The following is a 66,813-nucleotide window of genomic DNA, read 5'->3' as shown; positions in this document are numbered from 1 at the left end:
CTTCAGTATGGGAGTCAAAATAATGTTAGAAATTCAACTATTCCACATATAGAGGCAGTCTCCTCCTACTTCAAATATCTCATACCATCCAAATTAAGTGAGATCAGAAATAATATATGCTCAATTGACGTAAATTTATACCACACTCTTAGTGTATAGAGGAAAGGCCTCAAGAAACCCCCGGCTTTATATTTTTATAGCTCACGGGGGCTGGGCTGCTTCATCATCGGCCACAACCTCTGACAATATTAATTCCAAATTTTCTTTTTTATATATGTGTATTTTCAAACAACATATCAAACTGTGCCAAAAAATTCTTGTGCACCCTAAAATTACTTAGCCTTTAAGATCAGGTCCTTTCAACAACGAGATCTTCAACACTGTTCAAGACCACGGCCAACGGTGGCCAACGCCTCGCCACCTGCCTCAGGGTCTCATGGTCTGCGTTGATCTGTTAAAAATGTTTCAACTCAAGGCGGACCGATCTCCTCAATTAATTTGGAGTCAAAATAATGTTGCCACTTTGAGGGGGGAATAGGCCCTGAGATAGCATTAAAGTTATGTTTGAGTACAAATAGCTTATGAGTAAATTAGAGGCTGATTTGAGAAGGTAACTAGGGCAGTTATCAAGTAGGCATTGTGATTTAGCGTATTTGATCAGTTGTAAGTAGGTGAAAGACCAACCAGATTCTGTCTGCTTGGGAGCACAGTAGTGAAAGATCATATAGATTAAGAAAATGATCTATTGCTGTTAGGGAACTATTTAGTTCTTGTCTGATTTTAGTTACTTTCTGCTCAAAATATGACTCCAATTGATCAATTGTTGGAGTGGATCCGTTTGTAGTAGTTACAGGTTGAGTATTCAATAGCTTATTTAATAGTGTGTAAAGTTTTCATGGATTAACTGGGGGGTTTTTCGTCTATGTTTTGAATAGTAAGTGGTTTTTGCTTTGATAAGCATGCTTAAAAAGTCAACAAATCCAATCCAATCTAATCCATTCAGGAAACCATGCCTTTCTGGAATGCTTGGAGTGAAATGGTGTGGTATGCTCTTTTCAACTTATTTTAAATCAGCACTGCGACTTCTGGTTGAAACAAAGCACATCCCTCCCCACCTTTCATTTCTGCTCAGAATTGATAGTAAACCATTGCAAATTAATACATTTGAAGCAAGGGAAACTGTAATTTACTATAAAGTATGATTCAAGATGCAGTATAGCTAATTAAAGTTTGCCTTGCTTCAAACACCTTAATTTGCAAAGTCTTACTGTCTTAAGTGGTAGTGGAGAGTGGATAGTAATCTTATTCCATTACTCTGACTTAAATATTTTGCTTTTTATGTACACTTAAAATCTTTTTTTAAGCCAAAGCAATCAATTTTTTTTTTTACTGCAGTACTCACCAAGAATGTTCAAAATAAATACAGCTGCCTTCTTGAAGACATCCTGTCTTAATTCTCTACACACTTCTCCCTCCTACTCCAGGTGCTACCAACAAGATCTGGGTAAACTGGACAGGTAAAAGGAGATCACTTTTTTTTTTTTTTTGCAGAAATAGCTTGAAGATGCAGTTCCTCTCCTACTCCAAAACATGCTGCCAGAAAATGTGTTTCCCCTGGTAAAATGGTCGGAGGTTTGTTACACTGCCCAAGTTAAACGTTTTAGGATACCCAAGCGTTCCTTTGCTGATTCTTGGTTCCAAGCTGACTGGGTTGATGACCATCAAGTTCACTACTGAATGGATCCATAGAAGCTTAGCTGAAATTGGGTGGCGGGGGGAAGAGGGGTTGGTGGTTGAGAGGCTAGGATAGGGGAGGGCAGACTTATACGGGGTCTGTGCCAGAGCCGGCGATGGGAGGCGGGACTGGTGGTTGGGAGGCGGGAAATATTGCTGGACAGACTTATACGGTCTGTGCCCTGAAAAAGACAGGTACAAATCAAGGTAAGGTATACACATATGAGTTTATTGTGGGCAGACTAGATGGACCGTGCAGGTCTTTTTCTGCCGTCATCTACTATGTTACTACTGTTGGAACAGCAGCAGTGAAAATTGGTGCCAAAGTGCTGCTAAATGAAGATTAGTAGTTCTATGGTTGCCCTCCACATCCCGGCTCTCGCTTCTATCTTGGTGATCTTTCGAATGGGGACCGGGTCAACTTCCCCAAGAGGTGTAATGGTATAGCCATAGGGGCCATCCCCTGCATGCCCTCTTTGGGTCCTGCTCCACAATCTTTATCCTCTACAGTGTTCTCTCCCTTCCAATTTCCCTGCCCTGCCATCCATCGGCAAGGCTCCAATTCTGTGGGACTGGGTGGCGGTGGGCTTGAGCCCCTCTGCCTCGACCTCGAGGTCCTCTTGGTGCAGTCTAGAGAGCTGCACGGCTTCCGTCCCCGCGGGAATCCCGCGGAACCCGCGGGATTCCCGCGGGGACGGAGGCAGTTCCTGCGGGGTTCCCGCGGGGATGGAAGCAGTTCTGCGGGGTTCCCGCGGGGACGGAGGCAGTTCCTGCGGGGTTCCCGCGGGGATGGAACCAGTTCTGTGGGCTTCTCGTGGAAGTGTAAGCTGCACCTGCACCAGCCTCTCATCTACCGAATACCAATTTATTTGAGTGCTGTCTCTTCCTCCTCTTCTTCCTTGCTTTAACAGCATAAATGTGGAAAGTCTTCCATTAAGGAGGTGGTAGAGTCACAAATGATGACGGAATTCAAAAAGGCGTGGGATGAACACAGAGGATCTCTAATTAGAAAATGGAAGTTATATAAAAGCTAACCTTAAATGGCTGCATGTGTGTGGATATGTCAAGTGACAGTTAGATGGCGACTCTGGCTGTGATGAACTAGAGCTGATACCTGGCAGACTTGTATGGTCTGTGTCTCATACATGGCAATCTGGTGTAGGATGGGCTGGAAAGGGCTTAGACAGCAACTTCAGTGGCTGGAACATAAGGACAGTGCTGGACAGACTTTTACGGTCTGTGTCCCACAAATGAGAACATGAATAGGCTGGAGTGGGCTTCGATGGCAACTCCAGCAGTTGGAACATAAGGATGGAGCCAGTTAGACTCCTGTGGTCTTTGTTCCAGAAACACGAAAGAAAGACCATAATCAAGTATATAATATCACACTCGTTGATTTAATGATGAATTGATCATGAGTGTGACTATTGGGCAGAGTGGATGGACCGTTCAGGTCTATTTGCTGTCACTTACTATGTTACTGTTAATCCTCTTTGCTCCCAGGCTGGTGCACAGACCTCAGCTCTGACACAGGCATGAGAATCAGATGTCACCTGACCTACTGGCGCGTGCATGTGGCGTGAATGGACTCATCCTCAGCACACACTGCCAGTGAATCAGAGACAAATCTTACATGTGCGCACCAGAGTGTTCCAAGTTCCAACTTCTATTCCTTCCTTGCCTACAGTGCTGTGGCTCAAATCCAGAAAGGGAGCTGACTGGAACTTTCTTTTATGTACTATTAAATTCTTACGGGGATGGGTGGGGATGGGTTAAATTCTTGCGGGGACGGGTGGGGACGGGTTGGAATGGTTTTAATTTTTGCGGGGATGGGTGGGGACGGGTAAGATTCCAGCGGGGATGGGTGGGGACGGGTAAGATTCCAGCAGGGACGGGCGGGGATGGGTAGGATTTCTGTCCCCATGCAACTCTCTAGTGCAGTCTGCATTGCTATGGGCGGCCATTACAGGTTTTTCATTGCTCCTTGAGCTCCTGGACTTGGAGAGGGACCTTCCCAGGTTGTTCATCCCTTGAATCAACTCTCCTTCCATACTCAAGGGAGACGGCCCCAGTTAGCTTCCCATCCGGTCTCCAGCCCCAAGGTGTCCATCTCTCCCTGTTTCTCACCTAGCCCACCCCACCCTCTTCCTGTAAGACTGTCGTTAGAATGCTTTTGTGTTTCACCTATATATTCTGATATTTGTCAACATTTGCTTATTTCTGACCTGAAGAAGGGTTACCTTTGAAAGCATATCAAAAAATGTATTACATTAGGCCAATAAAAAAAGGTACCTTATTTTCTTGTCTATGTTTTGCTTTATTTCTATTTACCACCTCTACTTACAAAGAACAAAGTGAGAGATGCTCAAAGAAAACTGAGCTTGCAACATTTCATTTAGACCACTTTTACCTAGTCTTAATGAAACATTATTTTGCAACTAATGCAGAGAGGGGCCGATGATCAGAAGCAAACGCTGGTGCTAGAGGCTATTAGCGCCATACTATCGCCCACATTTGCTCCCACCCCACGGTCAGAGCCTCCTTCAGAGCTAGGTGATTATTTGTAATCTGTATCTGTGTGAGGGATTGATTATCCAAGTGAAGGCAGTTTGCAGGGTAGTGAGAAAGTTGCAGGGGGTATTTATTTATTTATTTTATTGCATTTGTACCCCACATTATCCCGCCTTTTTGCAGGCTCAATATGGCTTACAGGATGCTAATATGATATAGTCATTACATAAACTTAGATACAGTCGATAATAAGCTGAAGGTAGATGAGGGTTTAGATGGAAAGGTATTAGGTAAGGTCGTAGATTTTAGAAGTGTAGATTTTAGAAGTGGGAGAAGTTAGCATGGTTGCAATTTTCAGGTGTGGGGCCCTTAGGGTGGAGGGGCAGTTGTGTAGATTCCCATCTAGCCAAAAAAGGCTAGATGGGAATCTATTAGACTTTCAGCATTTTTCTATGTAGCTCCTTCTCTCTGGAATTGCCTTCCAAAAATTATCAGATTAGAAGAGTCGTATGTTAAATTTCGTAAACTTCTAAAAACATACCTATTCCAAAATACGTTTGAAAGTAATCTGGGATGAAAGAAAGGGAAACAGGGGCAGGATGTATATGCAGAAAAAAACCATATGTTTGTTCATATAAATTTGTTATGAATGGATTGTTTTATTGTTGTTTTTATTCTCAGAATGGATGCCTTTGGTTTGCCGTGCTTTCCTGTCAAAGAAATGGAGTTCCTGTAGGTTATTTTAAAATTACGTGTATTTTTAAAGAAATGTAAACCGTTCTGGTTTCTGTACGCAATTAAGAAACGGTATAGAAAATAAATAAACGAAACGATTTTGGGAGTGAGGCAATTACAGTGGGCTAGTTTGGGGGGGGGGCAGATTGCAGGGTGCTGGGGCAGTTTTTTGGTGGGTGAGGCAGTTTGTGGTGGGTAGTTATTTGAGGTGGAAGCGTTTGGGGGGGGGGGAGTTCGGACAGTAAAGAACAGGGAGAGGGAGTGTGAAAAGAGGGATTCCCTAACTGCTATGTAAGCTTCTAGTCTATGGATGTTGGAACTACTTCTCCCAGAGAAATGCATTGGATCTTTTTTTTTGCATTCTGCGGGAGCACTAGTGAAAGTGGGCACAGTGAGAGACTATTAACTTTAATATCGGAGGTCAGGTAAATGAAGCATAGGCTCAAGGAACTCAGGATCACATCTCGCAAAAGAGTAGAAAAATATCACCTTTCTCTCCCTGTAAAAGTGATTTAAGTCTATCCGAGAATAAAATCACAAACTTCCCCACCACCAATCGTCCCTCCCCCAGCCCTTTCCCCTTGTCATACCAAACCCCAGTCCTTCATCTCACGCATTACACCAGTGGTTTCTAATTGTTCTCATACCTCACACAAACATTAATGGCTTCTGTCTCAACTAGAATTTAAACCGCACCGAACCCCAGTGATTTGATTATACAATGGCATCTAAGTGCCCAGAATATGTTACAGAATACTATTATAACCTGGCATTAGTGTGCATACACGTACAGACCTGATGTAACTGCGGCAGGAGCATGCATAACTGACAGTATTATGCATGTAAGTGGCAGCCCTTCCCATAATGCACTGATGTGAATGCCCCCACTTGCATTTATGCGAGATGCCATTTATGCACTCCATTAAAGAATAGCACTTAGTTGCTCTGCTGCAAATTAACATGCTCAGTTTACATTTACAGTGGTTCCCAAACTGTGTGCCGTGGCACCCTGGTGAGCCGCAGCAAAATCTCAGGGGCGCCGCAGCGCAGCGCTCCCTACTTTCCCCTCCCACAGGTCTGGCATCTGCCGCTTCCTTCTCCTTCCCCCCACCGTCGCTGCAGTGCTTGCAGCTTAAATGTTCAGGCTGTCCACAATTCACACAGGCACTGTGGGGAATTCCCTCTGCCGTGTCCGGCCCTCGCAACAGGAAGTTGCATCAGAAAGGGCCAGATGCAGCAGACCGGGAAGGCCTCAGAACGCCTGTGTGAATCACAGATGGCCCAAAAAATGTAAGCTGCAAGCACTGCAGCAGCGGCAGGGGAAGAAGGAAGCGGCAGTGATCCTGGACCTGCAGGAAGGAAGGTAGCGCGCGATGCTGGATTTAGGGAAGGCGGAAGTGTGCTGGTGTGAGAGGAGGGGACTGCAGGGAAAGGGAGACCCATGTGGGGGGGGGGGGGGTGCAGAGGCTCATGTGGCTGGGGGGGGGGGGGGGGAGTGCCGCAGAGACCCATGTGGCCAGGAGGGGTGTGCTGCGAACCGAAAAAGTTTGGGAACCCCTGTGCTAGCATTAAATGGCATGTAAATAGAGACAGCCACTTGTAGAATCACCCTCCACTTTTTATTATTATTATTTCCTCACATACCAAGTTTCATCCCACTCTGTTAAACTTTTGTCCCTTAGACAGACACTTTTGACCCCTAAGAACATAATATAAGAACATAAGTGTTGCCATACTGGTACGGACCGAAGGTCCATCTAGCCCAGTATACTGTTTGCAACCATGGCCAATCCAGGTTACAAGTCCCTGGCAAGATCCCAAAACAGTATAATACATTTTATGCTGCTTATCCTAGAAATAAACAGTGGATTTTCCCCAAGTCCATCTTAATAGTGGCTTATGGATTTTTCTTTTAGAAAATTATCCAAACCTTCTTTAATCCCCACTAAGCTAACTTCTTTTACCACATTCTCTGGCAACGAATTCCAGAGTTTCATTACACGTTGACTGAACAAACATTTTCTCCAATTTGTTTTAAATGTACTACTTTGTAGCTTCATTGCGTTCACCCTTCTGCATAATTCGTTCCAACTTACACTAGGTTGGAAAGAAAAAGAAAAATCAAGGGGGGGCCCTTTTATAAAGTGGCAGTAAGGCTACAGTGCGGGTAGCATGCGCAGATTCAGCACTACTGTGGGGTATACCAAGGTATTTCTGAGATTAGCGCGTGCCATTTCCCGAATTAGAAAATAAAAATTATTTTCTAGTGTGGGGGGCAGGGAGTAGGCGTCCTCGGCGGTAATCGGGCAGTGTGGGCACATTGCCACACACTGTCCAATTACCGCGGGAGTAGCGTGTGAAACCTTAGCACCAGGGGCGTAGCCAGACATCAGATTTTGGCTGGGCCTAGGCAAGAAGTGGGTGGGCACCAAGTGTTCTCCCCTTCACCCACCTCCCCCCAAAAATCTGAGCTGGTGGGAAAATGCTTCTTTCCACCTTAGCAGTCTGCAGCAGGCACGCGCTGAAAACTGAGCATGCGTAGGTGCTGGTATCCTGGAAAATAGCATTTTCATTACCATCAGGGGGAAGTCTTCTGCTGGCGAAGCATGGGATTCCCCACCTGCTACCGCTAATACGTGTGCTGCTGTTGGGTGGGCCTGAGCCCTAATTGGGTGGGCCCCAGCCCACCCAGGCCCACCTGTGGTTACGCCACTGCTTAGCACCTACTAAACAGAAAGCAGTATGCGGCCATTTTAGAGCCGTGGTAAAAAGTGGCTGGCTACTTTTTAGCGCGGCTTAGTAAAAGGGCCCCCTGGAGTTCATAGACTTAAAAAGACGGGGGCAGCATGAAAGCCCTATATCAAAAAGTAAAGGCTGCCACAAAAGTAGTCTGAACTTCTTTTCCTGGGAAATTTTAGCACTGCAAGTTAAGTGCAAATGGTTAGAGCGAATTAACACATGCATATGACAGCTTATGAAATAATTACACATTGGAGTGGAGGAATATAAATTATGGAGAATACAAGAGATTTGAGTTTATTTGCACCATAAAATTACCATTGTCAGTAGCATCAAATACGTACAGTTGTCTCACTTTGGAATCATCAGCCCTGAAAATGCATAAAAAACTGAGGTGGGCTTTTTACTAAAGATTAGCTCATGTTATCTGCAGCAGGTCCCATAGGAATAAAATGGATCATGTAGCAGATAACTTGTGAAACCTTTAGTAAAAGACCCCCCCTGAGTGAAGGATATAAGATATAGCCGGGGGGGTCACAGAGTACTAAATGAAGCGATACTTTCCCCCCGTTTATCCAGTGAACACCTATTTTCACTTTTTCACGAGTGTTTATCAGTTAAACCTTAAAATCAGAAGCTTTATTAAATATAAATGAACTCTGACTTCAAGTGAAATTTTCACTAGGTTCAAAAAATATTGGCGAAACGTCTCAGGAGGAGGAATCATTTCTACAACATGAAAATGGATAATTTTCTATACCAAGATATGTTCTCCAAAATTTTAGATTTACTTCACAGACTGAAAGCATAGAGGCAGGTGTGACCAATAAATAAGTTAGTCCATAGGGTGCTACCCGCCTTTCTCATTTTTTTTTACACCACACAGCTACCCCCTTTAAAGTTCTCATCAGACTTTACTGCACCTCTGAAAGTTGGATATCTATTCTAGATCCACATGTAGCTTAACAGACATACTTTAACACGCATCACCATGTACTATAATTTTGCTTCCACATCCAATGCAAATCTACATGATTAAGAAATCAAGAAAGCCAGAACCCCCTCCATCCTGCCATCATATGACAGGAGTTCCTCCAGAAATCTCAAAGTTCCTATCAGTTGGGGCTTTTACTCCCTTCAGGACTCCCCTGCATGCAAGGAAGATATAAAGGCTGACAGTCCCAGTAACGTAAGACCCTCTTCCAGAGCAATACTGCATCAGTGGGTCTTCCTCTCTCTCAGCTTCTACAGGCTGACTTTTCAGGGGGGGGATGTTTTGGATACAACTCACACCTTTTCTAGTAGAAGCTCTAGGGAAGTCACATTCAGATATTATATTTACTTTCCTGTCCCTGGAGGACTTACAATCTACGTCTCCATCCACATCTGATACTTGTCCAGAAGCTTCCATGGCAGGCACAACAACACGTTGAATGAAGCTTTCCAAGAGGGGTGAGGGAAGTTCTCAGGGAGGTCTGCAAACACAGGAGGGGAACTTTGACTACAGATATACCAATGAATGAAGGAGCTGAAGAAGGACTCATAAAGACGTCACCAGAGCCTTGAACAAGTGTTGGAGGTTTAGAAGATTAAGTCTTCAACTTATTATTCCTTTAAGCGTTTTTAAAAAAGGAAATGGAAACAATGAAGGGGGGGGGGGGGGGGAAAGAGAGAAAAAGGGTCCATTTAAAACGCTGCTGCTGTTGACACAATCCTTCATTTTTCAGTCCTCGCAGCAGCTGGGTTTTTTTCTTTTAATCTGGCTGGAAGTGGCCAAGCCAATTTGGACTATTTCTATATATTTCTGCAACGTTGTTTGGATCCATAATTGCATCCCTCTCACCATTCTTGTGAGTCCTCTCATGTAGTTTCAATTTTGATACCCAAATAAAACTTTTATCACACTCAGTACATTTAAAAGGTTTATTTCCAGAGTGAACCATTCTGTGTCGTCTTATTTGTGACAGCGTGCAGAAACGTTTATCACACTCAGAACACTGATATGGTTTCTCACCCGTATGACTTCTTTCATGCGTTTTCAGAGTTGATTTCTGACTGAAGCATTTATCACACTCGCTACATTTAAATGGCTTTTTGCCTGTGTGGATCAGTTCATGAGTTTTCAGAGTGGATTTCTGACTAAAGCACTTTTCACACTGAGTGCATTTAAAAGGCTTTTCTCCTGTGTGAGTTCTTTCATGCAACCTCAGTATTGATGCCAAAGTAAAACTTTTATCACACTCAGTGCATTTAAAGGGCTTTTCACCTGTGTGAGTCATCTCGTGCCTCCTTAGGTGCGATATCCTTCTGAAACTACCCTCACACTCAGTACATTTAAACGGTTTTTCCCCTGTATGGATCATTTCATGCCTTCGTAGATGAGATATCATACTGAAGCTTCTACCACAATCAGTACATTTAAATGGTTTGTCACCTGTATGGTTCCTTTCATGCGTTTTCAATGTTGACTTCTGTCTGAAGCTTTTCTCACACTTAGTACATTTAAAAGGTTTTACCCCTGTGTGGATCCTTTCATGGAGCCTTAGACATGACTTTAGGCTGAATGGTTTGTCACATTCAGCACATTTATAGGGTCTCTCACCTGTATGTCTTCTTCTGTGTATTGTCAGATCTGAGTTCAACCTAAAACTTTTGTCGCACTCAGTACACTTAAATGGTCTCTCACCTGTGTGTATCTTTGTATGTAATCTCAAATATGAAATCATACTGAAGCTTTTATTACACTCACCACATGTAAATGGTTTTTCTCCTGTGTGAATCTTTGTATGCAATCTCAGGTATGATGGCAGGCTGAAGCTTTTCTCACACTCAGTGCATTTAAATGGTTTCTCGACTGCATGGATCCTCACATGAGTTGTCAAATGCGATTTCTGACTGAACATTTTATCACATGTAGCACACTTAAATGGTTTCTCTCCACTGTGGGTCCTTGCATGTGCTACCAAATTTGTTTTCTGACTGAATATTTTATTACATTTAGTACATGTGAATGCTTTTTCTCCATCACAGTTCTGATAACATGTGAAAACAGGGTCTTTACTGGCCTTCTTTTTCTCTAACTTTGTGTGCGTGTATAATTTTTGTTTTACAATGTTGTTTTGGTAGCCAGTTGTCTCTCTACAGTAACCATAAATGAAATCCTGGTTGCCTGGTGGGCTTTTTCTTTCTTTCTGTAGGGTAGGCTCACGCATGCACTCGCCTTTGTCTTGCAATTTATAAAAATCCTCTGGAAAGGTTTGTTTCTCTGTACCAGGAAGTATCTCGTTTGGTTCCACTTTTACAACACTTTCCTCGTACCATTTCATATCTTTGGGTCCTTTACCTGATGGATGAGAAAAAAAACAGTCCAGATATTACTACATTACAAGGAAAACATCCTTACAAGCTAGATGGGGAAAGAAACTTCGTGATGTGCAGTGCAATTCAGGACTAATTAATTGAATTGTTATATTTTATTTATTTATTTATAGTACATTTCTACCCCACATTTTCCCACTCATGCAGGCACAATGTGGCTTACATAGGATTAATAAAAACAACAATACAATACAGTAAAAGTTGTGGTAAGAGACAGTAAGCATGGAAAGGGCATATCATTCGGTAAGGCTATGGGGGGAGTAGGTTAATCCAAATAGGTGAGTTTTCAGCAGCTTCTTGGTGATCCATTTGCATTTTTAAGTATTTCGGCAAAGCATTCCAATTCTTAGCACTGGAGTAATGGAAAGACGAAGAGAAGATCGATTTGTATCTGACGCCTTTACAACTTGGGAAGTGCAGGCTGAGATGATAACGCGAGGTAGCTACTGCATTTCTGGGCAGGAGGTCGATAAGGCGAAGCCTATACTCCGGAGCTTGCCCGTAAATGATTTTATGAGTTAAGAAGCAGATTTTAAAAGAGATTCGTTCCTTCACAGGCAACCAGTGGAGAATGAAACGCAGCGGTTCAGCATGTTCAAAACGAGGTTTTCCCAGGATTAATCTTGCCGCTGTGCTTTGAGCGGTCTGGAACTTTTTCAAGAGATATTCGTGGCAACCTGCGTAGATCCCGCTGCAGTAGTCTAGGTGAGACAGCACTAACCAATGAACAAGGGTACGGAACAGTTCTCTGGTTAGGCAGTATCTTATCTGCCGAAGTCTCCACATTGCATGGAACATTCTTTTAGTGACGACTCGTACATGATAATCCAAATGCAAATGCAATGGCATACTGCATTTGATACAAAAAATAAATAAATAAAACAGTTGAGGATAAGTCTGTCAAAGTGTACGGGGAAAGACTTAAAGATCTCAATATATATATATATATATACTTTGGAAGAAAGGTGGGGAGGGAAGATATGATAGAGACATTACAAATCTCTGTGGCATAAATGCACAGTGAGGTAAGTTTCAATTCAAAGGAAGCTTGGGAAAGAGGGAGCATGGGGAGAAGGTAAAAGAGAATATACTCAGAAGTAATCGGAGGAAACACTTCTAAAAAAAAAAAAAAGGGTTGTGGGTACATGGAACAGCTTCCCAGTGGAAGTGGAGGAGACAAAGACTGCATCTGAATTCAATAAAGCATAGTATCTCTAGGAAAAGGAAGAGACAGTGGCGTACCAAGGGGGGGCGGTGGGGGCGGTCCACCCTGGGTGCACGCCGCTGGAGGGTGCCACAGCGCACGCCTGCTCCTCCGCGTTCGCTAAACTTTGTTCGTTCGCTGCAGCTCCCTCTGCCCCGGAACAGGTTACTTCCTTTTCCGGGGCAGAGGGAGCTGCAGCGGACACATTAAGTTTAGCGAACGCGGAGGAGCAGGCGCGCGCCGCGGCACCCCCCCCCCCAGCGGCGTGCACCCGGGGGGGTGTCATTTCGTCGGGGGGGGGGGGGGGGGAGTGTAATCTAGCGGGGGGGCGCACATCGGCGCTCCACCCCGGGTGCCATCCAGGCCAGGAACGCCACTGGGAAGAGATAGTGGGTGGTATGGATAGACAGACAAGATAGGCCATATGGCCTTTATCTGCTACCATTTTCTCTGTATCTATGTTCTATCTTAGTTCATAACTGCCCAAGCACAAGAAAACTTTGTTCACCTATGCAACCAGTAACAGAGAGAAGACTGGCAACAGCATTAGGAAGATGGCTGAAAACAGAGATATTAGAACCACAGTTCTGTTTAAGCCAGGGGCGTAGCCAGACACCCAATTTTGGGTGGGCCTGGGCCCAAGATGGATGGGCAGAAGAACTCTGCCCTATCCCACAAGCAGTGCCGTAGCGAGGGCTAATGGCACCTGGGGCGGTTCGCCGCTGCGCACCCCCCCCCCCCGGGTGCAGCACGGCGCGACCCCCCCCCCCTCTGCGGCGCACCGCCCCCGGACCGCATTCTTACCTGCGGGAGGGCCGATCCGCCCCGAGTGCACGTCACTCAGAGCTGCGTCAGCCCCGCTGGTTCCCTGCTCTCTCTGCCCCGGAACAGGCAGTAACCTGTTCCGGGGCAGAGGGAGCAGAGAACCAGGGGGGCCGGCACCCCCCGCGTGCGGACCGCCCCTCCCACCCCCCCCCCCTTCCACGCCACTGCCCACAAGTGCTTTAGTCTCTCCCTCTCTCGCCTTTATACCTCTCAGACATCCCCCTAACCTTTTAAATAGCAGACTTTCACCGGCAGCAACTAATACACACTACTCATGTTGGCCCCACAGCCTTCCCTCTGATGCAACTTCCTGTTTCCGCATAGGTGGGAATACATCAGAAGGAAGGCTGTGGGGCCCCGTGTCCGCAGTATGTATCAGTTGCTGCTCGTTCAGGCGAAGATCTGCTATTTACAAGGTATGCAGGAGGGACAGTTGAGAGTTTTCGGCTGGTGGGGCTCAGACTCACAGAAGCCTGCACGGCCACATTGCTGATCTGCAAGGGCAGGCTTCTACATGGAATGTTGCTAGTGGAATAGCAACATTCCATGTAGAATCTCAAATAGGGAAAAGGAAATGGGACTTGATATACCGCCTTTCTGTGGTTTTTGCAACTACATTCAAAGCGGTTTACATATAGTCAGGTACTTATTTTGTACCAGGGGCAATGGAGGGTTAAGTGACTTGCCCAGAGTCACAAGGAGCTGCAGTGGGAATCGAACTCAGTTCCCCAGGATCAAAGTCCACTGCACTAACCACTCGGCTACTCATACTCCACGAATAATACACTTTGGTGTCAAGCCCCAGAATCTGGATAGCAGACTGAATATCACCACTATCTGTGTAGCTCATGGGAGCACCCACGCTCCACCCCAGCACTATCCGAATAGTGTGGAGGCAGTCTGCCATGATTTTCGGCACTGTCTGGATGTAATGTAAGGCGGGCAACGAACATTTTAATCGCGATTAATCACACGATTTCGAGTCATGTGATTAATCATGATTAAAATGTTTAATCGTTGCCCGCCCCTTAATTACATTATTTATTTATTAGGATTTATATACCACCTTTTTGAAGGACTTCACTCAAGGCGGTGTACAGTAAGAATAGATCAAGCATGAGCAATAGACAATTACAGCAGTAAAAATATTCAAAAACAATACAAAAGTAAGGCATGGTATACTATTTACAATGTCAACACAATACGTAATAGAACATTATAATTGATAGCGAAGGATAAAGCAAAGATGTAACATACAGAAGGGTAAGAAAGTAGGAAGAGTTAGAAAGTAAGGTGATTGATTTAAAGAAAGTTGCATATGAGGTCAGAGAAATAGTTAAATATTATCTCAGCTAGGGTAGGAGTGGATAAACATGTCCTGCTGCAGTATGTGCAGCCCGAGTCAATCCTTGTGTGTGTGAGTGAGACTAACAAGTTAATTACTTCTTCCAGTAAAGGCCTGGTTGAAGAGCCAAGCTTTCACCTGCTTCCTGAAGTAGAGATAGATAGTCTTGTGTTAAGCGGAGCCTTTCAGGCAGTGCATTCCAGAGTGTGGGGGCTACTTTGGAGAAGGCTCGTATGCGGGTATCACATTGTGTAATGTCTTTTGGAGAGGGTGTAGTTAGTGAAAGTCCTTGGGAGGACCTTAGTGTCCTTGGCGGTGTGTGGAGGATCATCCTATTTTTCAGGTACTCAGGGCCATTACATCCAGATAGTGCCGAAAATCATGGCAGACTGCCTCCACACTATTCAGATAGCGCTGGGGTGGAGGGTGGGTGTTCCCATGAGCTACACAGTGATGATATTCAGTCTGCTATCCAGATTATGTGGCTTGACACCAAAGTGTATTATTCACGGTTGCTTTGTTTTCATTTTTCTTATTTCTGCATGTTGGAGGTTCTATTGTGTTTTCTTTATGATTCCTGTAGAATGTCAATTTCAAAATCCTAATTTAAAAGAAAATCTAAGGGATAGATTTATCCGAATACAGAACTTAATATAGCCCTTCACTATCTATATTTATCAGGCTGTTACTCTATACAGTGAGTCGTAAGGGGCCCTTTTACCAAAGGGCGGTAGGCCTACCATCAGCATGACGCATGGCAAATCGGCCCTACCGCCAGGCTCGCCCAGGACCCTGATAGCAGTTCTGGTTTCCTGTGCACTGCCCAACTGTTGCCAGGATACTGCTGGAGCCCTCACCGCCTCCTAAATAGTCATGCAGCAATTTTTTTAATTACCACACGAACAAAAAAAGCAACACTGGGCCTTCAAGACTGGGACAATTGAAATTCTTTATTGATGACCCGACACGGGCCGTGTTTCGGCGCAAGATAACGCCTGCTTCAGGGGTCAAGAAGAGAGACGGTTAGATGTACTCAAAGTCAATTCAATGCCAGCAGGCATTATTTTTTTATTTATTTATTGCATTTGTATCCCACATTTTCCCACCTTTTTGCGGGTTCAGTGTGGCTTACAATATGAGTTAAATATTGGAAATACAATTTGTTACAGATTGGTTATGGATTACATTTTGCATAATTATGCGAAACAATTGGAGTGTCCTTGGGAGTGTAACAATGGAGCACAAACATTGAAACATTGGGAGGAAACAATGGGAGCTTAGAGGGCGATAAGAAGGCATAAAGACATATGATATATATCTTTCTGTGATTGAAGTTATGAATGATGTGATATTATGGGAATGAGAGTTCCGAGGTGAATGTGTGATGCATTCGTGAATAGTAGGTGTGGACTTTATGTGTTTTGGTTCTTTCCGTAAATCTTTTCGAAAAGATGGGTCTTCAGTGATCTGCGGAAGGAAGCTTGCTCGTTGATTGTTCTTAAGTTGCGTGGCAGTGTATTCCAATACTGCGTGCTCATATGAGAAAAGGTTGATGCATGTAGCGTTTTGTATTTCACGCCTTTGCAATTGGGGAAGTGGAGGTTTAAGAAGGTTCGGGATGATCTTTTGTAATCGTTTATCGATTACAGCTTCCTGTGTTGTGTATGACAAAAAATGAAAACTAGCCTGCAATGGACAACAGCAATGTACACAACTGTCTCTCTTCTTGACCCCTGAAGCAGGCGTTATCTTGCGCCGAAACACGGCCCTTGTCGGGTCATCAATAAAGAATTTCAATTGTCCCAGTCTTGAAGGCCCAGTGTTGCTTTTTTTTGTTTGTATATTTTCTGTGTACGCTGTATTACCCTCTCTATTTGTGTTTAATTACCACACAGTCATTTACTGGCCATTAAAAAAAAAAAAAGGCCTTTTTACTGGCTGCGGTAAAAGGTTGCCTCGACACACAGCAATCCCACGCGCCAATGCAGGCTGTCTTTTACCGCCATTTGGCAAAAAGGCCTTTAAGTGTTTGGCACATACAACCTCAAGAGTCCTAGGTTGTAAAAAAAACAATTATGCATAGTCTTCATTTCACTAGTGCAAATACTTCCTTCTCACAACACTAGTGCAAATACTTCCTTCTCACAACACTACTCCTAGACACTACATTTTCTAAGAGGGTCAAGTTTCAGCCTCTCCGCTTTGGGGCAAAATCTGCAGGTACATTTTACATGAACTCTACGTCAAATTTCTAAAGGAAAGGGCACACTCCCTCTCCTTTTGAAACCTGCTGTGGATACAAAGTAGCCCCAATGAACCAGAGTAAATGTAATTCTGTCCAGCTGAAGAGGGGGTTTAAGGGTGCCAATACTTTGTATAAAATATTCAGGTAGGAATTCATCAAGGTGTGGTAAAGGTTCGCTCATTAATGAACCTTGATTCCCCCCATGGGATTCATCAAAAAAGCATACCCCACCGACCCAACATAAATACCTACACTCTGCAACACAGCAAAACCAAATCTCGTAATGGACACTATATAACCTTTCCTCTCCCTGATCCCCATTGTACCTGAAACACATGCATCTTTACCCGACCATAATATCACCTTGTATTTGTTTCTCTACCGGCCTTGGCGAATGCCTTTACGGTACTATGTAAGCCACATTGAGACTGCAAATAGGTGGGAAAATGTGGGATACAAATGTAATAAATAAATAAACCTGTGAGATCCCCATACTGCATGTTGCTGAATCCTGGGCTAGAGAATAACGCTGCCTGCGAGCCACCTTGCAAGCAGCATTATTCCAGTGTCCGGGAGCATTGGGCCACCAAGCTGCAGCTTGATGCTCCCAGGCTGCAGGTCTAAACCCCCCCCGGCCTACCCACCTCCATTTGTGCCTACCATAGCATCCAGGTCCGGGGATGTCCTGGTTGGATCCGGGTAGGTTTGAAGGGTCATTCCGATGGGGGGTGGGGGGGTCTTCAGCAGGGCCGCCGAAAGACTAGGCCGGGCCCAGGGCAAGGCTGCCCCGCCTCCACCCCCCCCCCCCCCCGCCTCCGTCGCTCCCCCTGCCGCTACAGTCCGCAGTCTCACCTGTCTGCCTCCACGGCTCCGGGTCCCCTTCATTTAAAGCAGCAGTCGCAGATCGCGTCTCTTCTGGCCTTCCCTCCCTGTGTCCCACCCTCGTCTGATGTAACTTCTGGGTTCCGCAAGGGTGGGACACAGGGAGGGAAGGCCGAAGAGAGGCGATCTGCGACTGCCGCTTTGAACAAAGGGGGCCCGGAGCCGAGGAGGCAGGCAGGTGAGACCGGGGACTGCAGCGCCGGCAGCCTGACCCCGGCGCCAGGCCCCCCTTGGATGCCCAGGCCCAGGGAATTTTGCTCCCCCCTCTCAGCGGCCCTGGTCTTCAGGCAGGAGTGATGCCCAAATTGTTCCTGCCCACTCTGGGTGCCATGCTGCAATGGCGTTCCTAGCGGTTATCTTGCGTGATTACTGTTAGGAAGGAGTGATTTCCTAGGAATAATGCTGCTTGTGAAGTGGCTTGCAAGCAGAGTTATAGCCTAGCCCGGGATTTCCTAAGGAATATGACCCTTAGCAGTAGTCATGCAAGATTAGCGCTAGGGGCGTCATTGCAGCACGGCGCCGCGATTGAGCATAGCTCCTATCTGATGACCCCTGGAAAAGAAGACCTCCCACAAAATGACTCTCTCGGATCTACCAGGACCCACCCAGGATATCCTGGACCCCCACTGGACATCTCCAAACCCTTTGCCCGGACCCCCTCTGAACCACCAATTTGATGCTATAAGTACATAAGTAATGCCATCCTGGGAAAAGACCAAGGGTCCATCGAGCCCAGCATCTTGTCCATGACAGCGGCCAATCCAGGCCAAGGGCACCTGGCAAGCTTCCCAAACGTACAAACATTCTATACATGTTATTCCTGGGATTTTGGATTGTTCCGTTTAGTAGCGGTTTATGGACTTGTCCTTTAGGAAACCGTCCAACCTCTTTTTAAACTCTGCTAAGCTAACCGCCTTCACCACATTTTCCGGCAATGAATTCCAGAGTTTAATTACACGTTGGTAATTAAATGGTAGGCACAAGAGGGGGTGGGTGGGTTTGGGGGTGAGGGGACCCAGCAGCATCAGGCCCCATGCTCCCGGCAGGAACCCCAGCTTTTAGCTGGGTTTATTTTACCGTGTATTTTCAGCCCTAACGCAACTTGCGTTGTATTGCCACAAGCTGCGTTAGGGTATAAGCATAGTAATGAGATGCAAAACATACATTTGCATATTTTGCATCTCATTACTGTCTAATGGGCAGCGCCATAAATAGCGCCACGGTATTTTAGGTCAGGCAGCATTTGGGCCTTTTAAGTCGCGTTATGGCCCAATTCACACGATTTTAAGGCCCTAACACTGCTTGATGAATTCGCCCTTAGCTCAGTATCAGAAAATGTGGCTTCTGGCAAAATATTTAATTGACCAGATACATTATTTCATAACAAATGCAGGTGATGAGACCCAGGTTGCCTGGAAAATATCCTAAGCCGAAACCCCACCCTTCCGTCTGAAAAGAAACTGACCAGCAAGACATCCAGCTACAATGAGAGGCACAACTCTCTTATTTCAGTAACAAGCAAAAGTGTTTCTTTTTCAGAAATATTTGAAACAAAATAACTGTTACATTTCTTCATTTCTCTTTATTTATTTGAATTGTAACTTCCCACTGAATGCACTGGCTTTTTACTACTACTACTTAACATTTCTAGAGCGCTACTAGGGTTACGCAGCGCTGTACAATTTAACAAAGAGAGACAGTCCCTGCTCAAAGAGCTTACAATCTAATAGACAAGTGAACGGTCGGTCCGATAGGGGCAGTCAAATTGGGGCAGTCTGGATTCACTGAACGGTAAGGGTTAGGTGCCAAACGCAGCATTGAAGAGGTGGGCTTTAAGCAAAGACTTGAAGACGGGCAGGGACGGGGCTTGGCGTAAGGGTTCAAGAAGGTTGTTCCAAGCATAGGGTGAGGCGAGGCAGAATAGGCGGAGCCTGGAGTTGGCGCTGGTGGAGAAGGGTACTGAGAGGAGGGATTTATCCTGTGAACGGAGGTTACGGGCGGGAACGTAAGGGGAGATGAGGGTAGAAAGATGGTGAGGGGCAGCAGACTGAGTGCATTTGTAGGTAAGAAGGGGAAGCTTGAATTGAATGCGGTATCTGATCGGAAGCCAGTGAAGTGACCTGAGGAGAGGGGTGATATGAGTATATCGGTTCTGGCGGAATATGAGACGTGCAGCAGAGTTCTGAACAGATTGAAGGGGGGATAGATGGCTAAGTGGGAGGCCGGTGAGGAGTAAGTTGCAGTAGTCCAGGCAAGAGGTAATGAGAGCGTGGACGAGAGTTCGGGTGATTGTAAACCACTCAGAGCCTTCTGAGGGATTAAGCGGTAAATAAAAGTTTGAGACGAGATTAAATTAGATCCCTTAAATTGAAAAACTACAGTACAATTGTAAAATTACAATACTGTATGTAGGTGAATCATGGAGATTCCTGTCCCCCTTTTTACCACCTCCCAGTAACATTATTCTAACAGATTATTCCTGATTCCTACATTATACTCATTTTCAATTTCCTTCTCTCTATATTTTAGATATGCTCTGGAACCCTTTCCTCCAGTCCCCGTTTTGAACATGAACTTGGTCAGTAATTGCACCAGCTGAGGTATCGTTTTCTTGGCCCTGCTTTCCTCTCTCTCCATCAAGGTGACTCTACCGCTGGTTATAATTTTACTATTGCAAAGTCTGATCACAATAACAAAGATGATAATGCAGGCCTGAACACATCCAGAGCAGACTGTACATTGTTGGCTATTTATTTATTTAGATTTTGCTCACACCTTTTTCAGTAGTAGCTCAAGGTGAGTTACATTCAGGTACTCTGGATATTTCTCTGTCCCAGGAGGGCTCACAATCTAAGTTTGTACCTGAGGCAATGGAGGGTTAAGTGACTTGCCCAAGATCACAAGGAGCAGCAGCGGGATTTGAACCGGCCACCTCTGGATTGCAAGACCGGTGCTCTAACCACTAGGCCACTCCTCCACTGGCAACGTTCTGTGTAGAATATCCAATAGTAGCAACATTCCATGTTCCACTGCACTAACCACTAGGCTACTCCTCCACTAGCAACATTCCATGTAGAAGCCTTCCCTTGCGCCGCACAGGCTTCTGTTTCTGTGAGTCTGACGTCAGACTCACAGAAACAGAAGCCTGCGCGGCCGTGTTGCTGATCTGCAAGGGCAGACTTCTACATGGAATGTTACTAGTGGAATAGCAACATTAACATTCCATCTAGAATCTCCAATAGTAGCAGCATTCCATTTATTTTATTTATATTGTGCTCACACCTTTTTCAGTAGTAGCTCAAGGTGAGTTACATTCAGCTACTCTGGATATTTCTCTGTGCCAGGAGGGCTCACAATCTAAGTTTGTACCTGAGGCAATGGAGGGTTAAGTGACTTGCCCAAGATCACAAGGAGCAGCAGTGGGATTTGAACCGGCCACCTCTGGATTGCAAGACCAGTGCTCTAACCACTAGGCCACTCCTCCACTGGCAAAAGCCAGTCCTAATGACATGGGATGATGTTATTTGTGGATTGTAGAAAGAGCATCACACTTTCTCTCTAAATATCAAATACATTTTATGAACCTACCCTTTAAATAAATTATTTGCATTTCTTTATACAAAGCCTTTATATGTTAACGTTATATTCTAGGATAGAAATTAACACATCAGCACCAAATCCCAGTCGCTAGAGAAGGACAAGCTGCAGATGTCATCGGTGATGCGTATTTTTAAGTGAAATGGACAATGAAGATGCTTTAAATGTGATGTCACAATGAGGAAGTCGTAGATGACTGCAGATAAAGACCTGTACGGTCCCATCCAGTCTGCCCAATAAGATAAACTCATTATATGTGATAGTTTATATCAGGGCCGTGCCTAGGGTCTCCGGCGCCCCCCTGCAGTTGGCCTCTCCGGCGCCCCCCCCCCCCCCCCGAAAACGAGCGCTACACTACCCGCGCTCTTCTCCCCAGATCCTTTTTTTTTTGTTTAAATTTACCTCTCCGGCGCGCGGCAGCGTTAGTGAGGAGGCGGCGCTCCCCCGCCCCGACGTGTCTTGCCTTCGCTGTGTCCCGCCTCCTTCTCACTAACGCTGCCTACGCTGCCGCGCGCCAGAGAGGTAAATTTAAACAAAAAAAAAAGGATCTGGGGAGAAGAGGGCGAGGTAAGCATGGTGCGGCGGGGCGCCCCCCAGAGGATGGCGCCCTCCTGCCATGCTTACCTCACTTACCGCGTCGGCACGGCCCTGGTTTATATGTATACCCAACCTTGATTTGTCCTTGCCATTTTCAGGGCATAGGCTGTAGAACTCTGCCCAGCACTAGCTTTGCTTCCCAATTACTGGTGTTACTACCCAATCTCCGCCATCTCCCGCGGGAGGGCATTCCAAATATCTACCACCCTCTCCGTGAAAAAATACTTCCTGACGTTTTTCCTGAGTCTGCCCCCCTTAAACTCAATTCAAGTCCTCTAGTTCTACCGCCTTCCCGTCTCCAGAAAAGGTTTGTATGCGGATTGATACCTTTCAAATATTTGAACGTCTGTATCGTATCACCCCTGTTTCTCCTTTCCTCCAGGGTACACATGTTCAGGTCAGTAAGTCTCTCCTCGTACATCGTGTAACGCAAACCCCATACCATTTTTGTAGCTTTACTTTGCACCGCTTCATGTCTTTTTACATCCTTAGCAAGATACGGCCTCCAAAACTGCCTCTCCAATGACTTATGCAGGGCTTCAACACCTCCTTTCTTCTGCTGGTTACACCTCTCTCTATACACCCAGCCCCTGCTGGCTATGGCCACTGCCTTGTCACACTGTTTCATTGCCTTCAGATCCTCAGATACTATCACCCCAAGATCCCTCTCCCCGTCTGTGCATATCAGACTCTCACTGCCTATTTGCGGATGATACTAAGATCTGTAACAGAGTGGACACCCGGGAGGGAGTGGAAAACATGAAAAAGGATCTGAGGAAGCTAGAAGAATGGTCTAAGGTTTGGCAATTAAAATTCAATGCGAAGAAATGCAAAGTGATGCAGTTAGGGAATAGAAATCCTCGGGAGATGTATGTGTTAGGCGGGGAGAATCTGATAGGTATGGACGGGGAGAGGGATCTTGGGGTGATAGTATCTGAGGATCTGAAGGCGACGAAACAGTGTGACAAGGCGGTGGCTGTAGCTAGAAGGTTGTTAGGCTGTATAGAGAGAGGTGTGACCAGCAGAAGAAAGGGGGTGTTGATGCCCCTGTATAAGTCGTTGGTGAGGCCCCACCTAGAGTATTGTGTTCAGTTTTGGAGGCCGTATCTTGCGAAGGATGTAAAACGAATTGAAGCGGTGCAAAGAAAAGCTACGAGAATGGTAAGGGATTTGCGTTACAAGACGTATGAGGAGAGACTTGATGACCTGAACATGTATACTCTGGAAGAAAGAAGAAACAGGGGTGATATGATACAGACGTTCAAATATTTGAAAAGTATTAATCCGCAAATTAACCTTTTTCGGAGGTGCGACGGCGGTAGAACGAGAGGACATGAAATGAGATTGAAGGGGGGCAGACTCAAGAAAAATGTCAGGAAGTATTTTTTCACGGAGAGAGTAGTGGATGCTTGGAATGCCCTCCCTTGGGAGGTGGTGGAAACAAAAACAGTAATGGAATTCAAACATGCGTGAGATAAACATAAAGGAATCCTGTTCAGAAGGAATGGATCCTAAGGAGCTTAGCCGAGATTGGGTGGCAGAGCCGGTGGCGGGAGGCGGGGATAGTGCTGGGCAGACTTATACGGTCTGTGCCAGAGCCGGTGGTGGGAGGCGGGGATAGTGCTGGGCAGACTTACACGGTCTGTGCCCTGAAGAGGACAGGTACAAATCAAGGTAAGGTATACACAAAAAGTAGCACATGTGAGTTTATCTTGTTGGGCAGACTGGATGGACTGTGCAGGTCTTTTTCTGCCGTCATTTACTATGTTTTACTATGTAACACATAGGTCTCCTGTGGATTTCTACTCCCCAAGTCCATCACTTTGCACTTCTTTGCATTGAGTTTTAAATGCCAAACATTAGACCATTCTTCTAGCTTCTGCAGATCCTTTTTCGTGTTTTCCACTCCATTCTGATACACAATCATTCAGATCTAATCACTTCTACTTACTCGTTATGGGAGTCTCAGTTCTCTCCAAGTCAGGATATTCTGTTGCACACAGCTGTTCCTCTTGTTTAATGCAGTATGAAAATACAGATGTGATAACTGGAAAGTCTGTGCTGCATTTGACATTATTTTCCTCTCTCTTAAAGCAAAACTCATCATCGTGATGCAGCTCAGCCTCCTCTTTAATCTTCGATAAGACATCAGGACCAGAAGCTGCGAAACCTGCTGCATTTGCAAACATACACACAGATGTTATGGGTCAAAATGTGCCTTTCTCATTACATGAAAATCAACATTATGTTTACGTTTATTGGAGACTTGATATATACCGCCTTTCACAATAAATCAAAGAGATGTACAAAAAAAAAATAAAAAAAGGAACAAAATAGGAAAGGAACGCCAATATCAATAGAACAGGAGAAACACACAGACTATAGACCAGAAAGAAGGAATCAGAGACAATTACCTGCCGATACCCGTCACCTGAGAACGGAGAACTGCAGAATTAAGGAAACACCCGAGAAAATAAATGAGCTTTAAGAAGGCAGTGAAAACGGGAAAGGAAAGCACAGACTTCAAAGGGAGAGGTAAGGAATTCCAAAGAGAAGGAGCCAAACCAAAGAATTCAGAGGCACGTGTGGAGCTAAGGCGAGCACAGTGAATAGATGGTAAAGACAGGCGGGAATCAAATGCAGAAAGAAGCTCATGTGCAGGACAATAGGGAGTAATAAAATTGGCCACATATGGCAGCGATCCCAAGCGTAAAGCCTCGAAAGTAATGGTCAGAATCTTATGGATAATCCGGTACTTTATAGGAAGCCAGTGGTGTTCCTTCAGGAGCGGTGTTATATGATCACTAGTAAAAAAGGCCCGTTTCTGGAAAGAATGAAACGGGCGCTAGCAAGGTTTTCCTGGGAGTGTGTATGTTTGAGAGAGAGAGCCAGAGTGAATTTGCGGGTGTGTGACAGAGTGAGACTGTCTGTGTGACAGTGTGTGTGTGAGAATGAGAGTGTGTGATAGGGCCCCCTCCCCTGTTCCTAATGCCCCTCACCCCGTTCCCTCCCCTCCTTTTCCTCCTCCTTCCCACACTTTGGGTTCCTTAAGGCTTTCAAAAGTCTATGTACCCCCGTGGCCCTAACGCCCAGTATCCGGATACCCCACCGCTTTCCTCCTCACCCCTCCCCCAAGATGTAACACTTTCACGTCCTTCTTATTTTTTTTTAAAGTGTCCTATCTACCCTGTGTACAAATGCCCGGCATTCAGATTGTGTTCCTCTCGTAAATTTTCATTTCTTTCATTCATTCAGAACTTGCCCCCCCCCCCCCCCCCCCCCCAACACTTTCGGTTCCTTCAGTCTTTTAAAACTCTGCTATGTACCCTGTGTGCTAATGGCCAGCATTGAGATTGCTTTCCTGTCCCAAATTTGCATGTCTTTCAGTCGTTCACAACTCCCCCCCTCCTTCTCCAGTTTAACACTTTCGTTTCCTTCAGTCTTTTAAAACTCTCCTATCTACCCTGTGTCCTAATGGCCAGCATTCGGATTGTTTTCCTTTCCCAAATGTTCATGTCTTTCAGTCGTTCAGAACTCCCCCCTCCCCCCATTTAACACTTTCAGTTCCTTCAGTCTTTTAAAACTCTCCTATCAACCCTGTGTCCTAATGGCCAGCACTCAGATTGTTTTGCTTTGCCAAATTGTCTGTCACTGACGTCACTGATGTCAGTGCGTGCCTGCCTAGCAGACCACTTCCGGCAGGCACGGTCCCAGGAACATCCTGTTGGAGGTGAGAATTATTATATAGGATAGCGGTCGGCAGGAGTAAGAATACGAACGGCGGTATTCTGGACTGTCTGCAGTTTATGTAGGGAAACATCAGGAAGACCAGTGTATATGACATTACCATAATCCAGTTTTGTGGCGACAGCCTGACAATGTAGAATTCACTAGTCATTGAGTCTGTCCAGCAAGTACTGTAATAATTAGAAGTCCTAGTGGAAATGCAGATGCTCACGTAAAGGGGTCACAGGATGCTAACTTCATGGATCCCAGACTTGGAATCCCTCAGGGTTCCCAATTTCATCCATACTTTTTAATATTCTACTACTTATCACTTCTATAGCGCTACTAGACATACACAGCACTGTACACTTGAACATGTAAGAGACAGTCCCTACTCAACAGAGCTTACAATCTAATCAGGACAGACAAGGGATAAGGGAATTACTAAGGTGAGAATGATAAAACAGACATTGGGAGTGAACAAGTGAATAGGGGTTAGGAGGTAAAAACAGCATTAAAAAAAATAGGCTTTTAGCCTAGATTTGAAGATGGCCAGAGATGGAGCTTGATGTACTTGCTCAGGAAGTCTATTCCAGGCATATCGTGCAGCAAGATAAAAGGAACGGAGTCTGGAGTTAGTGGTGGAGCGGAAGGCTGCAGATAAGAGAGATTTACCCAGTGAACGGAGTTCCCAGGGAGGAATGTAGGGAGAGATGAGAGTGGAGAGGTACTGAGGAGCTGCAGAGTGAATGCACTTATAGGTCAATAAGAGGAGTTTGAACTGTATGCGGAAGCGGATAGGTAGCCAATGAAGTGACTTGAGGAGAGGGCTAATATGAGAATAGCGACGCTGGCAGAATATAAGTCATGCAGCAGAATTTTGAACAGATTGAAGGGGAGAGAGATGGCTTAGTGGGAGACCTGTGAGAATCAAGTTGCAATAGTCTAAGCAAGAGGTGATAAGAGTGTGGATAAGGGTTTTGGTAGTGTGCTCAGAAAGAAAAGAACACATTTTGGTGATATTACAGAGAAAGAAATGACAGGATTTAGCAATCTGTTGAATATGTGCATGGAAAGAGAGAGAGGAGTCAAAGATGATCCCAAGGTTACGAGCTGATGAGACAGGGAGGATAATAGTGTTATCCACAGAAATAGAGAATTGGGGAAGAGGTGAGGTTCGTGTAGGGGGAAAGATAAGACGTTCAGTCTTGGTCATGTTTAGTTTCAGATGGCAGTGAGACATCCAGGCAGCAATGTCAGACAGGCAGGCTGATACTTGGGCCTGGAATCCTGCTGAGGTACACCAACTGATAGTGGGATAGAAGTGGAGGAGGATCCACCAGAGTATACACTAAAAGTGCAATGGGAGAGATAAGAAGAAAACCAGGAAAGAAGAGAGTCCTGAAATCCAAGTGAGAACAGGGTATGAAGGAGTATGTGGTGATCAACAGTGTCAAAAGCAGCAGTTAGATTGAAAAAAAAAACCATTAGGGTAGAATAGAGACCTTTGGATCTGGCCAGGAATAGGTCATTGGAGACTTTAGCAAGCGCTGTTTCAAGTTGAATGAAGAGGGCAAAAACCAGATTGAAATGGATCAAGAATAGCTTGAGATAAAAGAAAGTCAAGGCGACGGCGGTGAACAGCACATTCAAGTATCTTGGATAGGAAAGGAAGGAGGAAGATGGGGCAATAGCTGGAAGGACAGATAGGGTCCAATGAAGCTTTTTTGAGGAGTGGTGTAACTATGGAAAGTGAAAGATTGAGGATATTTTCCTGTCCCCAGAGGGTTTCCAATTTAAGTTTGTATCTGAGACAATGAAGGGTTAAGTAATTTGCCCATGATGGCAAAGGGCTATGGTGGGATTTGAACTGGGTTTCCCTGGTTCTTACTCTGTTGCTCTATCCCAGCATTTTCCAACTAGTGTGAAACGGGAGTTGGTCCAGCTTAATTTGTGCCAGAATGAAGTACGTTTTCTTGTCTCTAGCGGTCAGTGGCAGGGAGCAGTGGTTCATACAGCCTGTTCACACCAACCTTGGATCCTTCTTTCTAATGTAACTTCTTGCTTTCTTGCTTAGCTGAAATTGGGTGGCGGAGCAGGTGGGGGGAAGAGGGGGTGGTGGTTGGGAAGCAAGGATAGGGGAGGGCAGACTTATAGGGTCTGTACCAGAGCCGGTGATGGGAGGCGGGACATACTGCTGGGCAGACTTATATGGTCTGTGCCCTGAAAAGGACAGGTACAAATTCAATTCAAGGTAAGGTATACACATATGAGTTTGTCTTGGGCAGACTGGATGGACCGTGCAGATCTTTTTCTGCCGTCCTCTACTATGTTACTATGTTACATAGGGGGAAGCATCAGATAAAAGGCTCCAGGGTTGACATGAACAGGCTTGTACGAATCGCTGCTCACTGCCGCCGACCATTACAGACAAGAAAACTTTTCAAAGGTATACGGGGGTGGGGGTGAAGAGAGACAAGGGGAGTTGCCTGGTTGCTGGCTGGAGAGGGGACAGGAAGGAGAAATACAGGACTATTTTTGTGGAGGTGAAGGTGGGGGAAAGAGAACGTAAATGCTGGATTATTTCTGAGGGTGGAGGGAAGAGAAGGTAAATGTTTGACTATTTGTGAGGATGGAGAAAGAAAAAGTAAATGCTGAATTTGTTGGGGGTGGGGGAGAGAAGGTGCAGGTGGGGTGGGAGAGAAAGAAGGTAAAACGTTGGACCATGTGTGGGGGTGGGTTAAAAGATAAAATGCTGGACCATGTGTGGAGATGTGCCTTGACAATTTTAGCACCGTGTAAGTGTGCCATGAGATAAAAAAGGTTGAAAATCTCTGCTGTACCCATTGGGCTACTCCCCCACTGATGAGTGCACCCTCTTGTTCTGCTGCCTCTAACACTTAACAGAGTTCATATTCCAGGATAAAAGAGAAAAGGTTTCAAAACAGACTTCATTTCTTTGACACCTATCTCTCCAAGCAGTGGCGTAGCTAAGTGGGGCCACGGGGGCCTGGGCCCTCCCAAATTTCCTCCGGGCTCCTGGTTTTGCTGGCGGGAGTCCCCAACCCCCGCCAGCTGAAGCTTTGTCCAGCGCCGGTCGGCGCCACCAAGTTGCCTGCCCTACATGCTCCTTTTAGTGCAATTGAGCATGCTCAGTTTCACTAAAAGGAGCGTGCAGGACGTGAGGGGGAAGAGAGAGCAGGGCAGGCAATGCTGCGGCGCTGGAGAAGGCTTCAGCTGGTGTGGGTTGGGGACCCCTACACAAAAAAGGGGGGGTCCAAATCTCCCGTGAAAACGGAACAAACCACAAGAAATGGCGGAAGATAAACCAAAACAGACCAAAAACAAGGGAGTAAGAGCGCCAGAAAGGTTTAATGGGACCCTACACGGTCCGTGTTTCGGCCAGCAGGCCTTCCTCAGGGGTCTTTATTTAGAGATAAAGGTTGATAGGAGTTGATAGGAGTCTCAGTAGATAGATATTGGGATAGTTTTACCCTAGTTTAACCACTGTAAGGTCTCCCTATTCCACCTGTCCAAAAGCTGTATGGTTCTCAGTCTACTCCCAAACAACTCCCCGTAATCAGGCAAAGCAGAATGCATGGGAGAGGGGTAGCAGCAGGAAGTGGCACACAGAAGGTACATCAGCAGCCACCCGTGTAGGGTCCCATTAAACTTTTCTGGCGCTCTTACTCCCTTGTTTTTGGTCTGTTTTGGTTTATCTTCCACCATTTCTTGTGGTTGGGGACCCCCGCCAGACAAGGTATTTGCTGCAGTTTGCAGTTAACAATTGGTGGAGCAGCAAGGCAGTGAGGCAGCAGGGTGGGGGGCAGACCAAAATGTGCCCCCCCTCTCATCGTGAGGTCTAGCTACGCCCCGGAAGTGTTTCCTTTGATACAGGTCCATGACCAAACAAGTGCCAGGATCTAATAAGTTTTGAACATTGTCTACATGCAGAAGTAAAAATTTGGGGTACTATAGAGCTAAGAATTTCCTTCTTTGTTTTGTTTTCTGGGACTTCGACAGCACTTTTTTTGTTACTTTGCATAAATGGTTTCACAGAGATGACTTAGGATCACTTTTTGTTGATCTATCTATCTATACTGAGGGCCCTGTCTGCTAAGCAGCGTTAAGGGCACGCTGGCGGTTTTAGCGTGTGCTAAACGCTAAAGAAACTCATATATCCCTATGGGTGTCTCTAGCGTTTAGCACGTGCTAAAAACACTAGCGCACCTTAGTAAACAGGGCCCTAAGCGTGTGATCTCCAATTTTAAATATTCTTGTTTCTTTCACCTTAACATTTGCTTGGTTAAGAACAGTCTATCGCAGTGATGGGCAACCTTTTGAGCTTGGTGTGTCAAAATTCACCAAAAAACCAAGCATAACTCGGGTGGTGTGTCACTTCAAGAAAAATCACTGCTACTAGGACCGCCCCGGCCCCGGCCCCCCCCCCCCCCCCCCGAGATCGCTGCCCACCCGAGGTCGCCGGGCCCGGAACTAATCTTAAAGCCTCCTTTCACGTTGCAGCAAGCAGCAGCAGGGCAGACCTCTCCTCCTTCCTTCTGTGTTCCGCCCTCGCGGACGTTACGTCAGGCGAGGTCAGGACACGGAAGGAAGGAGTGGCCTGCCCTGCTGCTGCAACGTGAAAGGAGGCTTTAAGGTTAGTTTCCATGAGCGAGGAGGGAGGGCGGACCACACTGCGGCGGCGCCGCGTGTCATCGAAAATGGCTACGCGTGTCATAGGTTCGCCATCAGGGGACTATCGGATCCCTTTTTTCACTTCACAGACTGCAAAACTGTTCCCCCTGCCCTGCTTTAACTGTCATCAGCTGTTTATTCCGTTTTGATAGCACAAGAGTTTAACTGTTTACTACTTACTTGTAATGGAAGTCTCTCTCTCCTCCAGATCAGGAGGTCCTATTTCATACGGTTCCTCCTTTTCTTCCTTAATGATGACTGAAAACACAGATGTGACGAGTGGGTGGCCTGTGCTGGGACTGGGGTTATTTTCCTTTCCATCAAAGGCACAATAATCATTGCAAAGTGGCTCATTCTCCTCTTTAATCTTCGATAAAACCTCAGAATCAACACCTGTAGAATATGGTGTGTGTAGGAAAATGGAAAGACACCATTCAAATTGTCGGCATATCAATTGCATTTAGGGGCCCTTTTACTACGCCACGTAGGCGCCTGTGCGTGCCCAACACGCCCCAATTCAGAACTACCACCCGGATACTGCGTGGCCTGGGTGGTAATTTCATTTTTTACGCACACCGCAAACTTTCCGGCGTGCGGCGCTAACCGGGCAGTAATCAGCATTGTACGCACACTGACAATTACTGTCCGGTTAACGCATGAGACCTTACCGCTAAGTCAATGGGTGGCAGTAAGGTCTCAGGCCCAAAATGGGCACATGCCAATTTTCATTTTGCCGCACGTCCATTTTTGGCCCCCCCCCCCCCCCCCCCCCCAAAAAGGCCTTTTTTGCAGGCGCACTGAAAAATGGGCCTACGCATGTACAACAGCGCAGGCCATTTTTCAGCGTACTTTATTTATTTCTTGACATTTATACCCCACATTAGCCCAAAATAGATTCAAGTTCAATGTGGCTTACAAACAAAGAATAAAGTGAATAAAACATAATAATTAATAAGAGGACCCCTTAATATGGAAATCAGCAGAAGAGCACACATCTTACGACATGTATATATGTGCATTTATTTTCTATCCCACCTTTCAGTACAAAATGTCAAAGCCTTTAACAAAAAAAAAAAAAAGCCAAAACAAATCAACAAAAGAAGCAAAAGGAACTCCAACGGGAACTCCAGTCATCAAGACAGGAAAGCATAACAAGAGACAGGGTCCCTGCTATATAGGTAACAAGAGAAGAGCAGTAGAGAAGAAACCAGAGAGAAATAGGTGTGTACTGCAACCTGTTAACCTTCACGTTCACTCTATGGTCAGTAAAGTCTAGGAAGAACAGGTACGTTTTGAAGTCTGAGCGTTGGAACGTCTTATAACGGAATTCAAACATGCGTGGGATAAACATAAAGGAATCCTGTTCAGAAGGAATGGATCCTCAGGAGCTTAACCGAGATTGGATAGCTGAGCCGGTAGTGGTAGGCGGGGCTGGAGGTTGGGAGGCGGGGATAGTGCGGGGCAGACTTATACGGTCTGTGCCAGAGCCAGTGGTGGGAGGCAGGGATAGTGCTGGACAGACTTATACAGTCTGTGCCAGAGCCGGTGGTGGGAGGCGGGGATAGTGCTGGGCAGACTTATATGGTCTGTGCCAGAGCCGGTGGTTTGGAGGCGGGGATAGTGCTGGACAGACTTATACAGTCTGTGCCAGAGCCGGTGGTGGGAGGCGGGGATAGTGCTGGGCAGACTTATACGGTCTGTGCCAGAGCCGGTGGTTGGGAGGCGGGGATAGTGCTAGACAAACTTATACAGTCTGTGCCAGAGCCGGTGGTGGGAGGCGGGGATAGTACTGGGAAGACTTATAGGGTCTGTGCCAGAGCCGGTGGTTGGGAGGCGGGGATAGTGCTGGGCAGACCTATATGGTCTGTTCCCTGAAGAGCATAGGTACAAATCAAAGTAGGGTATACACAAAAAGTAGCACACATGAGTTGTCTTGTTGGGCAGACTGGATGGACCGTGCAGGTCTTTTTCTGCCGTCATCTACTATGTTACTATGTAAGATTGCAGCTCGCAAATGCAAGGGTAATATATTCCACAAGGATGGGGCCAGGAAAAAAAATAAAGCAGAATGCCTTGTGGATTCTGGCAACACCTACACTGGAGGAGCAAGGGAGAGCCAATGATCGTGTATCACGTGAAAGCAGCATGGTGTTGCTGGTGGGCGGGGAGGCGGGGGGGTTGGTTAGCAAGGTAAGCATAGCTGTCACTGCTGATAGGTAGAAGAAGATGCCTGACCCAAAGGGTATTATGGATTAGTACAAGTAACATAGTAAATGACGGCAGATAAAGACCTGTACGGGTCTATCCAGTATGCCCAACAAGATAAACTCATTATACCTGGTATGCGATACTTTATATGTATACCCAAGTTTGATTTGTCCTTGCCATTTTCAGGGCACAGGCCATAGAAGTCTGCCCAGCACTGTTCTTGTACTAAAATTTCTGAAGTTAACGTATCTTAAATTGGATTCTGGGGCACACTGTAACAGTGCTGTAATGCAATTATAGCTGCAGACCAGAGGCATAGCTAGATGGGGGTGCAAGGGGAGCAGCTGCTCCCTTCAAAAGGATTGTGAATGAAACGTAGCCTATGCAGATCGGCCCGTCAGCCTTGCATCGGCACCTTTGTTTTACAAAATGTCTGCTCCCCCTGACATCAATGCTTCTGCTGTAGGCCCAGGAGAGAATCCTAACCGCGGTTTTTAAAACAGATTGCAAGCACTTTAAATTGACAGTAGAAATACCCACCTACACACTGTTACAAGGTCACTAGAGGGGGGATGGGTGTGCTGGTTAATAGGTTACTGGGATCAACACCAAAGTCCTATTTGAATCAGTTCTGAAGCGGTGGCTGCAGTCTGATTCTGTTTAAGATTGTACCTCACAGATTCCATGCATTTCCTCTGTTCTTTAAAAGCTATTGTAAAATCCGAGGCTCAGTAGGAATCTGCTTACATGCCACTTTTAGACAAACCATAATTGAAACATTAATAATCCGTATATAAGATGGCTTAGCAGGTAAAAGAAGGGCATATAGACAACAGGAAACCTTTAAGGGAAAGAAGGCTACGGTCTTTTAGGAGTTAAGAGAAAAAATATATACAGTGGTGGAAATAAGTATTTGATCCCTTGCTGATTTTGTAAGTTTGCCCACTGACAAAGACATGAGCAGCCCATAATTGAAGGGTAGGTTATTGGTAACAGTGAGAGATAGCACATCACAAATTAAATCCGGAAAATCACATTGTGGAAAGTATATGAATTTATTTGCATTCTGCAGAGGGAAATAAGTATTTGATCCCCCACCAACCAGTAAGAGATCTGGCCCCTACAGACCAGGTAGATGCTCCAAATCAACTCGTTACCTGCATGACAGACAGCTGTCGGCAATGGTCACCTGTATGAAAGACACCTGTCCACAGACTCAGTGAATCAGTCAGACTCTAACCTCTACAAAATGGCCAAGAGCAAGGAGCTGTCTAAGGATGTCAGGGACAAGATCATACACCTGCACAAGGCTGGAATGGGCTACAAAACCATCAGTAAGACGCTGGGCGAGAAGGAGACAACTGTTGGTGCCATAGTAAGAAAATGAAAGAAGTACAAAATGACTGTCAATCGACAAAGATCTGGGGCTCCACGCAAAATCTCACCTCGTGGGGTATCCTTGATCATGAGGAAGGTTAGAAATCAGCCTACAACTACAAGGGGGGAACTTGTCAATGATCTCAAGGCAGCTGGGACCACTGTCACCACGAAAACCATTGGTAACACATTACGACATAACGGATTGCAATCCTGCAGTGCCCGCAAGGTCCCCCTGCTCCGGAAGGCACATGTGACGGCCCGTCTGAAGTTTGCCAGTGAACACCTGGATGATGCCGAGAGTGATTGGGAGAAGGTGCTGTGGTCAGATGAGACAAAAATTGAGCTCTTTGGCATGAACTCAACTCGCCGTGTTTGGAGGAAGAGAAATGCTGCCTATGACCCAAAGAACACCGTCCCCACTGTCAAGCATGGAGGTGGAAATGTTATGTTTTGGGGGTGTTTCTCTGCTAAGGGCACAGGACTACTTCACCGCATCAATGGGAGAATGGATGGGGCCATGTACCGTACAATTCTGAGTGACAACCTCCTTCCCTCCGCCAGGGCCTTAAAAATGGGTCGTGGCTGGGTCTTCCAGCACGACAATGACCCAAAACATACAGCCAAGGCAACAAAGGAGTGGCTCAGGAAGAAGCACATTAGGGTCATGGAGTGGCCTAGCCAGTCACCAGACCTTAATCCCATTGAAAACTTATGGAGGGAGCTGAAGCTGCGAGTTGCCAAGCGACAGCCCAGAACTCTTAATGATTTAGAGATGATCTGCAAAGAGGAGTGGACCAAAATTCCTCCTGACATGTGTGCAAACCTCATCATCAACTACAGAAGACGTCTGACCGCTGTGCTTGCCAACAAGGGTTTTGCCACCAAGTATTAGGTCTTGTTTGCCAGAGGGATTAAATACTTATTTCCCTCTGCAGAATGCAAATAAATTCATATACTTTCCACAATGTGATTTTCCGGATTTAATTTGTGATGTGCTATCTCTCACTGTTACCAATAACCTACCCTTCAATTATGGGCTGCTCATGTCTTTGTCAGTGGGCAAACTTACAAAATCAGCAAGGGATCAAATACTTATTTCCACCACTGTATAGTCCATCACACAGGTGCTAAGCTCTGTGGGTACAGTGGGGAACGGAACACCCCCCAATTTTCAGCAAACCGGCAGCGCCCCTTACCATTAGGTCAATGGGTGGCAGTAAGAAGCGCACTAGTTTTAATATTAGCGCAGGCCCATTTTCCTAGTAAGGCCTGGTGGTCCAGTGGAAAGGTGCGGGAGTACTCACCCTCTGCCCGGCAATGGATTCAAAATGGCCCTTATATGCATCTGTTCGGGATCATTGATGACATTTTGAACCCAATGCCAGAAGGAGTGCAAATGGAGAGCCATTGCTCCTGCTCCTTTGACCATCAAGCTTTGCCTCGGGGTAAGTTCCAGGAGGCAGGGAGGGGTGTGTGTGTGGGGGGGGGGGGGGGGGGGGGTTGGTTAGGGATAAATGGGTATACCTTGTTCCACGTGGGAGGGGCTAGGCTGAGTGGGGGATCAAAAGGGTGTCTGATCAGAGGTTTGGGGATCAGAAGGGAGATTCTGATCAGGGATGGGGGGGGGGGATCAAAAAGGTCTCTGATCGAGCAGCTGGGGGACTGGACAGGGAGGTGCTCAAAACGAGTAACTGCATTTACCACACAAGCTTTGCACTCACACATTTAATTATTGTTCTTAACATGTGGTGAGTCAGGGGTCAGAGATAAACTCTCTCAAACAAAACTACAAACAGAAACACTTAGATGCTATAAAAAAGAAATAAAAAACCACATCTCAAACCTGTCTTCGGTAGTCAATGTCAAGTGAAACCGAAGATGTGTTTGTTTGAGATGCGGCTTTTTATGTCCTTTTCATAGCATCTAAGTGTTTCTATTCATAGTTTTGTTTGAGAGAGTTTATCTCCGTTTGACCCCCGACGTACCCAGCCCGTGTCGGGTCTTTTGATTAAAGGACTCTTGATTGTTCTATTCCTGAAGGACCTTTTGTGCTTTTTTTCTGTGTTGATAATAAGGTATAAACATAAAGAACCCTTACTTTCACAGGCATGTGCAGTAAAAGCCCTCTGATGACTGGTAATGATGATGTCACAATGCCTGTGATGTAATAATGGTATGACACAGGCATCTGGAACTAGACACTCTAGCTGGTCTTCATTAGACAACACTGCTGCTTGTGGGAGGCAGCCTGGGGAAACCAACTAAGACAAAAGAGGCTGCTCCTAAAGGTAACTTATTGTGTGCTGTGAGTGCAATTTGGAATAGATTTAAGTATATTTAGCTTCATCATCGTCTCATAAGAAGATAAATTTAGTAGGTTCTCGGGTTCAGCCAAAACTTGCTGCTGTTTCGCCCCTCTCCCAGCAAAGAATGGGTCTGAGCGGGTTTCCCAGACCCTCCCCCCCAAACACCACCTCTACCGCCTTCCCATCACCCAAAACCCCTCCCCAGGTCTAGCTATAAATGCTCTGGTGTCAGTGGCCTCTTCCAGGCAGGAGCAATTCCCAGTCGCTCCTATCCCTGTCGGTTCCTTGGTCAAAACGGCTCCTGTGACTTCTCACGAGACTGCTGCAGAAGGTCTCATGGCCGAGACATTTAAAGCTAGGTCCAGGGAAGGCCTTCAGGTGGTGATGGGGGGGAGGGGGGAAGGAGGAGGGATGAGGGGGCCAGCCCAGCGACCCTGGGAGGACGCACTCTGGCAGTGGTGGAGGTGGGGTTGGGGGCAAGCAGACAGTGGTCGTAGGAGGGGGAGGAGTCTCGGTGTACGTATGAAAGAACCCAGCATTACAAATATGTAATTACATGTTATTTAATTTACTGTAAGCCACATTGAGCCTGCACGAGTGGGAAAATGTGGGATATAAGCAACAAATAAATAAATAAATAAATAAATAAATGTATCCTAGAAGTATTTACTAAGGGGGTCACACAGAGGAGACACCACCTCCAGCCATTGACTAGCATGGGCAGTCAAGTTGCTACTGCATGCCATGGGGGAGGGGGGAAGACAGAGGTATTACATCGTAGGTTCCTATTGGTGCCATCGATTTGTGTAAAAGAGCAAGGCACCATGGGTCACATTTAATGGGCTTGTTGATGAATTGTGCCCTTTTGAAAAGCTGTGCAAGTCAGGCTGCAGCATTGTCTGGGGAAAGTTTTTCTTTGGGACCCAGCCCAAAGCAGAAAGTACAGGTTTAGCAGGAAGATACTAGGTTTTAATGTGGCATAGCACATCCTTGCTAACTATAGTTTTTCTGCCGCACGGCTACTCTTCGCAACTTACTGGAAATCTCAGTCTATCCACCCTTGTTACGAAATTTCTGGCTAAGATGCACTTTCTATTAGGCTTTAAATTTTCTGTTCTGGATCTAGGGTATATGGGTAGGTATTTACCAGTCCTCTAGATCAATGACTCCGAATGCACCCAAAAATGCTTCCAACTCCAGCTCCTCAAACTTTGAGGGCTGAGCGCATCTTCAACTTCATAGAATAGTGCCTTGTCTGCGCCTGACTTGGGTCTCCTACATTTGCACCTGCTGAAAGTGGGCGTGGATCATGATGCCTAGATTGGATCATTATAGAATACAATCCACGTATACACCCCAATTAAGGCTGGTTAGCACCTATGGTCAGTATTAAGTGAAGGCTTTCTGGTCCTCAAGTTTAGTATATAAACATTTATTTTGAAGATGCAAGTAGATACATTTATTTAACTCCATTGAGTATTTTCTAAAACAGGAGGAAGAGACTTCAGATGCTCAGTTACAGGTGCAATATATACACAATTTAACCGAGGAGCTTCTTCACAAGTTAAAAAAGAACCTCCTATTTAATTTTATTTTAGTATAGTCCTTTCTTCATATTTGCATTCCACTTGTACTCAAATGTGCAAGCAGCAGTTTTTCTTCGTAAAGAATATTCCACTGTAGTTGCTCCTGTATGGTCCATCCAGGACTGTACAGGTTTATATGTATACCTGACCTTGATTTGTCCTTGCCTGCTCCTGCAGGAGGGCATTCCAAGTATCATCCTCCCTCTCTGTGAAAAAAAACTTCCTGACTTTTTCCTGAGTCTGCCCCCACTTCAACCTCAATTCATATCCTCAAGTTCTACTGCCTTCCCGACTCCTTTCCTCCAGGGTATACACGTTAGATCAGTAAGTCTCTCCTCATACGTATTTTATAACTCAAATCCCATACCATTTTTGTAGCTTTTCTTTGTACTGCTTCAAGTCTTTTTACATCCTTAGCAAGATACAACCTCCAAAACTGAACACAATACTCCAGGTGGGGCCTCACCAACTTGTACAGTGCATCAACACCTCCTGCTAGTTACACCTCTCTCTATATACAGCCTAGCAGCCTTCTGCCTACAGCCACCAAGGGCCTTGTCACACTGTTTTTGCCTTCAGATCCTCAGATACTATCACCCCAAGATCCCTCTCCCTATCTTTGCATATCAAACTCTCACTGCCTAAACATACGTCTCCCTTGGATTTCTACTCCCTACGTGTATCACTTTGCACTTCTTTGCATTGAATTTTAATTGCCATTCTTCTAGCTTCTGCAGATCCTTTTTCATGTTTTCCAGGACTGATCCTTGAAGCACTCCACTAATCACCTTTCCCTCCTCAGTGTGAATGCCATTAACCACCACCCTCTGACATCTGTCCATCAACCAGTTCCTAATCCACTTCACCACTTTGGGACCTATCTTCAGCCTGTCAAGTTTATTGAGCCTCCTATGAGGAACCATGTCAAAGGTTTTGATGAAATCTAAGTAGAATACATCTATCACATGTCCTCGATCCAATTCTCTGGTCACCTAGTCAAGAATTCAATTACATTCATTTGGCAAAACCATGTTGTCTTGGATCTTGCAACTTATTGGTCTGTAGTTTCCAGCTTCTTCTCTGTCACCACTTTGTAAAGAGGGACCACATCTACTCTTCTCCAATCCCACGGAACCTCCCACGTCTCCAAGGATTTATTAAACAAATCTTTAAGAGGACCCGCCAGAACCTCTCTGAGCTCCTTCAATATCCTGGGATGGATCCCATCCAGTCCCATGGCTTTATCCACTTTCAAATTTTCAAGTTGTTCATAAACACTCCTCTTCCATATGAACAGTGCTATATCCTCTCCATTTATCTGTACTTTTGCCAGTCAATCGTGGTCCTTCTCCAAGATTTTCTTTTGTGAAAACAGAAGTATTTGTTTAGCACATTTGCTTTTTTTCATAGTGGTTTGAGCACCTTTCAGTATCACAATTCCATTTTTAGTCTTCCTCCTTTCACTAATGTACCTGAAAAAATTTTTGTCACCCCTCCTTACATTTCTAGCCATTTATTCTTTTGCGATCTTTCTCTTGGCTTCTTTCATTTTATAGGTACATAAGTATCACCATACTTGGACAGACCAAAGGTCCATCAAGCCCTGTTTCCAACAGTGGCCAATCCAGGTCACAAATACCTGGCAAGATCCCAAAAAAGTACAAAACATTTTATACTGCTTATCCAAGAAATAGTGGATTTTCTCCAAGTCCATTTAATAACAGTCTATTGGCTAAGCTAACCGCCTTTACCACATTCTCTGGCAATGAATTCCAGAGTTTAATTACACGTTGAGTGAAGAAACATTTTCTCCAATTCGTTTTAAATTTACTACATGTAGCTTCATCACATGCCCCCTAGTCCTAGTATTTTTGGAAAGCGTGAACAGATGCTTCACATCTACCCGTTCAACTCCACTCATTATTATATAGACCTCTATCATATCTCGCCTCAGCCACCTTTTCTCCAAGCTGAAGAGCCCTAGCTGCTTTAGCCTTTCCTCATAGGGAAGTCGTCCCATTATCATTTTTGTCGCCCTTCTCTGCACCTTTTCTAATTCCACTATATCTTTTTTGAGATGCGGTGAACAGAACTGAACACAATATTCGAAGTGCAGTCGCACCATAGAGCGATTCAAAGGCATTATAACGTCCTTATTTTTATTTTTCCATTCCTTTCCTAATAATACCTAACATTCTATTTGCTTTCTTAGCTGCAGCAGCACACTGAGCAGAAGGTTTCAACGTATCATCAATGACGACACCTAGATCCCTTTCTTGGTCGGTGACTCCTAACGTGGAACCTTGCATGACGTAGCTATAATTCGGGTTCCTCTTTTCCACATGCATCACTTACCACTTGCTCACATTAAACATCATCTGCCATTTAGATGCCCAGTCTCCCAGTCTCATAAAGTCCTCTTGTAATTTTTCACAATTTTTTTTTGTTACATTTGTACCCCGCGCTTTCCCACTCATGGCAGGCTCAATGCGGCTTACATGGGGCAACGGAGGGTTAAGTGACTTGCCCAAAGTCCACCACCCTGACCACTAGGCCACTCCTCGACTCCTGTAACAATCCTCCTCCGATTTGGACCGTGTGGGTCTTTTTCTGCCGTCATCTACTATGTATGTTATGTATGTTAACAACTTTGAATAACTTTTGTGTCGTCAGCAAATTTAATTACCTCACTAGTTACTCCCATCTCTAGGTCATTTATAAATATGTTAAAAAGCAGCGGTCCCAACACAGACCCCTGCGGAATCCCACTAACTACCCTTCTCCATTGAGAATACTGACCATTTAACCCTACTCTCTGTTTTCTATCTTTTAACCAGTTTTTTAATCCACAACAGAACACTACCTCCTATCCCATGACTCTCCAATTTCCTGTGGCGTCTTTCATGAGGTACTTTGTCAAACGCCTTCTGAAAATCCAGATGCACAATATCAACCGGCTCACCTTTATCCACATGTTTGTTCACCCCTTCAATTGGCAAGGCAAGATTTCCCTTCACTAAATCCATGTTGGCTTTGTCTCATTAATCCATGTTTTTGAATATGCTGTGTAATTTTGTTCTTTATAATAGTCTCTACCATTCTGCCCAGCACCGACGTCAGAGCTCACCGGTATATAATTTCCCGGATCTCTTCTGGAACCTTTTTTAAAAATCGGCATTACATTGGCCACTCTCTAACCTTGTGCTACACTTTGCGACCCCTGAAGCAGGCGCTGTACGTCGAAACACGGACCGTGTCAGGTCCATTTTAGGATCGTTTCATCATAATATATGATTAAAGGTTTTATTCCCTGTTTTTGAAGGCTCCCGGTACTTTTTGTTTTGCTTTTTGGATTTTTGTTTGTACTTTGCTCCCTCTCTTTGTTATACTTGATTTCGTCAAGGAATTTTACCTCCCTAGCATGCCCCGCTGTTACATTTACCCAGCCAATACCGGGGTAATTGAAATCGCCCATTATTATCGTGTTGCCCAGATTGTTTGCGTCCCTAATTTCCTTTAACATTTCTGCATCCATCTGTTACACTCCTTTCACTATCCTTTTCCCCTTTACACATGGAATTTCAATCCACAAAGATTCCAAGATGTGTTTTGTTTCCTGCAGAATTTTCAGTCTATTTGATTCAAGGCTCTCCTTAATAAGCAATGCTACCCCTCCACCAATTCGATCCACCCTATCACTACGATATAATTTGTACCCCGGTATGATAGTGTCCCACTGGTTATTCTCCTTCCACCAGGTCTCAGAGATGCCTATCTAATATAATAATTTGTACCGTCAACGTTCCATGGCTGGCTGGCTGGGTTCGTAACATCCTGATGTCAGCAAGCCTCTAGCGTTCAATTCCCTCTCACTGTCCCGCCCTTGTGTAAAGACGAAATGACATCAAAGGGCAGAACAGTGAGAGGGAATGGAACGCTGGAGGTGAGCTGACGTCAGGATGTTACGAACGCAAGCAAGACAAGTGAAGGCAACGGAACGCTGGACACGGAGGGGAGGACAGAATCGAGGGGAGGGGAGGGCAGGGCAGAGGAGAATCGCTGGACATGGAGGGGACGGCAGAGCACAGGAGGATCGCTGGAAATAGAGGGGAGGGAAGGGAAGAATCGCTGGACATGGAGTGGAGGTCAGGGGAGAAGATGAGAAATCGCTTCGACGAGAGCCTTACAATCACCATTACAAGATAGCCTTGCTAGCACCTGGTTCATTTTTTTTTTGAGAAACAGGCCTTTTTTACTAGTTATATCTGATTTTTCATTTAGTGCAATATATTCTAACTCCCCCATCTTATTTCTTAGGCTCCTTGCATTCGCATATAGATATTTCAAACTATGTTTGTTGTTCCTATTTACATCATGCTGAGTACTTGACAGTGTTAATTTGCAATCTTTTGTGTGATTTTTATTTAAGGACACCTGATCTACTATGGTCTCTTTTGCAACCTCACTATCAGGACACCCTATCTTCCCTGTTTTGGTGATATCTTTGAAAGATATCTTATCCCGAATCATGCGCTTTTGAGCGACTGTCGGCCTTCCCCCAGTTTCTAGTTTAAAAGCTGCTCTATCTCCTTTTTAAATGTCGATGCCAGCAGCCTGGTCCCACCCTGGTTAAGGTGGAACCCATCCTTTCGTTGTAGGCTCCCCCTTCCCCAGAATGTTGCCCAGTTCCTAACAAATCTAAAACCCTCTTCCCCGCACCGTCTCATTCATGCATTGAGACTCTGGAGCTCTGCCTGTCTCTTGGGCCCTGCGCGTGGAATGGGTAGCATTTCAGAAAATGCTACCCTTAGAGGTTCTGGATTTGAGCTTTCTACCTAAGAACCTAAATTTGGCTTCCAGAACCTCTCTCCCACATTTTCCTATGTCATTGGTACCCGTACCCACATGTACCAAGACAGCTGGCTCCTCCCCAGCACTATCCGGTATTCCTCTCTGTGTTCCTCTTCTTGAGTTTTTCTGAATTTCATGAACACCAACTCTCAGCCACTTGCTAGGAGAACCATATTACATAAAGGTTTGTAGCCATATTTGTAGTTTCTTTCCACTTCTCGTATGTCCTCTCTGCCTATCAGCTCTTTCAGGTAATCCCCCATTTTACCATATCAAACCAAACTGTTTGATGGTCACTGCTGTCCAGGTAGGCACATACTCAGACATTAGACACACTTTCCCCATTTGTGAGCACCAGATCCAGCGTTGCTCCTTCTCTTGTGGGTTCCATCACCATTTGTCTGAGCAGAGCACTTTGAAAAGCATCCACGATCTCACTACTTTCCGATTCCGCAGATGGAACTTTCCAATCCGCATCCGGCAGGTTGAAATCTCCCAGCAACAGCACGCCTCTCTTTTCTTTCCCAACTTTAGATATCTGTAACCAGATCTTTATCTGGTTCCTCCGATTGTGTCGGAGGTCTGTAGACAACACCCATGTGGACAGATGTTCATCTCTTTTTGAGGTGATCCAATATCACTGCCCCAGGCCCCTGACATTTCAGTTGCTGCAATATCATTTCGCACATACAGATCTACTCCTCCACATTTACGACAATCTCTATCTTTCCTAAATAGATTATATCATAGTATGTTTGCATCCCATTCATGGAAATCATTGAACCATGTCTCTGTGATTGCAACAATGTCTAAGTCTGCCTCTAGAAGGCTGGGGTGGCGTATAGAGGCAGGTCACTTCCATTGGTCACCCTCAGATAAAGCTAAAGACAAGATGTGACAGTAGAAAAGCAATGAAAACAATCTTAACTTCTTAACAACACAGCATGAAGTGAGACTAAACAAAAAAGTAGACAGAAGACGAATGATGCTGCTTTTAACTCCTAACCTTTACTTATTTTATCATTCCCACCTTAATAATCCCCTTATCTCTTATTTGTCCTGTTTGTCTGTCCTACTTAGATAGTAAGCTCTGTAGAGCTCTCTTCATGTTCAAATGTACAGCGCTGCGTACGTCTAGTAGCACCCACAATACAGTCTTTTGTTTTTCCATGTATTGCCCCATCCTCATACGTACCTAAAACCCTCTTGGTAACACCAGGCTTTGAGCCAGCTATTGAAAGTTTCAGTATTTCGCAATCTTTTCTCTCCCTTTTGAAAAAAGTAGGTAGTGAAGCTTTTGTGAAACAGCAGCGCTCTGTTGAGCACATTTGAGTACATCTGTGTGTCAGATAAGTGAACTGATAACTCAACCTCTGAGGCAGCATGACCTGTTCAAATGGTTGACAGAACTCCCTATAAATTCACTAACACAGAAACTCAGAATCCCTTTAAAACATGGGAAACAAGTAACTGTGTGAATGTGTATATTATAAACCAACTACAGGGGGGAAGGGGAGAATCTACTACATCAGTGGTTACACCTGACCCTTTAGGTCAACTGAAGCTCTTCAAAAGAGAACAGAGGTCTTTACCCAATAAGACTGGTGCTTCAGGAGCGTCCTCCTTCATTTCCCTGTATGTTGTCTTCTGGCCTTCATCTAACCCCTTCCATTCGTCTTCTGAAAAATAATTTGCGGCATTATCAAACGTCACCAACACCTGAAAAAGAAATTTTAAAACACTGTCATGCTTTTTAGCCTGTTTAGATTGTATATTCTATACAATCCAGCAGATGTGACAGGCAAGTAACAAGATACAGCCGAGGCCCATCGAGCCCAACCCAGAATCCTATTTTAATAGTGGCAAATCCAGGTCACAAGTACCTGGGGAGATCCCAAACAAACAAAGGCATAAGCAGGAAATTAGTATTAGTTCAACTAAAAATGTCAGTGTTGATGAGGAGAGCAAGAGGCCTGGTAGAGAACTAAGGGCAAGTTACCATCTCCCACTGCCTCAGGTACCCGCTTAGATTATAAGTGCCTCTGTGGCAGGGACATTGTATCTGAATACTTATTAGCTGTGTACAACCAGCACTAGACAATGTCAGGTCATAGGCAATAATACATCAACTGTATTTCATTACGTAACAGTCCCATGTAGAACATCTAATGGCATTTGCCTCCCAAAACACGCATGCATGTCTGAACGTATATGTGGATTTTTTAAAAAAACCCTAATCAGAATCTTTTTGGACTCCTTGTTCTGAAAATTTGGCATAAGAAATTACACAAAAATTATTAAAGGAGGATACGCATAGACATGAACAAACGTGATCACATAATCATTCTTCCTTTTCAAGGAACATTTTGTTCTCCACTCAACTGAAAGCTGCTCCTCATAGGCCTCATTATGAATTAGAAGATGAGGGCAGACCCACACATGCTCAAGTCACTGATTCAACATCTGCCAGGTTGGAGAGAGAAGAAGCAGTATCTTCCCATATGCAAGAAGAATCGGAGAAGGGAGCTTCAAGGGTAGTGTAATATATGCAGTATGGGATACTAAGGTAAACTGGGGTGGGAAGCTTGAGAATCATGGCAGTGGAATATTGTTGATGGTAGAGGAGTGGGTGGAGACAGATAGGGGAGGTTGGGAATAGAGGGGCTGGAGAACCTGGAATAAGTTGGGAAATTTAGAATGGAACGAAATGAACATCAACTGGACATCTGAACTCAAGAATTCTTATTCCTCTGAAGCAAGATCTCGAAACATGATCATGTTGGCACTGGGAATTTTTTTTATAAGTTTTATATCTTTCAAGGTTGAATTTATGAATTATAAAGAAATTATTAAGAGAAAATTGCAGTGAATTATGCTTTTCATATAAGGATATTTATGTTTGAATATCTTTTATTGATTTTACGACTATGTCAACATATACAGATAATGGCTGTAAAATCAGATCAAATTGTAGGCAAATACTCAGCCAGCCACTGACATGTCCCTCATCTCCAAACCACCCTCCCCACCCCAAAGTAAATCCCTCTCTCCTCCCATAAAAGAGCACAGCCAACTATATTAAACATCCAGATCATTTAAAATGGTAGAACACGTTCGTGGGGAAAGTGTGACCAAATAAGGCGTTCAGAGTTTGAGGAATCAGCATTTCATCTTGTGCCCTCTCGCATCCACTGAGAGTCTTTCTACTACTATTACTACTACTATAAATCATTTCTATAGCGCTACCAGTCGTACGCAGCACTTCACAATTGAACATGAAGAAAAGACAGTCCCTGCTCAAAAGAGCTTACAATCTAAATCAGGACAGACAGGACCAACAAGGGATAAGAGTAGGACAGACAGAAGGACACATAGGGAAAGGGACTATTGAAGAGAGGAAGACAAGGTTACGAGCAAGTGACAAGTTAGGAGTCAAAAGCAGCAGCAAATAGGTAGGTCTTTAGCCCGGATTTGAAGGCGGCCAGGGATGGAGCTAGACGTAACTGCTCAGGAAGCCTATTCCAGGCATAAGGTGCGGCGAGATAAAAGGAATGGAGTCTGGAGTTAGCGATGGAGGAGAAGGGTGCAATTAGGAGAGATTTGCCTAGTGAACGACGGTCCTGGGAAGAAGTGTAGAGAGAGATGAGGGTGAAGAGGTAGTGAAGGGCTGCAGAGTGAATGCACTTATAGGTCAATAAGAGGCGTTTGAATTTTATACGGAAACAGATAGGGAGCCAGTGACATGACTTCAGGAGAGGGCTGATATGGGCATAACGACTTTGATGAAATATTAGTCGTGCAGCAGAGTTTTGAACAGATTGAAGAGGAGAGAGGTGGCTGAGTGGAAGACCTGTGAGAAGCAAGTTGCAGTAATCTAAGCGAGAGGTGATGAGAGTGTGAATGAGGATTCTGATAGCGTGTTCAGAAAGGAAAGGACGAATTTTGGTGATATTATAAAGGAAGAAATGACAGGTTTTAGCAATCTGTTGAATATGTGCAGAGAAGGAGAGGGAGGAGTCGAAGATGACCCCAAGGTTACGAGCAGATGAGACAGGAAGAATGAGCGTGTTGTCGACAGAAATAGAGAATGGGGGAAGGGGAGAGGTTGGTTTAGGTAGGCAAGATAAGGAGCTCAGTTTTGGACATATTGAGCTTCAGGTGGCGGTGAGATATCCAGGTAGCAATGTCAGAGAGGCAGGCAGATACCTTGGACTGGATTTCTGCCAAGCTTTCTGGTGTGGAGAGGTAGATTTGGGAGTCATCAGCGTAAAGGTGATATTGAAAACCGTGGGATGAGATCAGAGCACCAAGGGAGGAAGTATAGATGGAGAAAAGGAGAGGTCCTAGGGCGGATCCTTGAGGTACACTCACTGACAGCGGGATAGAGGAAGAGGAGGATCCACCAGAGTATACACTAAAAGTACACTGTGAGAGATAAGAAGAAGACCAGGAGAGAGCAGAATTCTGAAATCCAAATGAGGACAGCGTGTCAAGGAGTAGGCTGTGATCAACAGTATCAAAAGGAGCAGAAAGATCGAGAAGGAGGAGGATAGAATAGAGCCCTTTGGATTTAGCCAGGAATAGATCATTGGAGACTTTAGCAAGTGCTGTTTCAGTTGAATGAAGGGGACGAAAGCCAGATTGGAGTGGATCAAGAATAGGTTGAGAAGAAAGAAAGTCGAGGCAGCGATGGTGGACAGCACGTTCTAGTATCTTGGATAAGAAAGGGACGAGGGAGATGGGGCGATAGTTGGGAGAAGAGGTAGGATCTAGAGAAGGTTCTTTGAGGAATGGGGTGACTACGGCATGTTTGAAGGCATCTGGGCCAGTCGCAGTGGAAAGTGACAGATTGAGGCTATGACAGATGAAAGGGGTGACAGCAGGAGAGATAGTGTTGAGTAGATGAGTGGGAATAGGGTCAGTGGAGCAGGTGGTTAGTTTTGAGGATGAAAGAAGAAGAAGTAAAGTTTCTTCTTCAGTGATTTCGGAAGAGGAAGAAAAGAAGGCAGGGGTAAGAGGGTTGAGAGAATGGACTAAGGGAAGAAGGGGTAGAGGAGAGCTGGTAGTGAATTCAAGTTTAATCTTGTGAACCTTATCATGAAAGTAATCAGCCAGAGTCTGGGGAGAAAGTGAGGGAGGAGTTGGAGGAGAAGGCACTTTGAGGAGAGAGTTTAGTATGGCAAAGAGATGTCTAGGGTTTGAAACAATAGAGTTAGTCAATTGGATGTAATTGTCCTGTTTGGCAAGTTGGAGAGCAGATTGGAAGGAGGTCAGTAAGAATTTGAAGTATATGAAGTCAGCATGGGCACAAGATTTAAGCCAAAGGTGTTCAGCAGAACGGGCACAAGAGCGTAGGTAGCGTATAGCAGGAGTCAGCCAAGGTTGGGGTTTGGTACGTTTAACGGGACGAGACAAGGGAGGAGCAAGAGTGTCCAGAGCAGATGACAGAATAGTATTATAGGAAGAGACAGCCTCATTGACGGACTTGGTTGAAATAGCAGTGGAGAAAAGATTTGAGATACTGGAGGACAGGGTAGAAGGGTTAACAGCCTGTAGATTTCTAAATATGTTGGTTAGAATAGGACGGGACTGGGGAGGAGGGTGTTGAAGTGTGAAAGTTATAAGATGATGGTCAGATAGGGGGAGAGTTAAGGCAAGGAAATTGGAGGGTGAGCAGTTGGAGAAGAGTACAAGATCAAGACAGTGGCCATTCTGGTGAGTAGGGGTGGTGGAGCACAGTTGAAGATTGAAGGAGGATGTTAAGGCAAGGAATTGAGAAGCATAAGAGTCAGATTGCCTTGGTGCATGTTTACAAAGAAGCAGAATATCAAGAAAGCTATACATCTGGACAACAGAGCCTGCTTGGAGCACAAGAGCAGGACCCCCCCCCCCCCCAGGACTCTTCACATTCCCACCCCATTAGTGCTCCCCTGCCATAAGTATCCTCTTTGGTTCCAGTTCTATTCAACATGTTACAACTGGTATCACAGACTGCCATTGACCAAGTGGCACAAATCTCTGCAGCCAAGGGGATTCTCCAGCTGCAGTACAAGAAACGAACCCTGACATAACATCCAAGATGTAGCCATGTGTGTAATGCATGTCAGTCAAGATATGGGAGTTTTTGCAGCCCAGCTTGTGCTGAAATAATTTAACTTACATACTAAAATACTACCTCATGAACCATGCACGTTTAAAACAAAGAAGAGAAAATATTTTTTCCACTCAACGTACAGTTAAATTCTGGAACTCAGAGCCAGAGCAAGTGGTCAAAGAAGTTAATGAGCTGGGTTTAAAAAAAGGTTTGAACAAATTCCTGAAGGAAAAGTCCATAAACCATTACTATGGTAGACTTGGGGGAAAGCCGTTTCTTAACCCTGAGGTTAAGTAGCATGGAATCTTGTTACGTTTTGGCACTCTGCCAGGTACTTGTGACCTGGACTGACCACTGTTGGAAACAGAGGATACTGAGCTAGATGGACCCTTGGTCTGACCCAGTAGGGCTAATCTTATTTTCTTTAGCATTCATGCCCATACTATGCATGTGCTCTCAGAAGCCATGGGAATGATTTTACTTGGAGGGTGTCTGAAGCCTCCTTGGCCAAAGGCCCCACCCACGACAGTGAATATGAAGGAAAACGCTGTAAAAATTTTGTATCGCTCGTACATGTTGCCAGATAAGTTACACTACAGGCCAACTGAAATTCAGTTTCAGATTTGGCACTGAAGCTGATCCAAAATCTGGGTTCAGGTTTCAGCTGAAAGTGCCTGTGCATTTTTCGTTGAAATCAAAATAGTGGCCCCGCCCTCTGTTGCCGCAAGCCCATTCTCACTCCCTCCCCGCCAGCAGAAAACCTGTTTCTCCCCCCAGGCTGCTCACCAGCTGTGCCCTCCCCGGGCCTACCTTTTAACAGTCCTAGTGGTCTAGCGGCCTCTTCAGGGCAGGAGCATCCCGAGTTGCTCCTTCCCGTGCTGGCTGCGTTGTGAAAACTGCAGCCAAGACTTCCCATGGCAGCCTCACGAGATTGCTATGGGAGGTCGCGGCTGCCATTTTCACAATGCAGCCAGCAGGGGAAGGAGCAACTCGGGATGTAGCTTCCCAGAAAAAGGCCACTAGACCACTAGGGCTTTTAAAAAGTAGGCTCAAAAAGATGGGCTTGTACTGGCTGCGGCAGGGGGCAGAGCTACAATTTCAGTTCCAGCCATAACCAATTAGAGGATTTTGGCTGCGGATTCATTTTCAGTGGAACCAGAATCAATGATTTTAGTCAGCCTCTAGGTTACATCATATGTCCCTATTGGTACCATCAATTTGTTGGAGACGAAGAAAGCAGCGAGGCACATTTAGTGGGCTTATTGGGGAATTGTGCCCTTTTGGAAAGCTGTGCAGATCAGACTGAAGAACTGTCTGGGGAAAGCTCTTCTTTGGGACCTGGCTGTTTACTTCTTTAGCAGCAAGGTACTAGATTTTAATTTATTTATTTATTGCATTTGTATCCCACATTTTCCCACCTCTTTGCAGGCTCAATGTGGCTTACAATACATCATGAATAGTAGCAATATATAAGAAAACATACATTTAGTATAATAGAGAGGTCTTGGGTAACATGATAATGATGGAACTTAATAGTAGGGTAACAAGTAAAAAGGCAATTCTGAATATAAGTATAGGAGTTCATATTTGTTGGTCTTTGTGGTATGCTTTGCTAAAGAGATGGGTCTTCAGTATTTTGCGAAAATTAGTTCGTTCATAGATCGTTTTTAAGTTGCGCGGCAGCGCGTTCCAGAATTGTGTGCTCAGGTAGGAAAAGGTTGACGCATGAATTAGCTTGTATTTTAGACCTTTACAGTTGGGGAAGTGAAGATTTAGGAATGTGCAGGATGATTTTTTAGCATTCCTGGGTGGTAAGTCTATCAGGTCTGACATATAGGCTGGGGCGTCTCCGTGGATGATTTTGTGAACTAAGGTACATATTTTGAACGTGATGCGTTCCTTGAGTGGGAGCCAGTGTAGTTTTTCTCGCAGGGGTTTAGCACTTTCATATTTTGTTTTACCGAATATGAGTCTAGCTGCAGTGTTCTGAGCTGTTTGAAGTTTCTTGATTATTTGCTCTTTGCAGCCAGCGTAGAGTGCATTGCAGTAATCTAGATGACTGAGTACCATTGATTGTATTAGGTTGCAGAAGACGGTTCTTGGGAAGAAAGGTCTCACTCTTTTTAATTTCCACATTGAATGGAACATCTTCTTGGTTGTGTTTTTCGTGTGATTCTCAAGTGTTAGGTGTCAATCAATGGTAACTCCAAGAATTTTAGTTTTGGTGTGTTGATGGTGGTGAATTTATTTGTGTTATGTTGTGAGGTGAGTATTAGGCATTGGGTTTTTTCTGCATTGAGTTTCAGCTGACATGTATCCACCCATGTGTGCATGATGTGTAGACTTTGGTTGATGTCGTCGGAAATTTCCTTTAGATCTTATTTAAATGGGATGTAGATCGTTACGTCGTCTGTGTATATGTATGGGTTAAGGTTTTGGTTTGATAGCAGTTTCGCCAAGGGTATCATCATTAAGTTGAATAAGGTCGGTGAGAGGGGGGATCCCTGTGGAACTCCGCATTCAGGTTTCCATGTATCTGATGTAATCGAATTAGATGTTACTTGGTATGATCGTGTGGTTAGGAATCCTTTGAATCAATTGAGGACATTGCCTCCAATTCCGAAGTATTCAAGCTTATTTAGTAGTATACCGTGATCAACCATGTCGAAGGCGCTAGACATATCAAATTGTAGAAGTAGTATGTTCTTGCCAGTTGCAATCGTTTGTTTAAAATTATTCTTGAGAGTAACTAGTACCATTTCCGTACTGTGGTTGGACCGGAATCCTGACTGGGAGTCATGTAACATTGAGAATTTGTTTAAATAGTTTGTGAGTTGTTTGGTTACCATCCCTTCCGTTAGTTTGATTATTAAGGGAATAGATGCTACTGGCTTGTAGTTGGTTAGTTCACTAGCACTCTTTTTTACGTCTTTGGGTATAGGGGTGAATAGAATGTTTCCTTTCTCCTTTGGGAAGAGTCCAATTTGTAACATATAGTTCACGTGATTCGTGAGGTCTGTTATAAATTGTTGAGGGGCAGATAGCATGAGGTCGTTTGGGCATATGTCTAATTTGCAGTGAGATTTGGCGAATCTTTTGAGCGTTTTGGAGATAAGATCCTTCGATAGTACTTCGAAGTTGGTCCAGATTCTGTCTGCTGGGTATATACCAGGGTCTGGGTCTAGACAGTCAAGGAATGCAACGTAGTTGGTGGTGCTGGCTGGTATTTTAAGTCGTAGTTGTACAATTTTCTCACTGAAGTATTTTGCGAGATCGTCTGCTCCTGGTGTATCTGTGCTGTTGGTTGTGATTGGTGTGATATCTAGTAGTTTATTCACGAGTTGGAAGAGTTTGTGTGTGTCTTTGTAGCTTGGTCCAATTTCAGTTTTATAAAATAATCTTTTGGTTTGTCTTATGGTATATTTATATTTTCTTTGAAGTTGTTTCCAGGCGTTAAGTGTGGGGTCGTCTTTCTTTTTGTTCCATGCACGTTCTAACCTTCTAACTTGTGTTTTAAGTTTTTTCAGTTCTTCATTAAACCATGGTGTTGCTTTCTTCCTGTGTGAGGTTCTGGTTTGAATTGGAGCAATGTTGTCTAATACTGATCTGCATCTATTGTCCCATTCTAGGAGGAATTGGTTTGTGTCTGCTTTTGTTGTCCATCCGATGTGGTAGATCTGTTGCAAGAATATTACCGGGTCTATTTTTCCTCTTGTGGTGTAGGTTTTTCGTTCTTGTTTCTTAATTGTGTCTTTCGTTCGCCATTGGAGGGAGATATATGCTTTATGGTGGTCTGACCAGGGTATGGATGTCCATCTTGTGTCTGTTAGTATAAGGTTTGCGTCTGGGTCGAATTTGTGTGTGATAATGTCTAGTGTGTGTCCTTTGTTATGAGTTGGTTGTGTATTTGGTACGTGAAGATCCCATAATTGTAGGAACTCTTTGCATTCTTGGGTGCTCATTAAGGTAAGATCTTCAAAGTGTAGGTTAATATCTCCTAATATGATAGGGTTTGAGGTAGAGACACAAGTGTTCGAGATGAAGTCCATAAAGTGTGATTGGGAATCTTGCCAGTTTCCTGGCGGTCTGTAGAGTAGGATTGCATTAAGGTGTTCTTGCAAGTTTGGATGATTGATTCTTACCGAGGCGATTTCAAGTTGTGGTAAAATAGATTCAGCTGTGGTTGTGATGGTGAATTTGGCTTTTTATATTATAGCTATTCCATCTCCTCTTTTTCCGTTTCTTGTCTAGTGGGTAATTTTGTATCCTGGTGGGCATAAATCTAAGATTATGGGGTCTTTAAGGTCGTGGATCCAGGTTTCTGTGATGAATAGGAGGTCTAGATTGTCTGTAGTGATCCAGTCTGTTACAGTCTTTGTTTTATTTACTACCGATCTAGCGTTCACATACCCCAGTCGGATAGAATGGTAAGGTTCGGTTTGGGGTGTAGATGTGTTGATTTTTATTAGTTGTCTGTGTTCTTGGTCTCTGGTTTGGTGTTTCCTTTCTTCCCTTTCTGTTGGTTATCTCCGTATGTGTTTGTTTTTCCTTTTAGTTGGTTGTTGTTCTTTTGGTCTGGTGCATTGTAAGTAGGTTGTCTGTAGGGTTTGTGTATTGTGGGTAGGTTGTTGTTTAAGTTGGGAGTGGTCCATGCGTGGTGGATTAGGGGGAGGAAGTAAATTATCATGAGTAATTTGTTGGTATTCATGATGGTTATGGTTCGTGGTGTTTGGTTATGCTTGAGGGTGTTAGTGAGTGAAGTTTTGTATGAACGTCAAGTAGTGTCAGCATTAGGCAGTGTCGGCATCAATCGGTGTGGACAATTAAGTAGTTAATGAATGTAATTTCAGGCAGTATCCGCATTAAGCAGTCTTATCCTCAAGGTGGAATCAGCATTAGGCAGTATCAGCATTAAGCACTGTGAGCAATTAAGTATTGAGTGAGTGTAGTTTCAGGCAGTATCCACATTAAACAGTCTTATCATCATGCGATATTAACATTATTTGGCATAGCTCACCCTTGCCAACTATAGTTTTTGTGCCACATGGCTAGTCCTTGCAACCAACTGGAAATCTCAGTCTACCTCCCCTGTTGTGAAATGGCTGGCTAAGATGCACTTTCTTGACAAGATCGAGCATTTGAGGCAGGGCTGTGGAGTCGGTCCACCAAGCCTTCAATTCCAACGCCTACTAACATTAAGCTTTAAAGTTTTTGTTCTGGATCTGAAGTACTGGTAAATATTGTGACAAATCCCTGGGCTCAGCGCTCCTCAGGCCTCCAGCAGCTGCCAGTATTCTCAGCTTAGCACATTTCATAACTCCATTTTATGGCCACAGTTTGGGGTTTTCTCTCTTATTTCAACCAACATGTTACAAGGCTTTCAGGCAACAACACAAAAGAAACCAAACTACAGGTGAATCTCCTCATGGCTCAAACAAACAAAAGTCCATAACTCGTTATTTTCCTGGCCCAGCATCAACTTTGCAGACCTCTCTGCCCCAGGTTGTGTCCCCCAGGTTGTGTAGCCCACTTTCCCCAGCTGGCCAGCTCCCTTTATACAGCACTGCTCTAGCTATGTCTTCCACCAGCTGCTTTCCCCAGTACCTCATGGTTCTCCCTTAAAAACCTGTTTCTTTTCCTGGCCCAGCATCAACTTTGGGGACCTCACTGCCCCAGGTTGAATAGCCCGCTTTCTCCCAGCTAACCAGCTCTGAGGGAGCTCCTTGCTCAATCCTCCTCTCTTGGGCATTCTCTGTCAACAGACTGTTGTGTATGTCTTCTCACTACATCCAAAAAGAACAGTTTCACACCATTTCGAAATATACTCCTCTCCTTCCTTTGCGCACTGTAAGCAAAGGAAAACCAATTTTATCCAATATGACCTCATTTTAAAGCTTAAAAATTCCCCAGATGAGTAACAAAAATCAAAATTACAAGCCTCTGCGCTCCCTTCTGTCCTCCATTTCCTCCCCCCCTCTTATCTAAAGCCTAAAGGTCGCAGCATTTAGCGCAGGGGCCTGTATTTCAGTGTGTGTTCACAGACCCCTCCAGTACTCTGTAGGGGACTATTCTAACAGGAAGCTCACAAGTGGAGGGGGTAGGGCCTATGAATGTTCATGGACTCACAGGCCCTGTATTTACTGCTACTACTAGGCATGGGTCTTTGAGTCAAAGTACAGGTCAAGAGGGAAGGGGAGCTGCCCTGTTTCTATGACCCCATCTATTGATGATATGACCCTTTTAGGAGTCCTGATCCACAAGTTTGGGAACCACTGCTCTGAATTACTTCCTGATCAGACTCAGAAAATAAGTCTCAACCTTTCTTGTACACAAATCCCTTAAATAAGTCATGTATATTACAAGATAATAAACCACTAACTACATGCGTAATAACCTTATGCAATAATACCCAGTGTTGTCCTTCTGACAAGTGCTTACACGTACAGTAAGCTACACTATATACCACTCCTGCCCACTGAGATGATAGAGCAAGGGGTGGCATTGACACCACATGCCCTAAGATGAGGAAAGCAGCTACTTCAGCAGTGCTAGCTGGAAGGAAGAAGTGGCAACAGTCAAACCAATGCTCCCCATGAAAGAAATTGCAGCATTGCAAGCCAGGAGGAGGTGGCGGCTGAAATGTCAGTACAGGCTAGAGGAGAGAGCAGGGCCGGCTTAACCATTGGACCAGGTAAGGCTCTGGCCAAGGGCGTCAAAATACCCAGCTTGTGACCTCACCTGATCTACACGTAAAGCTTTTTCTTCCCCTTCTTGTTCTTTTTTTTAATCATTTATTTATAATTTTTTTCATTTTACAAGGATCACTTGCAAAACAGTAAAACAGATGATTGTACACTAAAACAATATTAGAAGAAAACAATCTCAACAAGATAAATGGATTTTATACAATCTTTCTCTTTCTTAGACCACAAAATATATAGGGAGAGTGAAACAAGACAAGGAGATCAATTTAAACAACAGCAAACAAAGAAAGGCTTAACCCGATTATCCCCAGTTATTATTTATCTAAATCATTAATCCACATTGATCATCTGGTTGGTTTCTTCAAGACCATAACGGTGCATAGTCCCATCAATTTCATTGGAAACATACTTATTATCCAATATTAGTGAAAGTAATACACCTGATTTCATTTTTTTTCCCCCTTTTAAAACCAGAAATTGTTTAACAATACAAACCCTTGAATCTCCAATCCAATTCCCGCTGATTAAAGTAATCCCAGTTTCACAGGCTTCACTCCTTTTGAATTACCCCTTCTTGTTCTGGTCTCCCCCTCCCCATGGGTCCAGCACTGCTCCCTCACCTCCCTTACTCTTCCGCGAACCTATAAAGTTTACAGCGGTCGGCGGCGGTGGCAGGCAGTAGCATGACAAGCTACCTTCAGCCAGCCCCTGGATCTTTCCTCTGTGACATCCAGCTCCTTCTGATGCACTTTTCTGTGGACAGGACGCGACAGAGGAACAGTCTGTCATGATGCTGCTACTGCCACAAGTGGCCAACATAAACTTTACAGGAGGACTGAGAGAGCTGGACCCAGAGGAGGGGGAAAGAGACTGGATGGGGTGGGGAAGATGCCGGCCCACGGGAGGGAGAGATGTCAAACCCGCGAGGAGGGAAGGGGGTACCACAAGTGATGCGATGGGGGGCACCACCAAAGCAAAGTGGCTCAGGGCGCTACTATCCCTTGAGGCAGCACTGGCTGAATGCGCTCATGCTGGCCAAAACGGAGCCACAGCCTTAGGGGGTTACAGCCAAGATGGTGGTGTCAAGATGAAGAGTGGTAAGGATAAACCCTGGGGGGGGGGGGGGGGGGGGGGGAGGGGATGGGGAGAATTTCTGAAGTCACGCCTGGAGGAGAGAAGACAGAGGTTTTGAGCCAGATTCTGTAACTGGAGCCGAAAATCCAGCGCTGATAAAATTTGGCACTCAAATGCTATTCTACAAAGGGCACTTCAGGATATGGAATAGTGTTGAGCACTGAATTTGGCGCTCAACTTTGGCCATGAAGGACTTACGCCAGCTGAAACCTGCTGTAAATAATGGCTTGCAAATTGGACGCAGTTCTGTAACACTGCGTGCATCTTTTGTGAACAACCCCATGGCCGTGCCCTCTTTTAAGATGTGTGCAATCCAATTTAAGCGCTCACTGTTACAGAATAGCGTGTAGCCAAATTGGCACCCAAATCGTAATTTGTGCCAACTAAATGCCTGATAGTTCCAATAATTAAATCATTTGATCCCAACTAATTATTTTGGGTGCCGATCTGGGATCTGCGCCCAATTTCGGGCGACCTTTATAGAATCCTGGGGTTAGCTGAAGAAGTAGGAATATGGAGTTGAACGGTCAGAGGGGAGGGTGAAGACAGATCAGAATAGTAAAGGATGGGGGAATCTGACTGTGGCAAAAGAGATGCTAATTTATTCACAGAGCTCTTTGGTGGGTTTCACTTAGCGATATTCTTATTAATATAATCTTCTACTTACCTATATCAGTGGATCCGACTCTGATCCCATCCAGCAAATACCAGCTGTGAGTCCTGAAGGAGTCACCAAAGAAACAGAGATGGCACCCAGAGGTTCAGGTCCCTTAGCTCTGGGACACTGACATCAGATTCTCTACCATTGCTGCTGCATTAAAAACACCACAATCTTCCCTTCAAATTCAAATGCTCATTCTTTTCTGTGCAGGTAAAAATGCAGTGCTGCCTTTTTTTGTGTGTTTAAAGTTATACAGCAAATTTGACTTTGTAACATTTCCGTATCTTAACGATTGTGGAAAAAAGACATAAAAGGTGAACTTTTCAAGGTTTTCTCAGGGGATCCGGGAGGATCCCGTTATATCCGTCTTTTACCTTTTGCCCTTTCGCAGGTTAAAGATGTTATTTTGCCCGTTATTTTGCTATTGCTCGACAGCCGGTTCTCTGAGCCCACAATTTAATCCGCTGGTTTCAATTTTACCAGGGAACAATAGGCACTGCTCAACCGAACAGAGAACAAGCAAGATGCCGCTATAACGCGCGTAAGAGGAAGATTATCAGATCTCCGTTGTATGATTGTGGCCAGGTCCGGGCTGAAGGGAGATTGGACCGAGGTGCAGCAGCTTTCTGAAGCAGCTGCCTTTTGACTGCAGAATTTGGGCCTTTCGCTATAGCTGCTGGATTATATATTTTGCTGAAGCCTCTTGAGGCTTTGTTTCTGTACCGTAGGACAAAAGGTGGTGACACTTGCAATTTGCAGTGAATTAGGGTATATTGCATTCAAAATCAATCCCGTTATAAAATGAATAGAGAAATCCGGAAAAATGTCCACATGGAGAGAGAAATAAATCGTGCTTTAACCGTATTAAATCCCCATAGATCAAACTTCTCTGCCCAAAATAAAAATATATATTATTTCTCATTGCTAGATAAAATCTATTGTTATGGACTCTGCTGCAGCCTGTGTACTGGCTCGTTTTTTGCAAACTCCTACCTGAGCAGCAGCTCCTACGGACATTTCCTACTTTGCTTTACTCGGGATTTGGCAGCTGATCGCAGACTGAGCTCCAGGGGCTCGATCCTCAGCTGCTATTTCTGAAATCCTCAGGACACCGCACTTTATGCCTTTCCTCATGGCTGCTGCTACTGCTGCCTCTCTCAGGATAGGCGGCACAAGGCATGCTGGGACTTAGTTGGACTCAGTCCTAGAGTGAATCTTCTTCCCTAAGCTCTGCACGGGCTCAAAACTACAACTCCCAACAGCTCCAGGAACATTACAAACTGAAGAGAGCTGTAATACTGAACCTCAAACTTGGATAGAGACAATAATTTTTCCACTGGCCTGAACAAAGTAATGTGGTTTCTCTTAGTTCAAGGCAATGCATAAATATACAAGGTGATACTGTTTAATTGGATTAACAGAATACAGTTTGGGGTTCAGTTCATATACTGTACTAACAGCTCACAAAAAGTGGAAACACAGCCACAAAGTACCAAATTACAAAACCACACTGTTGTTTTTTTTTTTTAATATATAAATAGTAAATTACAACTATGATTAACAGTTCCTGAATCCCTGAGCTACTGTTAAGTCTGGTTATTTTACCACAAGTTGGGTTATTTTAGCATAGGGTCCCATTTTATGCAATGAGATCCTGTGCTAACATAACCGGAACTGTGGTAAAATAACCCAACTTAACAGTAGCCCACTTTGATAACTTCTCCCCTAAATGTGAAAAAGAAACCACCAGAAATCATTCAAAATTGTTCAGAAAATATACTATGTGTGTATAGGAGAAAAAAATAACAAAACATAGAAATTAAAAACAGTGGCGTAGCCAAGGGTGGGCATGAGTGGGCCCAGACCCATCCACTTTGGTCTCAGGCCCACCAAGTAACAGCACACCTATGATGTGGCTGGCAGGGATCCCCAAGCCCCACCAGCCGAAAACTCCCAACAGCTGTCCCTCCTGCATACCTTGTAAACAGTAGATCTTCACCTGCAACGAGCAGCGACTGATACATACTGCTCGCACTGGCCCCACAGCCTTCCCTCTGATGTAGTCTTGCCTATGCAGAAACAGGAAGTTGCATCAGAGGGAAGGGTGTGGGGCCAACATGAGCAGTGTGTATTAGTTGTTGCTTGCTGCCGGTGAAAATCTGCTATTTAAAAGGTATGCAGGGGAGGGGGGATGTTTGAGAGACCATATGGCATGCAGGCGAGAGACAGCGGGACCAAATCACTTATGGGACAGGGCGGAATTCTTCTGCCCACCCATCTTTGGCCCAGGCCCACCCAAAATTGGGTGTCTGGCTATGCCCCCAATTAAAAAACATGATACAGATCTTAAATCCTGTTATGAAACAAAAACAAAATACCACTTGGCCCAGGCAATGGAATCACTTATGATTAACTTAGGGGCCTTTTACTAAGATGCACTAGTAAACGGGCTTATACAACATACGTGAAGGAGTAGCCTACTGGTTATTGCAGTGGACTTTGATCCTAGGGAACTGCACTCAGTTCCTAGTGCAGCTCCTTGTGATACTGGGCAAGTGACTTAACCCTCAATTGCCCCAGGTACAAATAAGTACCTGTGTAAACAGCTTTGAATGTAGTTGCAAAAAAAACACAGAAAGGCAATAGATCAAGTCCCATTCTCTTTCCCTAACATGGAACTTTCCTGCAAGCTAAGCCCATTTATAATGCAGCCATAAAATGGGCATTTTTCTATTTGTTGAATTTCTGGTCATGCACTAATGTGAGAGCCCTTCCTACTTCCATATTTAGGAAACACTAAGGGGCAACCAGTGGTAAGACTACCGCAGGGGTAGTGCACAGCGAATCAGCCCTACCACCGGCCTTGCCCAGGTGGTATTTCCATTTCTGCCACTAGAAAATAGTTTTTTTTATTTTCTAACGCCATTGGGCGAGGAGTGGGCGTGCCCAATAACCGCAGGATTACTACCGGAGCCCTCACTGCCTCCTAAATAGGAGACGGTAAGGGCTCGGCACTGCAGTAAATGGTCATGTGCCAATTTTTTAAATCGCACATGGCTGTTTACTGCCTCTATTTAGAAAATGCCCTTTTACCCGCTGCGGTAAAAGCAGTGGTGTAGCTACGGGAGGCCACGGGGGCCTGAGCTCCTGTAATAAAAAGGATTTTAGAGATTGCTTTTCAACTCTATCTGAGTGAATGGAAGTGCACTCGCTCATTAAAATGATTGTTTAACTTTGTGTGAAAATAAGTTGGAATGTAGAAGATAAGACACAGCTCTAATTAATTTGGTATGTGAAGGGAGAGGTGGAGCCTGTTTCAAGTTCAGACTGGCCACCTGGACTGAGAAACATGTGACCACCTTCCCACAGTATGGCTTGTTTACCAGAGAAATTCTCAAGCATTCTGTAATTTTCCTTAGCTCTGAACATGAGTTCTAAGCCTAATAAAAAAAGGGGGGCCTCTTACAGTGAAACTAGAAGCTCATCTATGGATGGACACATTGCATAGAACCAGACTTCTGGTCATGAGTCTTCACTGAAAAAGGGGCTTCTCAGCTGATGTAAAAAGCCTGGATGATGTAAGGACCAGTGATGTATGTATAGACATGATGTATGTATAGTGCTTTTCCTGGTCTAGAAACTCCTAACATTGCTTGGATGTAGGGACCAGTGATGTAATGATTGTTTATAGGTATTGTTTCTTTTCAGTTATGTAGCTTAATCATTGTATATATCTTAATCATTGTGTATTTTAGAACCTCTAATAAAAGTCTCATTTGCCTAATGGCGATGAGGGTGCACTCAATCTGCAGCCCCTCCTTACCGCTCTACCCTCATCTCCCCTTACGTTCCCACCCGTAACCTCCGCTCTCAAGACAAATCCCTCCTTTCAGTACCCTTCTCCACCACCGCCAACTCTAGGATCCGCCCTTTCTGCCTCGCCTCACCCCATGCTTGGAACAAACTCCCTGAGCCCATACGCCAGGCCCCCTCCCTACCCATCTTCAAATCATTGCTCAAAGCCCACCTCCTCAATGTCGCCTTCGGCACCTAATCACTACACCTCTACTCAGGAAATCTAGACTACCCCAACTTGACATTTCGTCCTTTAGATTGTAAGCTCTTCTGAGCAGGGACGGTCCTTATTTGTTAATTTGTACAGCGCTGCGTAACCCTAGTTGCGCTCTAGAAATGTTTAGTAGTAGTAGTAGGATTCATAGAAGGAATGGCACTTTTTAAGAGGAATGCAGAGGAAAGTGTTGAATACCCAGGCTGGGATGACGCCCCATATGGTGTTATAGCCACTGGGTGGTCAAAATGTGCAGGGTTATTCTTGTTTAAAGGAATCAGAAACACTTTGTATGTAAAAAATTTAAAATAGAAAGGGAGAAGGAACAGTATTGTTTATTGGAAAACCCGTTAGAGAGCATAGGAAAAGTACAGAATTGGAATGATAGGTATGACTTACACAGTTAAAATGAAATGCTTACGTTACTAACTGATAAGCTAGATAGTGTGCTGCTGTGAGAGTGGCGCAATATAAATATAGGAAACGAAGAGGGAAAAGTAACAAAAAGAAAGTACATTTATATCATGATTTAGGATGTTTAGACTAATTTGGTGTAATTAATTGCACATTTAAAGGACAAGGGATGGGAGATAAATCTTAATAAGATACAAGGAATGTCCCAAGCAGCAAAACTTGTAGGCATTGGAATTTGCTCCTCTCTGTAAATTACTCAGTTTTTGCAAGCAGCGCATGCCTCATTTAAGTAATCAGGAAAAAATATGACCTTGAGTGAAAGGGAAAAAATGAGCAACAGGTTGTTTGTTTTTTTAACAGACTTTTGAGCAGACAACACAGATTGCTTTAGATCTGTGGCCAGTGCAATTAGGAGAACTAGAATTAAGTGTCGTAGTGAATGAAAATTATGCAAATTAGAAATGTTGTTTATATGGTTTTAAAAACTGAGAATTTGGGATAATGTTATGTATATACTGACTCATAGTCTGTGGCAAATAGATTAGCCACTTGGCTACCTACTTGGTACAAAAAATAATTAGAAAAATATGCCAAGGATTTGTGCAGCAAAGAATTGTGGCAAGATATTTGGAATTATGTAAAATACTAATGTTATTGTTTTTTATGTAGATGCTCATTGCAAGGGTGATGCTTTAGAACGTCTCTACAGCGCAGTGGCTGATGAATAAAGTAAAATCACACCCCTCGAGGTGGAAACTGTGGAAGACCAGATAATTGCTCAGGTTTGGCAAAATGGGAGCACCAAAAATTTGAATATTTAGGAAGAAAGGCCACTTATAGGTGGGCAACAGATTGTGGTATTAGTTTAATTATGGATGTTATTAGAACTGTTATTGTTGAATGTCTGGTCTGTTAATAACAGACTAGTCGATCTGTTACCCACATGTCTGTCAGACCTGTGAGTTACTACTACTACTACTACTATTTAACATTTCTAGAGCACTACAAAGTGTACGCAGCGCTGTACAAACACAGAAGAAAGACAGTCCCTGCTCAAAGAGCTTACAATCTAATAGACAAAAAGTAAAGCATTTAAATTTAAAATATTTAAGCAGTCAAGCACAAGAGAACAGTCACAGAAGGACTGAAGATGTTGCAGGGTGGTCAGTGTGATTAGGTGTAACTCTGGTTGGAGTAGTGGGAGAAGGTGATAGAAGAATAGAAATGGGTGAGGTAAAGTAACAAGTGGGTTGATAGGGAGGTTATATAAGACATGTTACTCTAGGGGTGGGTGGGTAGAGGGGTAGGGAGGCCAGGCTAAGTCTTAAGCAGGAGTTCCTGTACCAAGTAGAGTGCTGCCAAGCCTGGTACTCAGACCAGGTTCTGCTTGGCGGCCGGACAACCCCAGGTTTCACCTGCGCTGACCGCCGTTCCCCAGAGGTTGAGCCCCTAGGTGTGGGCGGCCTGCAGGGCTTACAAGATGGAGCAGGAAGCGGAGTGATGAACGTGACGGCCAGACAGGCAGCAGGCAAGAGAGTGATCCAGGTACAGGCAGAGTCAGTAGGTAGGCAGCAGACACGAGAGTAATCCAGGTACAGGCAAGGTCAGGAGGCAGGCAGCAGACAGCAGACACGAGAGTAATCCAGGTACAGGTAAGGTCAGTAGGCAGGCAGCAAACACAAGAGTAATCCAGGTACAGGCAGAGTCAGTAGGCAGGCAGCAGATACGAGAGTAATCCAGGTACATGCAGAGTCAGTAAAGAAGAACAAAGTAGAGGAGAAGCACACTACTGAGCAAGTAACACCTACCAAAGTAGAAGCCGAAGCAAGGAGTCTAGGGAGAGCTCGGCTGATAAAGTGCTGGCATCTAACATCAGCAGGGAGAAGGGGCACAGCCATAGGACAAGAGCAGGGGAAGGAGGAACCGGAAGACCAATAGGAAAGAAGCAAGGGAAGCCAGAAAGAGGAAGAGCAGACCCAGGTGGGTGGAAGCAAAGCAATCAAGGAGCCTGGAAGCCAGGCAAGAGAGAGAGAGAGAGAGAGCAGAGCCAGGTGCATGGAAGCAAAGCAATCAAGGAGCCTGCAGCCAGAGAAGAACTACACACACATGGCTCAGGGCTGTGCCAGTCAAATGTGCATGTCGATGGGACCCTGCGCAGCCCGAGGACGCCGCTTGCATTGAGGTAGGGGACATGACAATGTCTAAGGGGCAATTATAAAGGGGAGAATTACCTGAACAAATTTGGCAGATGGATTATATAGGACCTTTACCTAATTTGCAAGGATGTCAATATGTGTGCACAGCAGTAGATACTTATTCTAGATATGTAATTGCACATCCTTACAGGCAACACTATTAAAACTTTAGAGTTGAGAATTGATAATGGTTCCCATTTTAAAGGCTAATTAGTATAACAATATGCCTTAAGTCATAATATAACCTTGTCTTGATCCTCCGATCTGGGCAAGAAGAATGGACTTATGTTCCAGCAAATAAGTTTTATCTTAGAGAATAACTGATCTGTTTATACGCTTTATTCATAGACTAGCCATTAACCCCGTTAAAACGGGCGAGATTTTTGTTTGGAAAAATGTAATGGAAGAGCGGAAGAAGAAAATTAGTTGATGTGTACAGTATGCGTTCAGCATTTCTCCTGGCAATGTTGACTCAAAAATTTTATTTATTTATTTATTGCATTTGTATCCCACATTTTCTCACCTCTTTGCAGGCTCAATGTGGCTTACAATACATCATGAGTAGTGAAGATACATAAAAAAATATACATTTAGTATAACAGAAGGATCTTGGGTAACATGATAATCATAGAACATGGTAGTAGTTTGACAAGCAAATATTATAAGACAGTACTGGATATATGTATAGGAGTTCACATTTGTTGATCTTTGTGATATGCCTTGTTAAAGAAATGGAGACATTGTTGATATTTACACCACCAATGTATTATTAGCACGTTTATATTCTTCTTGTGTGAATGCTACACCTATGAAGACCTGTGTAAATAATGTAGTACCCTTAATTGTAGAGTAAAATGAGCTTGGTATGATACATTGTTAGGAGCTTTTGGTACAAGTGTAGAGATAATAAATGCTATTGATGCTGAAACTTTAGCCTAAGCAAAATGTATTAGAACTGACATTAATCAGCTTGTTACTTTCCAATATGATAACGTTTTTTTTATTATACTCAGATAGTTTATTATACTTAGATAGTTTACAAGTAGACATTAATATAGTATATTTTACTACTTGCATGTTGTAATATTTATTTGCCCATATACAAAGGACTAAGGCTCAAGATGACTAACTCTGGACACATATGGAGGTGAATTTCACTGGTGGGTTCCTTCCACAACATGATTAATAATTTCAAATACGGCCTTGTGCACTGACCTCTGTCCTCTTTTGTTCTGGACAAATTGTGCAGTTTAATGTAACTAAGCATTGTGTATTATTTGTAATACTGAATTTTGGTTAGTTATTGGTGGGCAGCATTATTTCCATTTGCCCTTGGACTATACTTTCTACTAATTTTAGTATGTTTGTTGCAATTAGTGTTCAATATATATATTTGTTTATCATTCTTAGACTTTATGGAATTATTAAATAGAGTTGAAAAGCAAAGGACCGAATGTAATAAAAAGGATTTTAGAGATTGCTTTTCAACTCTAGCTAAGAGGCAGATGCACTAAACGTTTTTCATCGTTAAATGAGCCCTCGGGAAGAATTTCCGATCCTTTCCATGCACTAAAGCCTATTTTTCGACGGTAGTAGCAGCTAACGAAAAACGGAATGGAGATGAGCAATTAGTGTGAAAACCCCATTGAAACGACATGCACTAACCTTTTCCGATTGCCTTTACGCAGGAAAAAGGCAGGAAAACTAACGAGAGGTCTGGACCTCTCGTTAGGACAGCTCCGTGGCAGGAAAAAGTGTTAAGTGAAAAAAAAACAAACTTTGAGCCAATCCCAGCGCATTAGCAGAGCTAAAAGCGCTGTGATTGGTCCAAAGGACCTCAGAAAACACATAAAAAAAAATAAAAAAAGGATCGGGAGGGGGCAAGGGCGCTCATCAGGAGCGTCCTGTACGGACGGCCTTGCCCCCCCCCCGCTGCTCCCCACTTTCCGCTGCTCCCCCCACCCCGAAAAAGCAAACTTGTAGAAGCCCCTGCCCCCTCCCTTCCTCACTACTCTCAGCTCCGCCTCCCGACATCCTCCGTCTGTGCCCGCCCCCTTTGGGGATCGTCGCCGCCATTCCCCTTCTCCATCGGGCCCCCCTCCCTCTTACCGGGCCCGTGCAGCGCCTCTCCCTCTGTCGAAGGCGCTGCACGGGCAAGAAGAACGCTGAATCAGCTGATGCCTGCCTTCGCGATAGAGCGTCTTTCTCCTCCTGGGCCCGCCCCTGTCTGACGTCAGTAACCTACGTAGGTTACTGACGTCAGACAGGGGCGGGCCCAGGAGGAGAAAGACGCTCTATCGCGAAGGCAGGCATCAGCTGATTCTGCGTTCTTGCCCGTGCAGCGCCTTCGGACAGAGGAGAGAGGCGCTGCACGGGCCCGGTAAGAGGGAGGGGGGCCCGATGGAGAAGGGGAATGGGCGACGATCCCCAAAGGGGGCGGGGCACAGACGGAGGATGTCGGGAGGCGGAGCTGAGAGTAGTGAGGAAGGGAGGGGGGCAGGGGCTTCTAGAAGTTTGCTTTTTCGGGGTGGGGGGAGCAGCGGAAAGTGGGGAGCAGCGGGGGGGGGGGCAAGGCCGTCCGTACAGGACGCTCCTGATGAGCGCCCTTGCCCCCTCCCGATCCTTTTTTTATTTTTATTTTTTTATGTGTTTTCTGAGGTCCTTTGGACCAATCACAGCGCTTTTAGCTCTGCTAATGCGCTGGGATTGGCTCAAAGTTTGTTTATTTTTTCACTTAACACTTTTTCCTGCCACGGAGCTGTCCTAACGAGAGGTCCAGACCGATGTGTATTGTGATTCTTTGATACATTGTACGTTTCACTACCGATCTCAGCATGTGTGACTTTTTTTTTGGTGCATTTTTCGTTATTTTAAAATCGTTAGGGACTTTAACGATTTAGATTTTTTTACGTTTGGTTGCTGCATCTGCCTCAAGTGACCGGAAGTGCATTCGATCAAAAATGATTGTTTAACTTTGATTGTGTGAAAATAGTTGGAA

At 44.7% G+C, this 66,813-nt stretch overlaps 1 protein-coding gene across 3 annotated transcripts; it reads right to left on the bottom strand.

Moving 5' to 3' along the window:
- Nucleotides 1-9,453: 9,453 nt before the first annotated feature.
- LOC115465445 (oocyte zinc finger protein XlCOF6-like) lies at nucleotides 9,454-58,208 on the bottom strand. 3 transcript variants are annotated; one of them, XM_030195931.1, is made up of 5 exons: nucleotides 58,131-58,208; nucleotides 44,137-44,223; nucleotides 30,394-30,606; nucleotides 23,744-23,965; nucleotides 9,454-11,062 (listed from the first exon to the last, which is right to left on the bottom strand). In XM_030195931.1, exons 2-5 carry the CDS (start codon nucleotides 44,171-44,173, stop codon nucleotides 9,474-9,476), a joined length of 2,061 nt encoding a protein of 686 aa, XP_030051791.1. In that variant the 5' UTR covers nucleotides 44,174-44,223; nucleotides 58,131-58,208; the 3' UTR covers nucleotides 9,454-9,473. The 3 variants fall into 3 exon arrangements, with proteins under 3 accessions (XP_030051791.1, XP_030051773.1, XP_030051780.1); XM_030195913.1 differs by having other exon boundaries at nucleotides 44,137-44,263; nucleotides 58,131-58,205; XM_030195920.1 differs by lacking the exon at nucleotides 58,131-58,208 and adding an exon at nucleotides 57,144-57,270 and having other exon boundaries at nucleotides 44,137-44,263.
- Nucleotides 58,209-66,813: the final 8,605 nt, after the last annotated feature.

The sequence above is a fragment of the Microcaecilia unicolor genome, chromosome 1 (assembly GCF_901765095.1).
Source record: "Microcaecilia unicolor chromosome 1, aMicUni1.1, whole genome shotgun sequence".
In the NCBI taxonomy this organism is placed as follows: Eukaryota; Metazoa; Chordata; class Amphibia; order Gymnophiona; family Siphonopidae; genus Microcaecilia; species Microcaecilia unicolor.
The sequence above is the reverse complement of the archived record's forward strand: the minus strand, read 5'-3'. Positions and strand labels throughout refer to the sequence as shown.

Bases quoted from the DNA above. Each gene is read 5' to 3' on its own strand.
- LOC115465445 (XM_030195913.1), bottom strand. From the start codon at position 58,154: ATGTCCGTAGGAGCTGCTGCTCAG. The intron at 30,607-44,136 runs GTAAAGACCTCT...CATATTCTACAG, and splicing joins TGAAGCACCAGTCTTATTGG to GTGTTGATTCTGAGGTTTTA. The intron at 23,966-30,393 runs GTAAGTAGTAAA...TTGCAAATGCAG, and splicing joins GAGAGAGACTTCCATTACAA to CAGGTTTCGCAGCTTCTGGT.